At 31.8% G+C, this 72,089-nt stretch overlaps 2 protein-coding genes across 2 annotated transcripts in view; both read left to right on the plus strand.

The window, feature by feature from the left end:
- Positions 1-3,092: 3,092 nt before the first annotated feature.
- LOC132753575 (multiple epidermal growth factor-like domains protein 10) lies at positions 3,093-34,539 on the plus strand (the record flags this gene model as incomplete). The annotated part of the gene is given in 20 exon segments (XM_060744063.1): positions 3,093-3,242; positions 3,689-3,826; positions 4,876-5,007; positions 5,891-6,049; positions 6,382-6,415; positions 7,146-7,337; positions 7,546-7,557; positions 13,483-13,586; positions 14,695-14,748; positions 16,857-17,057; positions 18,692-18,919; positions 19,104-19,247; positions 22,578-22,727; positions 22,972-23,106; positions 26,024-26,173; positions 29,089-29,226; positions 30,230-30,361; positions 30,639-30,797; positions 31,597-31,630; positions 32,900-34,539. Coding segments are annotated over 20 exon segments (2,636 nt in total), but the record flags the coding sequence as incomplete, so codon positions are not given.
- A 25,899-nt stretch (positions 34,540-60,438) lies between these two features.
- LOC132753574 (uncharacterized) overlaps positions 60,439-72,089 on the plus strand; it is a gene marked incomplete at its 3' end in the record, with an annotated part of 31,088 nt that continues 19,437 nt past the window's right edge. Inside the window, exon 1 of the mRNA XM_060744062.1 lies at positions 60,439-60,719. Coding sequence (XP_060600045.1) covers positions 60,671-60,719 — 49 coding nt within the window. The remainder of the gene's footprint in view (positions 60,720-72,089) is intronic.

Raw genomic sequence — 72,089 nt, forward strand, 5'->3', positions numbered from 1 at the left:
TAAGACTAAATTTCAAGGCTGATTATTTTAAGAACTTAAAGAAGAACGTTGAAGACTAAATGGACATTTAACATAAAAGGAAACCCGTTTACATTATTGTGATAATTTTGACATTCGTGGTCCGTTAAAAATGCCTTATGTTATTGTTCCTTGCTCAATGTCTATATTCTTTGGCGCTTCAGCGAAGAACATCTATAAAGTGTTTAAATAAATATTATAAGGAAAACCAATGACCCTGAGGCAGGACGAAATCTGTCTCTGGGGCAATAATTTGACACCAATGGTAAACATCATTAAAATGTAAGTAATTGTCTTTTGATATTTGATTTTAACAGAAGAAAACTTAGTATATTTTTTACCATGCAACCTTTTAGTTAAGGCTAAAACTAAAGATATCGGTTATCATATATAATTATGATTAATATTTTTATGTTTTTTATGTTTCAACATTCGCTTATTGTTTAACAATCGCTTTTATCACATGACCTATTTATTAAAAGATTGTTTGTGATATCTCGTATACCCAATGCATTCAGTGCATAAACTGGAGAGTGTGGTTGTTTAATACATATAATCCAGTTACAGCACTAGTTGTAGAGACTTTTAAGGTAAAACATTAAGACTTAAAATGAACTTTGAAATGTACACATTACGTCATAATAATGTGTATAATATATGACAATATAATGTCAAGAAAATCTTTCAATTTTTATTTTTACAAAAGCTCTAATAATACAAGCCAGAACATCAAGTTTTATCAATTAGGTATCAGACAAATTCTAGGGGAATCTAGGGTGAACTAGCGGTTAACTTGCTATGATCAGATAAAATCAAAGGAATTCTAAGGGATCTCGTTTTCAACCGTCTAGCCTAATATTCTGTTGTATTATTTTCATTTTATAAGAAGATTCCTTTGGGAAGTTTATAGTTTACATCCGAAGATTTTCCTTGACGGAAGTTGTCATTTTAGTTTATAAATTGGAACATAGTTCATATTTTAAAGAGATGAATTTATAAAGTTGGAAAGCCTATACAATTCAAAAACTGGATAATAGGAACAGTGAAGACCAAGACTAACATTAACAAGAAAACATGGACAATAGCCTCAGATAGTTTAATTAACAGATTACATAAACATTGTCTTTTACATAATTATCATTATTATTTCTTCGGTTAAATATATTTAAACAATTATTCTGTTCATGTTTTACATATAATCTTACAGTTTTTAGTATTATTTAGTTTGTTGTAAAAAACATCTTGTAAACCACAACACAGTATAAGTCATTTTACACAACCCTAAAAAAGTCTAATTTGCTCATCAAACGAACATCGTGACAATTTTCACCGAAAGTTTTAAGCTCATTTACTAAAAACATGGATGTTTCTTTTATCAGATGACAACTCGTTCTTCTGTCGGTTACTTATGAAATTTCTAACGAAGTGTAACTTGAAACATTGGAATAAGTTAGTTTTTGAAAATTATAATTGCACTCAGATTTGCTGAGTAATAAAGACATTCTCTGTTCGACTGAATCTTAAATTAAATAAAATAAAGATATATTACAGCACAGTTTCTATTTTGAAAGACAACTCTTTATATAAAATAGCAAGCTAGGTATATTTATTACATGTAGTTAGTTTTAATTAATAGAAACAACTGCAGCGATATAATACAGACACCGTTTATAACAGCTCTGTTACCTCTCTAAAACAACAGCATCGATGCGCTGTGAACGCTCGTTTGTAAATTGTTAACACAGTCAATAACTTTTTTTTCTAAATATTTAAAAAGGAGTGTATCTCAATGACATATATGTTGCTTTCAGTCAGAATACAGACTATTATACGACAACTGTCATAATAGCCAAGTATTAAAAGTTTCAAGTTTCTATCTTTGACAGTTTTAAAATGATCCTACTAATAAATGCAATTTTAAGAAGAAAATTTAAGTTAAACAAGAGGGCCCAGAGGGCCCTTGATCGCTTACCAGAGAAATAGGTCAAAAGGTCAAAGTGAAGCTCCTTTTCACCACAGAAGCACAATTTGGGGTACATGTTCGATAGACATCCATTAGAAGATTTTTTATGCCATATATCTAACTCTAGCTCTTTAAGATTGCCACAAGAGGATTTGTTTTAGTTTTTTACTATATACATATAAGGAATATCAATGCCCTCTGGGGCGGGGCAAATTTCAACCCTAGGGCATTTATTTGAACAAACTCGATGGACATCAATCGGAAGATGTTTGATGCTAAATATCTTATCTATAGTGCTTTTGGATTGTCACAAGAATATTCTTAATAGGTTTTTACCATAAACATATCTGGAAAATCAATGACCCCCTGGGACGGGGTCAATTTGACCCTATGGCTTTTATTTGAACAAACTTGGTAGCCATCTACTAGAAGATGTTTCATACCAAATATCTAAGCTATAGCTTTTTTTTGTTTTTTACAAAACAAAATAAAGATTTTTGTTAAAAAATATTTCGGTTGCCATGACAACCAGAGTTCTTCATGGCATTCAATTCTTTAAACAACTTTGGTAGAGGGACATGCAAGAAACATCCCTGAAAAGTTTCAACAAACTTTGCCATGTAGTTTAAGACGAGTTGTTTAAAGAAATTTTTGATGCAGGAACAGTCGCACGGACGAAGGCCGACGGACTATGGGCCATCACAAAAGCTCACCTTGAGGACATTGTCCTCAGGTGAGCTAAAAAGTTCATGACACAAAATTAGCTTCTGACATTTGCTTCTTGTCACGATAAACAAGTATTCTAAGTATCATATTTAATATACCTTTAGATAAGAATCAGTAATGGGCTACACTATTATCTTGAATTTTTATTCGGAATAATCGATTTAATATCTGCTTTAAAGACGAAAGCGTCAAACATTTACATTTAAACATAAATTCAGATGTGTCTTTAATTTCATGTAGAATAGATTTGTTTTTATTAAATGTTACTTTTACGTTCTCAAAAGTCCGTGATAATTTTATATTGTTAAATGCAGATTGACTAATAATTGTTATTTTATTTTTTAACTCAAATGAAACAAAATGACCAATCGATTTTTTCTCTCAGAATGTGACGACGGATTCTTTGGCAAAAACTGTCAGGATAGATGCAGCAACAACTGTTTAACGCCAAGGGCGAATGCATTGTGCGATAAAATGAACGGCACATGCTTAAATGGTTGCGAAGCTGGATATCAGGGATCACAATGTTCCATAAGTATGCTGTTTCAATTTAGTTTTGATAAATTTTATCTTATATGTCTTATCTAGCTGTACTTTTATAGTTATATACTAATATCATGCTTATTTAATTTATTTTAAAACCAAGCTGGATGTTCTGTTGATGTCTGTTAAAGATTGGTACGAGAAACTTTTTGAAGTGAGTCTTTAGTAAGAATACCTTAAGAACACCTAAGACAGAATTGAAAATCATGGCCTGAGGTGGTAAGTGTGAGCAACCGTCCGTACCCCTAGACTTGCTTAAGCAGAATTCCACATTTCAAACACAATACACTTTAAAATTAATGTGCGATATTCATAACGCGAGACTTTGTTTACGTTAATGTTGCTTTAAAAATATTCAATCTAGTTAAAGTATAGTCCAATATAATACCTTTCCTCTTTTTATTTACCTGTTGTATAAAAGAGTTTACATATTTACAGAATGTGACGATGGTAAATGGGGCATAAACTGTACGAATGAGTGTGGGCAATGTTTAACGAGACCATGTAATCATGTGAATGGATATTGTCAAGATGGATGTGCTGCTGGTTATAAGAAGACAAAAGATTGCACCGCTGGTATTTTTTTTAAATATGTATTAGAGTGTGAAGCGATAAATGTGTATATGAAATCATTCGAATATTTCATAAAATTGTGGTAATGTTCAAATCTAGTTACTAAACTGAAATAAGATTTTGAACAATTCATTGCTGTTTAGGATCGATTTTATGCTCCCCAAAGGGAGGGCATATTGTCGCCACTTCGTTCGTCTGTCAGTCCGTTGTGCTTGTCCGGAGCATAACTTGAAAACCCTTGGACATAATTTGTTTATGACATACAGTGGCAGAGGGCATTTAGACGGAGTGCAATGCCAAAGAACCATAACTTTATTTTCCCCGATTTTTAATTATCTTCTCTGTTAGAATTTTTTTTCTGAAGTATAACCTGAAAAACCTTGGACATAATTTGTTTAAACTACACACAGTGATAGAGGATATTAAGGCGGTGTACAGTGCAACAGAACCATAACTCTATTTTGCGCAGTTTTGAATTATCTCCCGTTTTAGAAAAATCTTGTTCGGAGCATAATCTGAAAACCCTTAGACATAATTTGTTTAAACTGCACACAGTGGTAGAAGGCATTGAGCCAAAGAATTTTATCTCTGATTTTGCCCCGTTTTAGAATTATCTCCCCTTTTAGAAAACTCTTATCCGGTGCATAACATGAAAACCCTTAAAAGTAATTTGTTTAAACTGCACACAGTTATAGAGGGCATTCAGGCGGAATGCAGTGCAAAAATACCATTACTCTACATTGCCCCGTTTTAAGATTATATCCCCTTGTAGAAAAAATCTTGTCCGAAGCATAACCTGAAAACCCTTGAACATAATTGGTTTAAAGTGCACACAGTGGAAGAGGACATTCAGGCGATTGTTGTGCCAAAGAAAAGTCTTATCCGAAACATAACCTAAAAACCCTTCATTGCACAAAGTGGTAGAGGCCATCAAAAATTCATAATGATTCGTTTAACGGCTACAAACGTTTTGTTTATATTTAGATAAACATTGCATATATCATACTTGAGTTATTAAAACAATGTTTAAATTGGCATTTTCTTTTTTCAAGAATGCGAAGATGGAACATACGGTAATTCCTGTCTATTTATCTGCAGTGACAACTGTAAAGGAATTTGTAATAAAATTAACGGGACGTGTGATGAGTGCCGTCAATTTTGGACGGGTCATTTCTGTGAAAAGGGTAACTTTAGTTCACTTTTGTTGTTGTTTCTTTTTACAATGAGAATTTAGAAATAACAGTCTAGACGTATCTAATGTATTTACAGCATGATAGGCTAACAATTTTCATTTAATATTTTAAATCATTCTGGAAACAATTAATTTATAAATATCTACTCCACAAAGTTTTAAACCTGCAACGTTTCGAGGGGTTAAACCCTTCTTCATCAAGGAGTTTCTGTATATTTTTATAAATCACATATGTATCTTCTTATCTTACGCTATGTTATGTATATAGGAAATGAAGTCGTTGAAGTCAACAATTAAGATACGCAAAACATGATGATAACCTGTTCCTTCAAAATTGTTCAAATGCATAACGTTGTGCCCTTTTCTCACTGTCAGTACTAATACAAAGCAAGCAATGTGAAACATATTTCATTGAGAATACATTAATAATAATAATAATAATAATAATAATAATAATAATAATAATAAAAATGATAATGATAATAATAATAATCATGATAATAATAATTATAAAATAATACTAAAATATTTGAATAATAATAATAATAATGACGATGATGATGATGAGGACATAAATAAAGTTATTTAGTCGTTACTTATGGAATATACACCGCCGAGGAGTAAATACTGCTAAAGAAAGCATACTAAAAACGTGCTTTTCTGTAGGTATTTAGACTGTAGACGCTCCTCTCGCTTGATTGCATATAAATGTTATTGCATGTATTTTTCTTCGAAGATTTAAGTTTTTATTCACACATATGATAAGAAACATAAAATTCTGTCATTTGCTGATGAAGATATCACATAACATACTTAATCAAAATATCAAAACATTTGATAAACTCAATATTTGTGATAGTGTTTAAAATATACAGTTTCAGACAAGATTTTAAGTGACACAGAAGTGTTAGCAAGATATCAAGAAACACTAAAGCTAAAAATAGTATTGATATGTGTCGGAATCCTTTGTGTGATTCTTGCTGTGTACGCTACTGTAATAACTGTCTTGTTTAAACGTAAGACGAAACAAAAAGGTGAGTTTATATCCTTTAAGTCACTACATAAAACATTTAATCTGTAAGAAAAAGTATAATATTATTTGAAAAATAGAAGTTTAATGAAACTTATCTTCGTGTTTGAACTATATAAAAACTTATCCACGTATATACATTATTTGTAATTAATTGAAATTTCATCATGAAAATGAAACTCAAATTTCGTTAAAAGTAACGTATTTTAAAAAATAACATATTAATGCATTAAAATTATTTCATCAAATAAAAAGCGACACATATGAATATATGCGCATTGTTTTCAATATTTTAGAATGCATTCATTTTCCTTATTTATTGAATTCATTTTAAAGAAAAAGAAGAGACTAGTGGCAGTTTCAGCGGAAGGTAAATTTAGTGTTTCTCGTCTCATAAAACTATATTAATGAGTGATTTAAACATAGATTATCTAGCTATAATCCGATATGACATAACATTTGTCCTTGATACCGACATCTTTACATGGTGTTTAATGAAAATTTAGTATTTGATAACATATGAATATTAAAATATTTCCAATTTTTACAATTGTAACATATCCAATATAATCGAATGTGTAAGATGCATTGAATATGCAAAAGGTTGGCTCGGTTTTGTTTTTAACAAAAAAGACTACAATTTTTTGTTGCTATTTTGCCTTTTTATTTTGATATTGGTTTTCTTCAAGGCATAACAAAGTTCAAATATCTGGAAAAAAAAGTCGGAAGCATAAAAACAGCAAAACTACATGACAATTGCAGACTCGGTTGATTGAGTCTGTACATCAGGGATAATGAAAAAAATGCAACTTCATTCAAACCCCTTAGCACTAGAGTCTGCGGTTCTCAATTCTCAACACTCAAAAGTTTTGGCTTCAATGATTCAAAAGAACCAGAAAAATATAGCAAGATTGAAATGATGTACGGGGCACCTTTTTGCGGGTGCCACACAACACTTTACACCTGCTGTTGTGATGTATAAATATCTAGACAATAGTGATCCCTGGAAGACTTGTATTAACAACCTATAATCAATATTGAATCTTATATTTCCCTTTTAATGAATTATTATTGTATAATGGTATTGTTGAATATTTTAGAACCCAGGGTGATGCTTATGTAAATGAAACGAATAAAACAGAGTCTGTAACGTATGAACTAGCAACAGAAGCAACAACTGGACTAGCGAGAATAAACATAAATACCATTGACGATGAATCTCATCAATACACAGATGTGAATCCCGATACGAAAGATGTCGAAGCAGTATATGAAACTATTCAACTTGAATGACCATTACTTTTACAAAAGTGTGTGAATACGTGTCTTTCAAAATTGTATTTTAATTTCCTATTAACACCTTTCAATTTATTTTATTGTTTACACTTTTATGTGCTTTGCATTGAATATGAAAAACAAGATCAACAAGGAAGGGCTTTGTGTTTAGGTGTGTAAGTCTGAAAATGTTCATGTAACTACATTGCTGTGTGAACATTTCAGGCCATACATCGAGTAAAATACTGGTAAAGATATATATCTATTAGCTATGTATATAATTAGTGTGTGTAAGTATGTATTAATGTACATTCTCAAGTTTAAGAAAAGAATTCTGCTTATAATTGCTAGGTGATTTATACAGAATTGCTTTTAAAAATGTTTATACGTAAAGAAGACGTCATTAATGTATTTTGAAAATTATATTTTCTTTTTTGAAGTGTATGTTACATAGAAACCTGCTTCTACATAATAATATATGTATATAGTTCCTGGTCTCAAATGATTTTGTGCCATGTTTTTTTTTTTAAATTCATAAAATGGATAACATCATATTATAATGTAACACCTCTCACACACTCTAGCACCGGCTTAAGGTGTATGTTTATCTAGGCGTTCAAAGATTTGCAGCTGCTCCCAGATACAGTAAAACATCTTTTGAAAGAAATTCTGATTTTATTTTGCTATGAAGTTTTCAATATACGCTTTGCATGTCCTTTTGCAATTATCAACAACTATTTCGGGGATAGATCTTACCTATCCGGATCGCTATTCCAAGACTCATGTCAAACGTCATTTCTTAGAAATGACTATGTCATTTTAAATGCTTTAATTTGTTATGCTTAACAATGCCTCTCGGTGTAACTATATAAATCTAGTCATACTTTTCCATTTTACTAGATATTTATTTTAACACATTTCTATATGTAAGTTATACTTCAAGAAATTGACAAGTTATATTGATTACACTATAATTACATGACATGTATTCAATCTTTCGTTTGAGTAATACCCCTATAGACATTTTTAATATTTAATCCATTACATTTTGTATCATCAGTCCAACACCAGTCAAACCCGTTTACCACTCGGCCATGTCACCACTTTAAAACAGTATTCATATGTAAATATGATTTTATCTTCACATACCCCTTATAAAATTTCATTAATACATATTTGTACTGCCTTTTTCTTCTAACTGCAGCATTGTTATGATGATATTTGTACGAATATACATGTTACCTTGCCTACGTTGCACCATGTCCTTTACATGTTAATTTAAATGTGTTGAATGGATTAATAAATAAATTAATAAAAATAAATGAATATACGAAGGAAGTAGGAAATAAATGATTGAATCAATCAACTTGCCTACTTTTGTATCCAATCGTATGATAAAATGTTTAAATTACTGCAGCAACTTGGTCTATATTTTCCAAGATGAATGCAGTCTTGGACTGTCGTAGTAAGTCATTCGTTGTATAATGATTGCTTTTGTTTCTATTTACAACTAAATTAACAAAATTCATGTTGACATTAACCATATTTTAGATGTTAGTAACGTAATAAAAGTTATTAAAAATGGAATTATTAAATGATATTGAGATGTGTCCTGTTATTATATTTTATCAGCTAAATACGCAGCAGTATATCAGTCTAATACGTAGGTTGTCAGTTACATATATAGCAGTTTATCGGTCACAAACGTAGCAGCTTATCGACCACATACAAAGGATATCCGAAGCATTTTTGTTAGTTACAAAGCAGTGTATAATCACATATAAAGTAGTTAGAAAAATATATAGCAGCATTTGAGTTACGTAAGTAGCAGTATACCTGTCATGCAGATAACAGTGTATCTTCTACTAATACGAATAATGCTTAGATTAAGTCACATCCGTTTAATATCAGCCATACTTGTAGCAGTTTGTCAGTCAAATATATGCATTATGAGCAATATCTGCAAAAGATTTGTCCGTCGCATTCATTCGTATATCAGTAGCATACGTAGCAGTATTACAGTAAGATATATAGTAGTGTGACAGTTACATACACAGCAGTGTCTCAGACACAAAAGTAGCAGTATGCCTGCAAATGCGTAGCAGTCTGTTATTCGCACAAAGCCCAAAGAACGCGGTTTTACAATATGACCTTCCATCTTTTATTACAAGCTTATTTAGTGTTGATAGCAGTTGCACTGTCCTCTTAAGCATGTTAATGCATCATCTCCCATATCCGAGTTACCGGTTACTTTTGCGAGAATGTATGCATTTTAACCGCAGTAATATGACAAGCATGTATAAATAAGATCAATGAAGTTTATATAAAAGTGTCACGAACAGTCATATGGTAACACAAATGATACATTAAGTAAAATTCAAGGTACAAGTTATGAACCAGACGTTGATTATCTTAATGAACCACACCTTAAACACGACCAATACTATTTTTTTAACCTGAACTTATTAATGTGATATATTATCGTATTGATTGTCTTAGTGACAAACCATAAACAAATGTAATAGTTTCAAAGGCTTTACTTTTTAATTTCAATATCAGAAGAAAGTAGCATCTTGAAAATAAAGTTCTTTATAACACAACATTCTTATAATTTACACATTCGGTTACAAAATCACTTCAAGACTTTAGACATTACCATTCTCCTGTAATACGTCAAGCTAAATAACCTCAAAAATATTTGACAGGATTTTATTTTTTTCGGAAAATATTTAAAACTTATAAATAACATCAAGCGAAATAACGTCAGAACCATTTGACAGTTTTCTATTAGTTTCGAAATCAATGTTAAGAAATCTAATGATAATCAAGTTAAATGACGTTATAAACATTTGACAGTTTACTATAAGTTTCGAAATTAATGTAAAGAAATCTATAAAGAACATATCAGTAACAAAATACTTCAGTGATATTATAACAATTGACAACATTTTGAGCTCACTTAAATCAAAATGCAAATAATACAGAGACAATATAAAAGCTGCATTTTATACAGTGTGTACAAATATTGTGTGGTCGGCCTAAAATATTAACATTCTTATATTTTTTAACACATATATAATTTCATTAAGTGATACGTTACTTTGATTTCTGCATGAATGTGAACATAAGTAGAACACAATTGAAATGCGGTAAAATCAATCTTATCATAGGAATCCGTAAAAATGTCTAAAACGGCAAAGAAAATACTGCAGTACCGTATTGTTTGAGGCTGTTCATGAAAGGAAATGTCAAGTGCAAACTACCGTCTACGTCTTCTACCACCGGTGTTCATTATTTATCTTGGTATTCATGTGAACTTTAATCTATCTAACCAGATTTCCTTGATAATTAACCAGTAGCTACCATTTTCCATATGTCAAGTAGCCGATTTCTTATCTGCAATGATTTCTTAATTAGTGGTAAGAGGCACATGACCATTATAATTAATATCAGAGATCAATTGTCATGGAGAAATAACGCCTCGTCTGAGGGTCGATCCATCGACCACTGGATTTCTGACAACTGACATTAAGTATTGCAATCATTTGACTTTTACCGCTGGTTCGAATCATTGATAAAAGATTTGATATTTTTATAATACTGCAATATTTGGCTCTCCTGATACATAGCCGGGGTCTCCACGATACCAATGTACATATTTTATACAAGGGGTTTTTCAGAAAAGTTCTGTTACTCTGAAATTCTTGCTCACTACGAATGTTAACAATGGTCCACAATTTTGTAATGAGTAGTTAAACAGACTCCATGCTACCGGTGCAGTGGTAAAAATGTTATTATATGGAAAGCCATTGCAGTTTTAATAGCGAAAATATCAATTTAGCATTCTTGTAGTCATATCTGAAGAAAAAATAACAACTTTTAAAAAACAAAAATCATGTGTTTCAATAATTTACTAATCATCTTTTATTACTCCCAAAAGATCTCTGTTTACGAATCTCTTACTCCCAAATACAGGTGTATATTATACCACGTGGCTTCATTTAAATATTCCCTTCACTTAATTTTAATGTTGTTGTGATTTTCTGGTCCTTTTATATCATTGAATCTATTTTATGTCTATATGATGAAGATTTAATATCAATATGGCATTTCACACAGACTCATTTAAAAGACTCAATGAAACTGACTTTTCATTTTCCACAAACTATTTTATATGCACTAAAGGCTTTCCATAGATTATTTTCCCTCGCCAAAAATGATGTCAAAAGCTCAAGTGACATATAATGGAGGTATGAATGACGTCAGCACCTGTCCTTTTTTTGAAAAAAAGTGTTTTGTAGAAATACCGATTTATGCTATGGACGAATAGGAGAAGTAAAAAAAAAAATAAGGTAGAATATGTGAAATATTTTCTTCAGAAACTCATCAAAATGTTTAAAAACTTACAAATATTACTAGAGCATGCCAAAAAAAGCAATCGGTGGGTGACGTTGACCATAATATCGCGAGATATGTTAATACACCGGCACGGTGGAGCCACCGGTATCATGGGGTATAATTGAAGTAAAACATTCTTTTCTATCGCCCAGTTGCTGCACAGAGCAGTCTAAATATATAATGAAGACCTATCCGGAATGTAAATCTCATAATATCTGAAAAGCAAAGATCACAAAAACAAAAAATAATTAATACATTGATATAAGAATCTAGGCACACAAAACAACTTCAAATCGTTTCAACATGACTACCTAAAAGACAGCTTTTATAACAAAAACATGTTTTTACAGTTTGACAAATCTTTCAGTTTAAATACAGGGAAATGTTAATAACATTGACAATTATTTTCACCGATATACCTTTAACATAATGCATTTCCGACAACTTTTTAAGTCATACATAAATAACATTAATGCTGCATTCCCATGTCTGTTTATACCGTCATATGCAATGAAAACTATCGAGGTGGAAAATATTGTTTTGATTTCATTGGCAACTTATGTTTTGACGTATGAAACTGTAGTTTCGTTTTAGGGTAAACATGTATTTATACCAAACGTTATCAAGTAAAATACAGGTAGCTTCCTTTGTAGTGTTTGTTGATTTTTTGTATTTATCAACTTTTTTTTCTTTGTTACTATTTGGTTTATTTATTTCGGTATGTAAAAAATATTCAATGATGAAACAACCAAACAAACACACGAAATAAGCACTTTATAAAAACAAGATTTTTGCGTTTTTGTTTTCGAAATGAACATACTTTGTTAATTTAAGAATAAACTATTTAAGATGCACGATATTCGTTTTCGTTTCGAAATAGTAATTGCTTCTTAAACTACAGCTTTCCTCTATCGTATACAGTTTTTATCTTATAAAAAGGGGGAAAAACAAGAAGAAATAAAAATGCTGGTTGATTTAAACTATTCAATCCTGAAGATATATTTCATTTTGTCCCAGCAGTAATAGATAAGGTGTTAATGGCTGGACTTACATATTATCCGATACTCTAAACCTATTATTATTTTATTGATTAAATTTAAACTTTCTGATATCATTGTCCGTTGTTGTCCGTTGTTGCATTGGAGAGAGACAGGTGACAGGTACTTACAAACGTTTAAGTATTTCAAGTGATCATACGAGAAAAATTAATCTTAATAAAATAAACGCAAGTAGTAAATTTTTATTTAAAAGAAAGCTTTATGTCAGACATAACTAAGATAATTACATTTAAAAAAAATTTAAGTAATGATTAAATGGCCACAATAAAAAGGGGTTAACTCGTGGTTAACATATATATCGTGATAAAATCTGAAATATCTCATTAGTTTGTAACTAGTATGTTAAATATTACTGATGAACATTTTCACTTGCTTCATAAAGTGTTTTGTTAACCGAATGAGCACACTGGTAATATACAATAATGCACAGAAAAAAATACAAACTGTCTTAAATTAGCAGATGACAAATGTTATAGTGAATAAAGCTTTTGAGGCGTCTCAATTATTTGTTATTTTATAATTGCGAATCTAAACTTGAAACGTATAATTTCTTTACATACTCAAATGTAATATATATTTCCAAAAAAAGGATAATAACATTAGTAAATGTTTATTGTTCCTGGTTTCATTCAACCAATGACTGTTAAGCACTTGAACTGTGATATAACGTTTTAAAACTTACTAGTATTAAGATTGCTTTGTGAAGATTTCCAATTTGTCATAAAAGCTATAGAAAAGAAGATGAAACAATAGTGTTAACTATGCAGTTGTTTGGATATTTGATAGTAGGAAATGTGATTTTGAACTTTGGTGAGAATAGATTTTAATCTTTAAATGTGTGTTTGTAAATAAAAACCCTTTTTATTTTGGTCATTTTTAAAGAAAAGCTGATGATATGTTATCTATATTGACTGAGATTTTCAGAATATCAAATTCTTTTTTTCTCTCTCGTTTTCTCAGTGTTTCATTCTTGCAAGCCACTCACCACTGCCGGTTCTTCAAATCCCGCCTGTGACTTTTAATGTTTTCATGTGAGAAATATATCTAGCTCGCTTACGTTCGGTTCTTCTCAGGTAGCCGTCCTTACCTATCATAATACATGGAGGGGCACTTTAGGTCTTTCTCCCCTGGAGATTTATCATATGACCTCATTGTAATTATCACCAAAATAGTTATACTCCTTTCGCGAATAATCAAAAATATAGATTTTACACAATTTTTTTGCGTCCGGTTTACCTGCAATGCATAGTTATCACAACATAAGTCTTGGAGATGTGTCAGACTTGCAATGCGAGAGTAATAGGCAGGTGTCCCTGGAGTCTCTAATGGAGATTTAAGTAATAAAGATTGAGTACTTAATTGGCTTTCGGGATTAGTATTTTCGGGGGTTACAATTGAAAAGGAAAGAATAAATATATGAAAAGAACATATACTTATACCAATAAGGAAAAACGATTCATTTTATGACTACTGTGAGGAAAAACTCCATTGTAAGTTTTCCTTATATTTATCAGTTTCCTTATAGGAGATAATTTAAAGATTTTTAAAAAGCCGAATTCCGATGTCATTGTCAACTTGTTGACGTTCATCATATGAATGCAAGTTTAAAGTTAGTAACTGTTTCACTGTTATAATTTCAATATCGTTCGTCTTTTATGTGTTTTAAGTAACTTGGGCGATAAACTTAAAGCATACCAGCCTGCTCTTCTCCGTAAATGGGGGTTTAAAGGCTAGCGTTTTGTCCTAAATTTACACAAGGTGTTAACTGTTATTAAATATTTTGATACAGTAGATATATCTTTTTCATGCACGAAGTGTTCAAACCTTAAAACAGGCATTTAACGCCATTATTTTGAATATTTGTAACAGTCTGGACGTCGTTTAGATAATCAATTTGAAATAAATAAAATCGTTTCAGGGAGTTGTGACAGTGTGTGTCAGTTTGATCGTGTTGGACCAAACTGTCAGTTCAGTACGTATGACGCGTTACATTTCTTAGCATGTCTTATTTATCACGAAATAAAATCATATGTTCCAACAATATCATAAGTTTATATTTCAAACAAATGCAAGTTCTATTGTTGCACATTATGAATTTAATTGCTCACTTGTGCATGCTTTTATATACAATATCCATATATTTTTTTATACATACCAATTTCACGGAGCCCCTAAAGTGACATTATGCGCAGTTTTGTATGTGTTGTCATCTGTATTTACCATGTTAAGCAACATAGCAGGGAAAAAAATGGAATTCTGTTTACATGAAATAGAAATCGTATAACAAAGTCAACAGTTAAGATAGATAAACTAGAAATGTGTCCAGAGGACACAGCTGTCCCCACTCTCCACTACCTACTGACATTCAGCAGAACATTATGGCAGGGGGACAGACAAAGGACATTTTACAAGACCCCTTGAAAAGTAGGTGGGGCATATCAACGACATTTAATTGTTCCAGTGTTGACATTTTTACCAACCGCAGTCTTGTAAATTTTCATGTTTCTAGGTCAAATAATGTTTTGGCAACACAATAAAGACACAAGTTGGAAATTGCAAATCTTTTACTGAGTTGGGGCAATTATTCTATAGATCTGAATAATAAACAGGTGAACAAATACACATGCTGGCCAATATTTTTGTAAAATTTCATGACTTTAGGTCAAATATGTTTTGTCTAAGCGTGACACAAGTTAAAGATTGCATTTTTTACTTAGTTAAGGACAAGTCCGCAACACCTTTTGAAAGAAAACCACATGCAAAAAAACCAGGGTGCACAACTACACATACTGATCCACATTTCTGAAAGTTTCATGACTAGGTCAAATACATTTTGTGCTAAGCACAACACAAGTTAAAAAATGTAACGTTTTTTAAGTCAAGGGCAATATCTCTGATAAATCCACTGATGATCAACATTCCTGTAAAGATTGTTGACTCAAGCTCAAGAGCTTTTAGAGTTACATGCGACACGACATGAGAACGGACGCACGGACGGTAGGACAAGGACAAATGTAAATGTCCAACCCATCCCGAGTGGTGGCACAAAAATATTTGCGATTAATGATATTTTTGTATAAGTCATTCTATATTTTCGCAGCATTTTCTGTCCTTCGGACAAAACTTTGTATTTTTAAGAGATTTTTACCAATTAGAGACAAGTAGTGCTGACCCAATACGAAAAAATCAGCATTTGTGAAAATTTTATGAAATAAATGACAATTCTAGTGTCAAAATAACTGTTTTGATGTATAATCCAGTCAACTATGATGTATAACACACATTGACAACTGTTTTGTATTATATTTTGTCCCAAAGATTTATGTCACTCTGTAACATAATCATAATCATTAAAAATAATAACTGATTTCTAGCTACTAAAATATAACAATGTCCCTTATATAAAGAGAAGTCTCTAACAAATAAACACGCGCTGCCACAGGAGATTGTCTTGTTTCCATATTTTGCAAAATGCAAACTTCTGTTGGCAAGTCCTTGCGTAACATTTATTCCCATCACTTCTGTAACGGGTAGTGTTTTTTAATTGTCAGTACAGTGCTTTTACAGTCCCAATGAGAGTTTTGTGAAATATGTGGAAACAGTCATTAAGAACGATTCACATCTATAAGGGATACATTGTTATAACTTTTACTGAGATTTAAATTACATATGTCACTCATGTTACAGTCTCTTCTGTAACGACTGCTTTTGTAATAGTAGTGACCAAATAAGTTACAGTTGATACATTTAACAACTATCAATTAATTTAAAAGTGTATTTTGTAGAAAAGGGCCTTTAAATTTACAGCATAGACTTTTTAAAGTTTTCAGATTATACATTACAAAAATTATGTTTTACTGTTCTCTCTCTCTCTCTCTCTCTCTCTCTCTCTCTCTCTCTCTCCCTCTCTCTCTCTCTCCCCCTCTCTCTCTCTCTCTCTCTCTCTCTCTCTCTCAGTTGTGAAGAAAAGTACTTGTTATAGCGGCATCTTACCTCAAATTGTAATAGAAATTGTGTGCTTTCTCTTACTATTTAGTTGCATTTTATCACATATCTTTTTCTGTTTTATTTTTCTCCCAGAAAATATTGCATACAAGAAACTGTCACGTCAAGTCAGTAATACCATTCCACCACACTATTCTGACGAAGCTAATGATGACAATTTAGCAACGTGTAGCTATACGTCTGATGATAGTACTATTGCACCTTGGTGGAACCTTTGGTTATCGGAGTACACAACATTCAAGAAACTTGAGTTTGTCACTGTAGACAGTCATCTGAGTAAGTTAGCTTTGATTTTATGGTGATTCAAGTGTGAAATATAATAGGTTTTGTATTATATGTAATCATCAAGTACATCAAAATGGGCCGCATTATGCTTTTCGTCATTATTGTGCAAATATGCATATAAAATAATGTATGTTGTTTATTTTGCTTTTGAATTCACAACTTGTTATTATGCATGAGTTGGGTTTCTTTACAAGAAGAAATAACTGTTGTTTCATGTTATAATTTCAAGTATTTAGCAAACGAGGAATGTTCAAGAAGTGGTGTACTCCAGCTCTCTATCTAACATTTTTATAATTTGCGTACACAATTTTAGAAGAGACATACATATGAATATGTTCTTAACATACAGTGAAAAATGAAAACAATATGTTCACATACAACAATTTAATGAAAATAACAATGTTAAAAGTATGTCACCAGTGTCATTGTCTTGAATCGTCTTCCGAGTGTTCAATGTCACTGGATGATTTAACTATAACCAGTTTTTGCTCTGATGAAGCGAGAAATACGGCGGTCACCCTCTCGCTCTATTCTCTGCATAACGGATAGAAAGCTGGCAACTATCCGCTCTTTATTGGATTGTGTTTTATAAATTCGGCAATCATTGGACATAGACTTGTGAAGCGAGTAAAATTGGTAAAATATCAATTTAGAAACTTTATCAATCTATAGAATAATATAATTAAATATAGTCAAGTAAAATACAATATCAATTGAAACAATTATCTCTTCCGTCAATTTACTGCACACAGGCAACAATATATCGAACAAACATATGTATTGCTAAAATTACTGTGAAACCTCATAACATTTATGGAAAATACGCATTTCTCCTGATAAATAAAATAAAATACAGTTTTAAATATTGCCCGATGTAGAAAAACATGCCAGACAGCTCGCAAACTGTTCATTTGGTCGACCCCACCTGTAGCAAATTTGCAATTGACGTTGCTAACTTCTCGACAAGTCGTCCCTTTCTCCCTAGCCCCATCTCTGTCCGTGATCTTATACTCGCCATTTTTGAATTACTTGCGCCACCTGAAAGCGCGTGACCTGCTGACCAATTGATTATCCTTCGTTAATTTCATTTTCTTGTTGTAGCCTTAGTAGTATGTCCTACTTTTTTGCAAAATTTCAAGATCACACCAATTTCTAGTTTTTTAAACGGGCGTCGTTGTGTCTCGAATAACGCTTCTGACTATATATTGCTGTTTAAAACATACTTGTTTAGCCATACAATGTCCAATTAACGTCGAATATTAGGATTATGTCCACTGAAATCTCGATCGATTTTTTTTTTTACATTTTCACCCTTTTGTGTTAAGGCTAAGCTATTAGAATATAGACACATGATATATGAATGTATTATTCTAATTCAAATATTCAACAATATTACGTACGAGTCGACCTGTAGGAGTTGTCGTTGTCAAGTTCACTTATTAAACATATAGATGAATATACATGGTTATGTTTGTGATATATCACTCAACTCTTGCAACTTCCGGTTTTTGGACCCATTATCAAATTTAACCATTCTGCTGCACTTTTAGTCTTTGACTGACAATGGACTCTAGAACCTTAGGTCTTTGTTTTTGTTAATGACTTTTTATTTCATTTTACTATAGGTCATTTTCCTTACTTTGAGGTAAAAGTGTACAATACAACCGAATTGAATTTTCAAAAGAAACGGACAGTGTCAAAAGGAATAGTTTGTAATAATCATAATAAGTCTGAACCACAAAGCAAAAAGATTAACATCAAATGTGATGGATATCCTGTCGGAAATCTAATAAGAGTTCAACTTCATAGAAAAAGAGATCAACTTGTACTTTGTGATTTTCGATTATACGGAGGTGAAAGTTTTATTATTTTATTAGTATTTTTATCTTTTTATTGTGACGATTTTGTGTTAACTTTTAGTTATGTTTTACTCGAAATTTTGATAACCTAAAATTATAATAGAAAGACAAAGTGAAATAATTTTCAAATTTTAAAGTTCTATTGATAATAACTTAAAAGTGTTCTTACCTCTGACAGACTGTTTAAATGGTTTTTATGGAAATGACTGTCAAAAATGCAGCGACAACTGCGAATCTTCGGGACATCAGTACTGCGATTCAAACAATGGGCTTTGCTTAAAAGGTTGTACACCGGGTTGGAAAGGTGATCACTGTGAAACAAGTAAGTTCTTTTCAACATATCTACACCTTTTTTCTTATTATTACAAACCACTTTGCGTTTTCATCTATAATATCAGTTACAATATATGTATGAAATCTTTTTAAAGTTTATTATTTTATACCGACCATATTCTAGTTATAACTATAATAAGATTAACAATCAGGTATTTTTTCAAGGCAAATTTGTGAACAATTTATCTCAACGCCAGAAGTTATGTTTTCCAACAAGCATCTGTGTTATGCAGACTTAAATTTCCACTTCCGAAGTACTGCATGCAAAGGTAGTTTTATTTCAATATGCAACTGTCATTGCAACTGACCGATAAAGCTGATAAGTATATTTGATATCAAATGAGTAATTTGACATCAAAATAGTCCAAGGCAATTATAACATACGGTCGCCACGTGCAAGTTATTTCTTGGAAACTTTCGGGCGGAGGGCTGAATGTTTTCAAAAATGATATTTTCTATCAAAAATAATTCTTTTATCTAACCAAAAGTATAATTACTTTATAAAATTAAGAATTAAGATGATATTAAAAAGAAACAAGCCTCGAACTTTGCAGTACTTCAACAGACATTCTGCTCATTTGTCTTGTTCATAATGATACCTCCCGTTATTATCAAGAACAAAAAAACTATCAAGCACCAGTTTTATATATTATCAAAGGGTGATAATAATGCAAATATGGGGAATTAAGAAGGCAAATTCATGTGAAGTATTCTATAATTACGTAACTATGTTTTCAACATAAAAGTATTTCTATTTCAAGGTTATAACTTCGATATTTTATTTTGGATAAAATATCAAAAAAGGATGATAATGCCGTATTTATAGAAATTTATATAGGCACAAGCCTGGAGAGCTATAACAATAATATTATATATGCGTTCAACATAAAATTATTTTGCTTTAAAGATTATCATTTTGGTATTCAACTTTAAATAACATATCAAATCAATTACTTTTTATAGAAAAACAAAAATTAATTTCTACTAAAATCACAAATGAAGACAAATGCCTCTCCGTGTGTTAATTTTACCACTTTATTATTTATTAAGTTTTCGATTTTACAGAATGTGAAAATGATATGTGGGGTCAAGATTGTCTAGGAAAGTGTGGTAAATGTGATAATTTAACGTGTGATCATATTACAGCGAAGTGTCCACGAGGGTGTTCTGGTGGCTTTAAACCACCTTACTGTACTACATGTGTCACATTTAAATGTTCACGAGTTTGTTACTATTATTTTACTGTCAAAATAAAATATCTATGTATGTTCTATTATATGCTTTGAAATGATGGTTTCACTTCCAGCTTCTTGTACACATTTTGATCGTTATAAATCAAAATCTTTTCTTCTTCTTCTTTTTTTTGTGCAAATTAAAATTGTTGCATAACTTTTATAAAAGATATCAACATCAAAATTTGCAGGTAGATAGATCTCACTGAGTAGAAGTGTATTGCAAAAGAACTGTAACTCTGTCTTACTTATGTTGGAGTTGTTGCCCTGTTTTTATTTTACACTTTGAACGTTGTACGGGACATCACTCTAAAACAAGAAAAGAGATTAACAGGAAACTTTGTAGGTAGATAGATCTCATTGAGTAAATGTGCAGTGCAAAAGAACCATAACTCTTTACACTTTGAACTTTGTCCAGGACATAACTTGAATACTATAAAGGTATCAATTTGAAACTATGTAGGTAGATAGATCTCACTGAGTCGAAATGAAGAAGTATCAAAGAGAAAAAACGCATTGCCCTTAAATCATGAACAACACTTCAAATCCAAACTTTAATTTATCTTATTGATGCATGACAAACATAAAAATCACATTTTCTGACAAGCGGAGGTATTCGGCACTTGTGACAATTTCTAGTTTGATTTTTATTTAATATTTATTATAATTTACGCTTTCTGTTCACAATGAGACCTATGAATCAGTTCAAATACTTGTATATAACTTTTCCATTTTTTTCATGTTTTATGTATGCTTAATCAAATATTGTACAAGCATTATTCAGCTAGTTACTTATATTTTAATCAATTTTAGGTCGTCTTTTTTTCGGAAGAAAACAAAATAGAGGCATTGTTACAGTGATGGCCGTTGCCGTTCGCAAACTGTAACCATGATCATAACTTTTTAAGTTCTTGATGTATTGCCATCTTACTTGGCAACAAAAACCTTTGGACAATACCTTCAAGAAGATCAAACTAAACTTCATTCATAAATAACCATGAACTTCAAGGTCAAATGTCTAAATTTTGCTTGATTTTTGTTGACTCTACTTTGTTATTTGAAATAGATTGTCTTCAAATTTCAACACTCAAGTTAACAAGATAGATCTTGACCTGCATTTATAAATGACCTTGACCTTAATTATTGAAATTTTCTTCCTTTATACTGCTTGAACTTGCAATAACTTTGATACTAAATAATGAATGGATTTTATATAAGTATAGGACCTTCGTGTTTATTAAACCCAAATTGACCTTGGCTTATTGAAAACGTTGACATTTAAGGTTAAATTATTGAATCGTCAATGATCTTTGCTAATAAAACATATCAAATACTTTAAAAGTCACTTTGACCTTTTATTGACATTGACCGCCAAGGTCAAATTAACGAAATTCTTTTGTTTTTCCCCCCTGTAAATGGCTATAACTTTGGTGTTTATAAATGGATAAACTTTATATTTAGACAAAACATCTTTGAAGTCTAGACGTTCATGTATATAAAACCTTGCCCCGTGTCTGATTTTGACAAAGAAGGTCAACTTATTGAATCTTCACTGATTATTGCTATAACTGACTGTTTTTTTGGTAAATTATCGATGGATTTTCTTAATACTTGGACAAAACAACCTTTTGGATAAAGCCTTCAAAAAAGTTGAACGGACATTGACCTTGAGCTTGAAATGACCTAGGCCGTTGAGGTCAATTTATTCAATTTTTGGATGAATTGTCGTAATGTGCTTTAATATGTACGAACTATACGTGGACAAAACAATACTTGTGCTGAAACGGACATGTTGGTGAATCCAGATATAACCTTACCCTTTAAATGACCTTGACCGTACACGTCAGATGATTGAATTTTGCTTGCATTTTCTTAACTTTGTCATTTATTTATAAAAAAATATTCATACTTGGGGAAAAGAACAATTGTGACAAGACAGGCCCAAGAACAAAGCAAAAAACGTATTATTTCTTAGATTTTATTTTTATTGTTGCTTTGTTTGCTTTTAGAGAGAATAACAAAGAGACGAGCGTTGACCCGGCCAGGCGGTGGGTCTTGTTTTAGTTAACGGTTACCTCTATTTATAGTATGTGGTATTGGATATTATGGTAAAAACTGTAGCCGTCCATGCAGTAGTACATGCGAAAGGTCAAGGAACTTAAATATATGCAACAACATGAATGGCAAATGTTTAAGTGGTTGTAAAGCTGGATATGAAGGCTCTTTTTGTGAGAAAGGTACGCCGTTTATGAAATTTAGGAACCTTTTATATGCTATATCAAGAATAAATTGTTAAAAACGAGTACTTGTAATTTGATCTTTGATGCCTATGCACATCAATTATTTTGTATTAAGTATAGAGTATGCTTATTATAATCCAGTTATTAATTTGATGATAAAACTAAAGTAACGCATCGACTTTTTCTAGGCCTACTGACATGAAAATTTATTTATCTTGCGATTTGTTTGTGCTTTATACAGAATGTGACGATGGTAAATGGGGTTCAAACTGCACATATGATTGTGGTAAATGTGATAAATCTGTGTGTAATCAGACCAATGGTGTATGTGAACAAGGATGTGCTCCAGGCTTTAAATCACGAAGATGCACTGAAAGTAACTAGGTGTATTTAAACATATTATATAGATAATTTGTTTACTAATAATAGTACTAATAGAAAAAGCTTTATTTATTATAATAACATTCAAATAAAAAACATATTTATCATATCTTATGTTGAAACAGATAGCTCCATTAAGAAACGATCAATATAAAGGCTTGAATAATAGAAATTATTTTTAAAAAAATGTTCAGATATATCAAATGACGGAATATAAAAGGTAAAAGCTATATGAAATATGATAAACAAGATCAACAAGGAAGTTCAATGAACGCAACCCCCTCATGACCCAGTAACAAGAACCAGCGGCAAGGAGCCCAGGCGGACCCCAAACCAAAAACTGGACAGGGCACAAGGCAGAGCACGGACAGGCTAATCACTAAAATGATAAATAATTAGTAACTGATAAGGAATTGCTAATCACTAAAATGATAAATAATTAGTAACTGATAAGGAATTCAAAGAAAACAAATAAATGATTGAATAATAGGAAATAATTTGTTCCTGAATTAAAAAAAAACAAGGTAACTGCTTGATTACCAAACAGTTTCAAATTATATTTAAGATTAAAAATTTAAAATTAAAGATTTAAAAGTTTGAACTATCGACCGCAACTGTGAACCAAATACGAAGTAAATTTTATCCCGACGAGTTATACTTTGAACAGACTGGGTAAAAATAATCTATCGCATGTTTCATGCAACATATTTAAGATGTAGGCCTTAAAACAAACATTATTTTAAAGTTTCCATAAGAGCAACCATTAATAAAATTGGGACGATGGCGATTTACAGCTCATCTTGTTATTAAGACATTAAATGATGAGGCATATTACACTGATGAAAACATGCATTATGTCAAAATGAAGGCAAACTGTTACTAAATTTCAAAAACTGCACATTATCTAAGTTCATAAACTGATGTACCTGTACCTTTATTCAGACTAAATTTCAAGGCTGATTATTTTCAAAATTTATAGAAGAACGTTGAAGAATTTATGGACATTTCACATATAAAAAAAAACCTTTTCACCATTGTGATCATTTGGACATACTTGGTAGGGGTCCATTTAAAATGCAACATGTTACTGCTCCATGCTCAAGGTCTATCTTTTGGGCTTCAGGGAAGAGCGTTTATAAAGTGTTTATATAAATATTATAAGAAACACCAATGGCCCCGAGACAGGACTTAATCTGTCTCTTGACACTAATGACAAATATCGTTAGAAATATGCTAGTAATTGTCTTATGATATTTTTTTATAGAAAAATAGCTACGTATATTTTGATTTACCATGCGACCTTTAAGTTAATGCTACAACTTAAAGATGACGGTGATCATATGTGATTATATTTAGTTTGCTTTTTGTTTAAACATTCGCGTATTGTTTAACAATCGCTTTTATCAAAGCAGAGGACCTGAAAGACCTTTTTAGTAAAGGATTTGTTTTAAATAAATTGTATACCCCATGTACACAGTGCACACACTGGAGAGTGTGGTTGTTAAATACAATGTACATATATTTCAGTTACCAAACTAGAGATTTTTAAGGTTAAACATTTAATTTAGAATGAACACATTCATTTTTTCACCGAAATTTTTATGCTCATTTACTTAAAACATGGATGTTTCTTTTATCGGGATTTGATGAGGTTGTCTTCTGTACCCTCATATCAACCAGGTGACATTTAGTTCTTCTGTCAGTAACTTATTGAATTTCTAACGAAGTGTAACTTTAAACATTAGAATAGGCTAGTTCTTGAAAATTATATTTGCACTAAGATTTGCTGAGTAATAAGTTCGACTTAATCTGAAATTAAATGGATACAAACTATATTAAGCACTGTTTAGGTTTTTGGTTGACAACTCTATTTAATATTTACAGTTATTAATGTCTTAATAACAAGATGAGCTGTAAATTATTTAATATTTTATAAGCAAGCTAGCTATAATATGATGTACACACCTTTTTTGTATTCTCTCAAGCAAAAACATCGTTGTGCTGTGAACGCTCGACACAGTCAATCATTATTTGTTATAAATATTACTTTTTACAAGAAGTGTATCTCGATTTTATATATGCTGCTTTCAGGATACTGACTATTATCTTACAACTGTGCCTTGTCATGTCAACCAAGTATTAAAAGTTTCCAGTTCATATCTTTGATTGTTTTTAAATCATGCTACTAATAATAAGCATTTTTTACAAAAGAATCTCAGTTAAGAATGTGCATAACATAAAAAGTATAGCTTTCAGAATAATGTCCTTATCTTACAACTTGCTCTTAACATGATAAAAAAGTTTTCAAAATTTCACATTGATCACCTTAGAGATTGTTCTAGTAATGAGCTGCACTAAAATTGGACGACGACAATAACGACGACACAATAATCAAACCATTTTTTTCTTAGGAACAGGCGGTAAAAAATCGTTACTTTTATTTATGAATTTATTGTACAGACTCAATCAAGCCGTTTCTGCAATTTTCATGTAATTTTGTTGTGGTTAATGCTTCCGAAGGATAACTTTTTATCCAGATTCTTATATTTCACAACAGCATGTCAAGTGCTGTAAAGAAGATGTGAAAAGTTGCCCTGTACTTCACTTCAGTGTTGTTGAATTTATTTGGTCCTTCGGGATGATGGATTCCAGCACTTTTAACTGTTGAAAATTGAAAACTGCTCTTGCCGGTGCTAGGGGCGTGAGGGATGTTGCACTTCTACATTATCCCTCATGTACAAACTCAATCAAACAGTGTTTGCATTGTCAATGTAATTGTGTTGTGATTATTGCTTCGGAAGAAACACATTTTAACCAGAGTCCGTGATAATTTTTGATAGTTAAAAGCAGGTTGGCAAATTATTGTATCTATTTTGAAAACAAAGGAAACAAGTTGAAACGATTTTTTCCAGATTGTGATAATGGATCTTTTAGCAAAGACTGTAAGAATAAATGCAACAGCAACTGTTTAAGGTCAGGGGTGAATGCAATATGCGATAACGTGGACGGCACATGCTTAAATGGTTGCAACGCTGGATTTCAAAGATCCCATTGTGACAAAAGTATGCTGTTTTAATCTTATTTCTAAGTTTTATAGAGTTAAATCTTACATGTCTTACCATGTTGTATGTAAAATAATTTAATGTAATTTAATAGTTATTGTAAGTTATTATTATATTAAAACCAAGCTGGATGTTCTATTGATCCATTTATTGGCACGATAAATGTCTTAAAGTGAGTCTTGAGCAAATGTGTAAAATAGAAATGACGGAATACTTAAAGAACACCTTAAACGACACAATTAAACACGATGAAGGCTCGGTTTGATAGGGCATTATTATGAAATGAGGTGGTACATTTGAGCTTCTGTCCGTATCGCTATCACTGGCGCAAGCAAATAAATATTTAATAAAACTAAAATTAACAAGAGCACCGCTAGGCGGAACATAATATGCCCGAAAGTGTTGTTTTTTTTAATAAGGATGAAGCATTTGTTAGACATGGGAATTGAATAAAGTATTAGCTCCTTCAAATAGCAATCCTCATATGAAGTTTGAATATTGTTGGCCAAATGGAACTTAAGTTATGGCCTGGAAACTATTTTTAGTTTTTAGGTAATACATGTAGTGACCTTGACCTTTGACATTGTGACCCCAATATCAATAGGGGTCCTCTACCTAATATGGACAATCTTCCTATGAAGTGAACATTGTGAGCCAAATGGAACTAAAGTTATGTTCCGAAAACTGTTTACAGTTTTAAGGTAAAAATGACCTTGACCTTAGACCTTGTGATTCCAAAATCAATAGGGGTCTTCTACCCAATATGGACAATCAACCAGTGAAGTTTGAATACGGTGGGCCAAATGGAAGTTAAGTTATGCTCCGGAAACTGTTTACAGTTTTAAGGTAATAGTGATCTTGACCTTTGACCTAGTGATCCCAAAATCAATAGGGGTCTTCTATCAATATGGACAATCATCCTATAAAGTTTGAACACTCTGGGCCAAATGGAACTTATGTTATGCTCGGAAACTGTTTTCAGTTTTAAGGTAATGGTGACCTTGAACTTTTGACTTGTGACTCCAAAATCAATAGTGGTCTTTTTCCTAATATGGACAATCTTTCTATGAAGTTTGAATATTGTGGGCTTAATTGAACTTAAGTTATGCTCCGGAAACCAAATTGCTAACGGACAGACGGACGATCGCCAGGGGGTTTTAACATAAATTCTTTCGGGCATATAAAAATGAATAAATAACATTGGAGACGATAATTTTTATGCTGCTTATTCCATAAGCTACAAAAGGAGGTTTGATATTTTCTTTACCTTTATATTAAGATATTTCACAAATTTTGCTGTGGGTTGTAATAAAATGCCACAGTATCATGCATTTTCACAAGTCTTATAGAAAATAGATGCGGAATTTTATTTTCTGAAAGTTAACGTTTCCTCTGCTTTCGTCTCGTATACTTACTACTGACTCACATAGGAGTATTTTATATTTTAAGAATGACTCCTAAATAGGTAACTTTTACTAGAAAAATAAAGAAAGTATCTGTCTAGTATCTAACAGTAAATTTTGAAAATTCTTGACGTTTGTTGATAATTCACTTTGGGTCAAAACACTTAGTGCATATCAAGGCGAAGAAACACTAAAATATTGTCTTGTATAAACTTTAACTGATCATGTACAATGTTTCATATTAAAAGGAAATATGTGATCATGAAAATGTCAAATGTCTATTTGAATATGGTTGTTTTTTCTTTGAAACTGAACCTAATAGGAGATTAAATATTTACTGAATTTTCGAAGCTAAATTTTAATCTCAGTGCATTTATTTTAGCCCGAAATATGAAAAATAACATTGAAAAGGTCGTTAACTCAGTGGAACGTAAAATGATCACAGGTTCGTTATGAACCTTATTGTTTACTCTTTTTGGACGACGGTAATAAATGCAACACTTTTAAGTTATGTGCCTTTTTTGAATAATTTTATCGAGCAAATGATAAAGTAGTGATTAAGATAAAAAATAAAATTAATAAAAAAAATTAAAGCGCTTGTTATACATATTAATTTTTAAATTAATATTATTTAGGTATTCGATATAAAACAATACACAATACAAAATAATGTGCGATATTCATAACGCGAAACTTTCTTTACATTCATGCCGCTTCACAATGTACAATCTAGTTCAGTAAATCTTTTATCACATAAAACGCGGCGCGAGAGTGTAATAAAGCCATTTAATAAAAACGATGTATCACAAGTGTAATAACACTACGACGTGGCGTCACTTGCGCTGTATATACACATAACGTTAAAGCGCGCTAATGTTAGCGTTACACTGTCAATGAAAAAAGACTCGTTTTAGGTGTAAACCGTTCCTCTTTTTGAATATGTGATAAATAGAATATAATATTCCTGTAGATTTAATATTTAATTTATTGAACTCGTTGAATAAATAGAGGATATTAAATGAGCGTAAGTTCAATTCTGAATTTATTGCACAAGTTGAATAAAAATATATCATGCGAGCCTCTGGCGAGCACAATATTATTTTATTCAACGAGTTCAATAAATTCAGTTATGAACTTACACGAATTTAATATTCTATCTATCACATACCTAAATTAAAGACATTAAAAAGTGAAATATATAAGAGTCATTTTTCAATGACGCGCCAATAGTATAACGCTAACATTTAGCGCGTCTTTACGCTATGTAATGCTAATGACTTCACGTCAAAATATATGCAAGGCCGTGCAATACCATATTTACGGAGTCGCAAAATCGGCACGGGTGTGTGATAAAACAATATTATGCTCGCCAGAGGTTTGCATAATATGATTTCATTCAACTCGTTTAATAAATTTAATATTAAACCTACACTAATTTAATATCCTCTATATATGTATTATAATTCCTCTTTTTTAGTTACCTTTTGTATAAAATAGTTAACATATTTACAGAATGTGACGACGGTAGATGGGGCATAAACTGTACAAATGTTTGTGGGAAATGTTTAACCTCGCCATGTAATCATGTGAATGGATATTGTCAAGATGGATGTGCTGCTGGTTATAAGAAGACAAGGGATTGCCACTCTGGTATTTTTTTATTAAAGCTATATTAGAGTGTAAAGTGATAAATGTATATCTGAAATCAGTCATGTGTTTAATAAAATTGTGGTAATATTCAAACCTAGTTTTTAAACTTAAAGAAAAATTTGAACAATTCAATGCTGTTTTGGATCGATTTTATGCTCCCCGAAGGGAGGGCATATAGTCGCCACTTTGTTCGTCTGTCAGTCCGTTGTGCTTGTCCGGAGAATAACTTGAAAACCCTTGGACATGATATGTTTATGACATACAGTGGCAGAGGGCATTAAGACGGAGTGCAATGCCAAAGAACCATAACTCTATTTTCCCCGGTTTTGAATTATCTTCTCTGTTAGAAAATCTTGTCTGAAGCATAACCTGAATACCTTTGGACATAATTTGTTTCAACTACAAAGTGATAGAGTACATTTAAGCGGAGTACAGCACAATATAACCATACGTCTATTTTGCCGAGTTTTTGAATTATATCCCGTTTACTTGTTCGGAGCATAATCTGAATACTGTTTAAACTGCACACAGTGGAAGAACGTTATCTCTTTTTTTGGTCCGTTTTAGAATCATCTCCCTTTTTAGAAAACTCTTGTCCGGTGAATAACCTGAAAACCCTAAAAAGCAATTTGTTTAAACTGCACGTAGTAGAGGACATTCAGGCGGAATGAAGTACCAAAGAACCATATCTGTAATTTGCCCCGTTTGTAGATTGTATCCCCTTTTAGAAAAATCTTGTCCGGAGCGTAATCTGAAACTTTGGACATAATTAGTTAAAACTGCACACAGTGGAAAAGGGCATTCTGGCAATTGTTGTGCCAAGGAAAAGTCATATCCGACACATTACCTGAAAACCCTTCATTGCACAAAGTGGTAAAGGGCATTAAAAGTTCAAAATGCTTCGTTTAACGGTTACAAACGTTTTGTTTATACTTAAACATTGCATATATTATATTTGAGGTATTAAAACAATGTTTAAATTGCCATTTTCGTTTTTTTCAAGAATGCGAAGATGGAACATACGGTAATTCCTGTCTATTTATCTGCAGTGACAACTGTAAAGGAATTTGTAATAAAATTAACGGGACGTGTGATGAGTGCCGTCAATTTTGGACGGGTCATTTCTGTGAAAAGGGTAACTTTAGTTCACTTTTGTTGTTGTTTCCTTTTACAATAAGAATTTAGAAATTACAGTCTAGACGTATCTAATGTATTTACAGCATGATAGGCTTACACTTTTCATTTGATATTTTAAGAATATTTATAATTATTAATGTTGTCTATTTATTTACAAATATAATAGAAACATGCAATTCTGTCATTTGCCAATGAAGGTATCACATAACATACTTGATCAAAATATCAAACTTTTTATTCAATTCAATGATGAAGATAATGTTTAAAATGTACAGTTTCAGACATAATTCTAAGTGACAGAGAAGAGTCAACAAGATGTCAAGAAACACCAAAGCTGAACAAAGCATTTATATGTGTCGGAATCCTTTGTGTGATTCTTGCTGTGTACGCTACAGTAATAACAATCTTGTTCAAACGTAAGGCGACACAAAACGGTAAGTTTGTATTCTTTGAGTCACTACATATACGATATTATCAGTAAGAACAAATATAATAATATTGAAACAAAATGAAATTATCTTCGTGTTTAAGTATATAAACACATATCCACGTATATACACATTTGTAATTAATTGAAATTTCATCATAAAAATGAAACTCAAATTTTATTAAAGGGAGACACAGGCAAAATTTTTATTTCTTCGTTTTGATTTTTTCATTCATTACACTGTAAATGTCATCAAAATAAATACACTAGGCAATCATAGGAACAAAACATTACTCCTTATAAAGAATAAAATGGTGGTTTCCTAATTTGAACCACGTGTGTCAGGTTAGAGCTACGCCTCGGGTAACAGTATTTTCCTCGGGATGATATTTTTACTGTTACCCACAAACCCATGTGTTATTTATATATTGTAACTTCCTGGGTTTGTTCAAGTCACATGGCTTGTTTTAACACTATCTCGTGATTTTGTCGGCGTCAAATTTTCGTTCAATAAAGATAGATATATTTACGCTTCAGACGCAAAATATATAGAATTTATACAGAAATCCATGATTGGACTTAAGAAAATGTCATTTTAGCGTGATATGAGTACATTAAATTATTTTGATATTTTTGTTATTTATTTGCCTGAGTATCCCTTTAAAAGTAAACTGTTTTAAAGAATAATATATTAATGTATTAACAATTATTTCATCAAATAAAAAGCGACACATATGAATATTGGCGCATTGTTTTCAATATTTTATAATACATTCATTTCCTTATTTATTGAATTCATTTTAAAGGAAAAGAAGAGACTAGTAACGGTTTCAGCGGAAGGTAAATTTAGTGTTTCTCGTCTCATAATACTATATTAATGAGTGATTTAACCATAGATTATCTAGCTATAATCCGATATTACATAAAATTTGACCTTGATATTGACATCTTTACATGATGAAAATTTAGTATTGGATAACATATGAATATTTAAATATTTCCATCTTAAAAATTGTAGCATATCCAATATTATACAAATATGGACTTTTTAACTGTTGAATATGATGTGATATGTACTGAAAAAAATAATATTGACCGAGGCGATAGCCGAGGTCAATATTAATTTTTCAGTACATATCACATCATATTCAACAGCTAAAAAGTACATATCTGTTTTATTATATAATTTATAAATAGCTTTTATATGGTTTATCAAATCTGCCATTTTTCATCTACTTTTTCCATAGTTTGGCCCTTTCTTTTTTAAATAAGCGCATTGACACGCTTATTTGTATTGTTGTTGGTCACTAAAATAGACTTATTTGTCTCTTATATGAGAGTCACTAAATGTTTATTCTGTTATAACAACAAACTTAACATGACGTCACGTCATTTTCTCGCGTCTTTAGTGGGATTTCCAGAAAATGTATTTTTAGAAGAAAAAACGGTGAATATACTCTGAAAATCTATTTTAGGGAAAAAAACAGTGAATATACTCTGATATTGACCTGTTAATTTTTTACAAAAAGTTGCTTGTTAGCCAATCAAGGAAAGGCATTTCAAAGCTATTTATAGATTATATAATAAAAACGAATATGTTATTTGCATTGAATATGCAAAAGGACGATTCGGTTTTGTTTTTAACAAAAAGAACTATAATTTGCTGTGCTATTTTGCCTTTTTATTTTGACATTGGTTTGCTTCAAGTCATAATAAAGTTCAAATATCTGGAACAAAGTCGGAAGCATAAAAACAGCAAAATTACATGACAATTGCAGACTTGGTTGATTGAGTCTGTACATAAGGGACAATGAAAATAATGCAACATCATTCACGCCCCTTAGCACTAGCATGTGCTGTACTCAATTCTCAACACTCAAAAATGTTTGCTCCAATGATCTTAAAGGACCAGAAAAATAAAGCAAGATTGAAGTGAAGTACGGGGCAACTTTTTGCGGGTGCCACACAACACTTTATGTTGTGATGTATAAATATCTTGACAAATGTGATTTCTGGAAGACTTGTATTAAAAACATATGATCAATATTGAATCTTATATTTCCTTTTCAATAAATGATTATTGTATAATGGTCTTGTTGAATGTTTTAGAACCAAGGATGATGCTTATGTAAATGAAACGAATAAAACAGAGCCTGTAACGTATGAACAAGCAACAGAAGCAACAACTGAACTAGCGAGAGTAAACATAAATGCAACTGACGATGAATGTCATCAATATACAGATCTTACTCCCGATACAAAAGATGAAGCAACATATGAATCTATTCAACTTGAATGACCATTACTTTAACAAAAGTGTGTGAATACGTGTCTTTTTAAAATTACAGTTTACTGTTTAAGCCTTTTATGATATCATAATAATTAATCTATCAATTGAACTGTTTTGGTTTAATCTACTATGTGCTTTGCATTGAATATGAAAATCAAGATCAACAAGGGAGGGGGGGGGGGCTTGAAATTCTGAAAATGTATTTTGTGACAACTTTTGCTGTGTTGACATTTTTAGTATGTATGTTACATGGAAACCTTGTTTGCTACAAGAAAGTATAGTTATATAGTTCGTGATCTCAAATGATTTTGTGCCATGTTATTAATATTCATGAAAGGATAGCATCATATTATTATGTAATACCTCTCACACCCGGCTTAAGTTGTCAGTTCATCTAGTCGTTCAAAACTTTGAAGCCGCTGCCAGATTCTCGTAAAATCTTTTGAAAAAAAAATCTGATTTTAGTTTACTATGAAGTATCCAAAAGGCGCTATGTATGTTTCGTTGCAGTTATCAACTATTTCGGGGAGAGATCTCACCTTTTCGGATGGCCATTTCAAGACTCATGTTAAACTTTATTTCTGAGAAAGGCATATTTCATTTTTAATGCTTTAACTATTTATGTTTATGTTTGCCTTTCAGTGTAATTATATAAATCTAGTCGTTATATTTACCACATTGTTTTTGAAAAGTCATACTTTTTCAGTATACTAGATACTTATTTTATCGCATTTCTATAATTAAGTTATACTTTTAAGAAATTGACATGTTATATTGATTATAATAATCCTACATGACACGCATTAGGAATCATTCTTTACTTTAAGTTATACCCCTATATATATTTTTATATATTTAATCCAATACGATTTGTGTCAGCAATCCATCCTTAGAACACAAGTAAAAACCCGTTTACCACTAGGTCATGCCACCATTTTAAAACAGTATTCATATATAAATATGATTTTTGTTATCTTCACAAACCCCTTATGATATTTAATTGATAAATGTATATACTTTACCTGCTTTTTTCTTTTAACTGCAACATTATTATGCTGATATTTGAACGAGTATGTATGTGACCTTGTTTACACTGCACAATGTTATTTACATGTTGTTGTGAATGGGTTGAATGAATTAACAAATTAATGAAAAATGAATGAGTATATGGTGGAAGTAGGAAATAAATGATTGAATCAATCAACTTGCCTACTTTTGTATCTAATCGTATGTTAAAATGTTTTAATTACTGAAGCAACTTGGTCTATGTTACGGTATATTTTCCAAGATGAATGCAGTCTTGGACTGTCGTAGTAAGTCATTCTTTGTTTATTGATTGCTTTTGTTTTTATTAACATCTAAATTAACAAAACCATGTTGACATTAACCATATTTTAGATGTATGTAACGTAATAAATGTAATTTGCGAGCAAACGGGAATTATTAAATGATATTGTGATTTGTCATGTTATTATATTTTGTCAGTCGTATACGCAGCAGTATATCAATCTAATACGTAGCTTATCAGTTACATATACATTTGTATAGCAGTTTGTCCGTCACAAACAAAGCAGCTAATCGACCACATACAAAGGATATCCGAAGCATTAATGTTAATTACAAAGCAGTGTATATTCACATTTAAAGAAGTTAGACAAATATATAGCAGCATTTGAGTTACATAAGTAGCAGTATGAATGTTATGCAGATAGCAGTGTATCTTCTACTGATACGAATAATGCTTATATTAGGTTACATACGTTCAATATCAGCCATATTTGTAGCAGTTTGTCAGTTAAATTTGTGCTTTATGAGCAATATCTGAAAACAATTTGTCCGTCGCATTCGTTCGTATATCACTCGCATATGTAGCAGTATTACACTAAGATACATAGCTTGTATGACAATAACATACGTAGCCGTGTCTCAGACACAAAAGGTAGCAGTATGTCTGCACATGCGTAGCAGGCTGTTATTCGCACAAAGCCCAAAGAACGCGGTTTGATATGACCTTTCATCTTTTATAAGACGCTTAGATTTACAAAATTGTTGATACGTTCACTAATGACATTTATGTGATTACACACTTATTAAGTGATGATAGCAGTTGCACTATTGTTGCATCTCCTCCCATATCCGAAGTACCGGTTACTTTTGCGAGAATCTAAGCATTTTAAACCCCACAAACATGACCAACATTAATACATAAGATCTTTGAAGTTTATATAGATGTGTCATGAACAGTCATATGGTGACACAAATGATATAAATAAATTTATTGCACAAAATTTGAACTAGACGTTGACTATCGAATTGAACCTCAACTTAAAACACGACTACATGTCAAATACTGAAGCATTTTATAACCTGTACCTATTAAATTGATATATTTCCGTAGTGAGTGTCTAGGTGACAAACCATAATCAATTGAAACAGGTTCAAGGGCTTAATTTGTAATATAGTATCAATATAAGAAGAAAGTAGCATTTTGAAAGGATTTTGTAACAAAACAATCTTTATATTTTCAATTTTGTTTACAAAACCATATATTTTCATTCCTCTGTAATACGTCATCAAGCTAAATAACGGCATAACCTTTTTTACATTATTCTATCAGTTTCGAAAATAATGTAAAGATATAAACATAAATAACGTCATAGACATTTGACAGCATTCTAAAAAAACAGTTACTCGGGTATCGATATTACTTAACTTTGTAGAAAGGGTAGATAACTGTTTTTCAATGGCGTCTAACTTGTTTAATCCAAAGACATCAGCTGGTCAAGCACTGACTTTTGAAAGTGTTCATTGTATTGGTTGCTAGTCTGGGGGCCACTTGATTGAAATTGTGGAGACGCGTTTATATATTGAGTATGGGGTGGCGTATTCTGTTGGGGTGTATAGAAAGCTCCAGACTGAGTTTGGTAATTGTTCATGTTTCCTATAGAAGCCATGTTCATTGGTTGAAAATACCCTGGTTGAGGTTGTGAAGACATTGTGCCACTAGGGGATATACGGGAATCAGGGCGCTTTTCCGGTAGTGCATTTACGTTCACATTGTCAGGAGAAACCAGCGCATTTTTTCTCTTTTTAGTTTTGTTATTGTTTATATTTTCCTTTTGAGGGATACCTTTTTCCTTCTTTTTTGTAGGCATTTGTGCATTTTGTAGAAGTTATCAGGTTTATATTTATCTACAAAAATAACATACCGCTCGATCTACTGATCTATAATCCCATTGTCCGTGCTATGTCCGTGCATAGTGATATAATCCAGGTAAAACATTCACAGGTATTTCACAGGTAAAATTGTCAATAGTACACATAAAAATCCAGTTTTTAACTTATCCTGTTAATAAACTTTAGTTTTATTACTCCAATTTAGACCATCGAACATTATCCTATCATTAACCCAAAATATAATTCCAACAAACAACTTTATATTTCACTATTTCATTATTTTTATCAGAGCAAATAATTTTCAAATTTTTGGCCATAAGTCACGTGACACGAATCCCCCACAAATGTCAACTTTTTTTGCCTTTTTTTCTTTTTACATTATTTATCTCTTCTATCCCTTTTTGGAAGGAAATGGTGTTAATTTTATTATATAATTAAAATGACAATTTATTTACTAAAGAATGCTAAATCGAATGAAAAATATGATACCTTGTATTAGCTCACCAGAGCCGAAGGCTCGGGGTGAGCTATTAGTATCAAAGGGGGATACTCCGTCGTCCGTCGTCCGTCGTCATGCGTCAACAATCGTCTTCTTCTCTGAAACCGCTGGACAGATTTACTTCAAATTTGGTCTGTAGCATCCCTGTGAGAGTCACACTTGAATTTGCTCATATCATTTCAATTGGCCCCTTTTAGGGGTCATTAGAGCTAAAAATAGAAAAACCTTTAAACATCTTCTTCTACAGAACTAATTGATGGATGATCACGAAACTTTGTCTGTAGCATTCTTGGGTAGTCTTTTAACAAGTTTGCTCATATTAATTTGATTGGCCCCTTTAAGGGGTCACTAGGGCTAAAAAATAGTAAAAACCTTTAGATATCTTCTTCTACAGAACTAATGGATGGATGATCACCAAACTTTGTCTGTATCATTCTTGGGTAGTTTTTTATCATGTTTGCTCATATTAATTTGATTGGCCCCTTTTAGGGGCTGCTAAAGCTAAAAATAGAAATTACTTTAAACATCTATATCTAGAGAACTAATTGATGGATGATCACCAAACTTTGTCTGTAGTATTATTACGTAGTCTTTTATCAAATTTGCTCATTTTAATTTGATTGGCCCCTTTAAGGGGTCTCTAGACCTAAAAGTAGAAAATCATTAAGGCATCTTCCTCTACAGAACCAATTGATGGATGATTAACAAATGTTGTTTGTAGCATTCTTTTGAAGTCTTTTATCAAATTTGCTCATATTGATTTGATAGGCCCCTTTTAGGGGTCAGGGGAGCTAAAAATAATATAAACCTTTAGACAGCTTTTTCTACAGAACTTATTGATGGATGATCACCAAACTTTGTTATTAGCATTCTTATAGTTATCTTTTATAAACACTGCTCATATTTATTTGATTGGCCCCTTTTAGGGATTGCTAAAGCTAAGATACCGCAGACCATTGCACTTTTTCAAATTATAGTTTAATGAAAGGGAAACAACTCCTGTTGGAATTTTTTTCATACATGTGAATGACCTGCTGTTTTCTGATGAAATTATTTGAGGTCATGACATGTTATGAAATAACTTAAGTACATTATACAAGATATATAAAGACTTAGTATTAAGCTTTATTTGGTTTCCTGCCAATTAAAAATTCCCCCTCTTTTTGAAGTAAATTCTCCCTCTTGAAAAAAAGTTCACATGTATGTATATGTAATGCATAAAAAAGGTTGAATTTCAGAGATCTGAGGTCAATGTGCTTTGTTTCTGTTTGTGCCCTAGAACTCAGACAGCAATTGCATAATTCTAAGGTTCTTTGTAGGTCAATCTAGAGAATTTTCCTCAAGGCCTAAAAATGTTTCATTTGTTTCTGGTAGCTTACTAACAAGAAGATAGCACATTTCAATAAATATTGGAACACACTGTTGAACCTGATGTTTCATATGTGCATGGGATATTGTCACTGTTTAAAAGATAGGTGATTGTTTTTCACTGAGACTCATTTAAGTATCTGTTGTATTATATTTATATGAGAATATAATAATTATATATAGAATAGCCTGATCGATTGACCTGCAATTGAACCACTTTCTCTGACTTCAGTTTTTTTTTCTTCTTTTTACTTCCATAAGATAATATTCAAATAATTTTTCAATAGAGAAACACTAAGAAAATAATAAGCTAAATGTTAATAAATTTGAAAATATTTCATTAATGTAGATATGGCTGAAATTATTTTTCATCTTATTTTACTGAATAATCTTTTATAACTTAGCATTTACATGCAGGCACAAAACTTAAGAGTATAACTTGCTTGTCTTTATGTTATTTTGTCATTTTGAGCTCGACTTTTTTTGAACAAAAAGTAGAGGTATTGTTATAGTTGTGGCGGCGTTGCCGTTGCCGTTACCATAGCTATTTTGCCTTTCACAAACTTTCACATAACTTTTTAAGTTCTTGGTGAATTGTCTTCATACTTGGCCACAACAACCCTTGGGACAAGACCTTTCAGTAGACCACACTTACCTTGACCTTTATCAATAAATGACCTTGACTTTCAAGGTGAAAAGTCCAAATTTTTGGACCACCACCATCATGCGGGCCACCACCACTAAGTGGACCACCACTGTGCGGACCACCTCCACTATGCGGAACACCACAACCATGAGGATCACCTCCACCATGCCGACCACCACTGTGCAAACCACCACCATCATGCAGACCACTAACATGTGGTCCACCACCATTGTGCCGACCACCACCAACATGCGGATCACCACCACCATGCGGACCGCCACCACCATGCGGACCGCCACCAACATGCGGACTGCCACCACTGTGCGGACCGTCACCACCATGCCGACCACCACCACCATGTGGACCACCACTACCATGCGGACTGCCACCACCATGCAGATCGCCACCACCATGCAGAGCACCACAACCATACGTGTTGCCCATCACCATGCGGATCGCCACCAACATGTGGACCACAATCATGCTGACCACCACCACCATGATGACCATCACCAACATGTGGACCGCCACCAACATGTGGACTGCCACCAACATGCTGGATCACCGCCAACATTCGGAGTATCGCCAACATGTGGACTGCCACGAACATGCGGACCACCACCAAGATGCGGTACGCCACCACCATACGGACCATCACCAATATGCAGACCGCCACTAACATGCTGGACAAACGCCATCATGCAGACCACCACCACCATGCGGACCACCACCACCACCATACGAACCACCACCACACCATGCGGACCGCCACCAGGATGCAGACCACGTCAACATGCAGACTACCATCACCATGCAGACCACCACCACCGTGGGCATCACCACGCCTTCCATGCGGACCACCATGCATTTATATAAGGGAACGTTAAGATTTGTTCAAACATTTCTTTGTTGGCTTTAAGAAAACGTAAAAAGTCGTTGCCCCCATCTGGCGTTGGCTCTTGCTATTTTAGTATCAGTTTAAATTATTTCTATTCAGAATCACATTTTGCAAACTTTGTTATCACTTGTTGAAAGTAATTTTGCACTGTTTCATACAATGTATGTAAAGTTGTTTTCATGTTCAATGAATACATTTCATCAAATTAACCTTTTGCCTTTTTCCTCTATGTAGTTAAAGATATAATTTTTGCCATCTCTATTAGAGTGTAAGATAAGTAACCTGAAATGTTATCTTTCTGGTCAAGTTGACTAGTATATCTATGTTATCTTAAATGAATATTGACCGATATTGTCATCCTGACAAACAGTATACATGTATATCTAAATACTGAGATTATATAATTATCTAATTTTTAGATAATTAAAAAAAATAAGAACGATCGCAATTTTGAAAAACAGTCATAGGCAAATTTTATCACAAATTAATGGATTGATGATCACCAAACTTGGTTCGTATCATTTTTTACTATAAAGAAAAAAAAATCTGTGTCGGGAAACCTTATATGTAGAGAGGCAGTTGAAGTTGACATGGACTTGTCTTTCTACAAGTTTATTTGATAAAAACATTTCTATAATCACTGAAAAACAGTTGTTTCTGGTGAGCGATTCAGTGCCATCATGGCCCTCTTGTTTTTAAAGTCTTATTAAATCAAAACTATATGGTCAAAGTATTTATTATTTTACAAGATCACCCAATATACTTATAGGGAAATTTAGGGAAACTTTGAAAACACTTACTCAATTCGATAACTTTTATGGATTCTTTTCAAGAAAGCTCTCTAAGTAGTAGGAAAATAAGCTGAATTTTACTCTTTGTTTCATAACTGTGATAAATGGGACAACAATTTTCATACGGATGATATGATACATTATTTGGAGCGTCTTCATTTCTGAAAAAGAGCCCTTATAACTACCATTTAGTTCATAAAAGTCCATAACTCATAAACAATACTATTAAGTTTGTTTAGATTTTGCATACAGGTGTCCTTCGAGCATATTAGTAACATATGTTGTAAATTTAACAGTTCCTTATATTGCCAATTAGGGGGATCTTACCTTAAAAGGAAAACAAATCCCACATTTACACCGAAGTGCTTATGCAAATTTTAACGTGCTTACAAATATTAACATTAAGTGATACGTAACTATGATTTCTGCTTGAACAAGAACGTAAGCAGAACAATATTGAAACCCCTAAAGAAAATCTAAAACGGCAACATTGAAAATGTTGCAGGTCCGTTTAGTTTGAGCCTGTTTATGACAGATACTGACAAGTGCAAACTACCGTCTACGACAGGTAACACCGGCTAAAACAGAACTCAGCATTTGAATATGAAAATGGTAAAATTTAGAAACAGTCGCAGATGTGTTCATACGGCGGATATCATTGACCCATCAATGTGATACTTTCATGCCATTCCATGAAAAGCGGCGTGTGGTACCAAAATAAAAGAGTGTGCCCGAAACAAGAAAAGAGTAGGCGGAACTAAACAAAGTGGAATTTTAAAAAGCGAACAGAAGTTATTTCATATCTTACTGAATTACAGGGCGACATTTTACGGCCTCAACACGACACAAACAACACTGATATGGCGATAAAAAGCTGTACATTAAGATAGATTTTTGATAACTTATAACTTTCATAACTGTTAAATGCAACTTTATGTAAATCGAACCCTACCTAAAAATACTTTAACGATGATAAAAAATAGTAATTGTAAACTTTTCATATTCATCAACACAACCCTATTTGTTCTTTAAAATTTGGGAAAAAATCCTTTGAAGCTATAAAAACAGCAATATATTTCATGGAAATGAATTTGTTTGTGTCTTTTTGTGACAAATGATGTAGTAGTCAAAAATATAACCAATAAAAAAAACGTTTTATGTTTGACAAATGTTTAACTTCAAATTCAGGGCTTTGTTAATAACATTGACAAATATTTTCACCGAAGTACCTTTAACATAATGCATTTCCGACAACTCTTTGAAGACAAACATAAGTTACATCAATGCTGCATTCCCTTGTCTGTTTATGCCGTTATGTATAAGGAAAATTATCGAGGAGGAGGAGGAAGATTTTTCGTTGTTAACTTATGTTTTGAGGCATAAAACTAGTTTCGTTTTAATGTAAACAGGTATTTTATTCCAATAAAATACATGTTACTTTCTAGGAATACATAAGCTATATGCCATTGTTTGTTAATATATTGTTGTTGTTGCTGTTTCCTCGTTGTATTGTTTGTTGCGATTATATATAGATTTATTTCTTTTCCTTTCTATTATTTGGTTTCTTTTATTTCGTTACCGGTATCTAATAAATTTGTACAATGAATATATTTTATGCGGAGCAATGCCCAAGTGTCTCAAGTATAGATGTTTAAATGATAAAATATGTGGATATTTATTTACGGTCGAGATAAGACTAAATATTCGGCTTAGAAACAACCAAACAAACAAAGAGTTTTAAAAGTAATATTTCAATTTATGAAACAAGATTATTGTGGTTTTAGTTTCGAAATGATAGGTATTAAATTACCTCGTTAATTTGAGAATAAACTGTTAAAAATGGATGACATTCCTTTCGAAAATTATTTCACAATTAAAGTTCTAAAATTGACAAAAATACTTCGTAAAGTGTTTGAGTAATTTACCTTGGTATAGGATTCTTTAATAAAAGGAAGTTCAAATGATCAAGTTAGATGATCTTACTCCAGCTGCATTTAAGTGAGTTTTAAGTACAAGTTATTATCATACATCCTCTATATCTTGCAAATAGTAATTGCTTCTTAAACTACAGCTATTATCACTTCCCACTATCGTATACAATAATTACCTTATATATATTTAAAAAAAAACTCTGGTAGATTTTAACTATGCAATCCTGAAGATAAATTTCATTTCTCCTAGCAGTAAATGATAAGGTGTTAATGGCCGGACTTACACATTATTTGATACCTAAACCTTTTTTATTTATTGATCAAAATCAAATGTTCTGACATTATCGTCCATTGTTGTCCGTTGTTACCCAAAGCGTGCATTTGAGAGAGGCAGGTACTTAATAACCGCTTAAAGTGATTCAAGTGATCACACGTGGAACGTTTTTTTTTATAAAATAAACTCAAGCATTAGATCACTGAATGACAGGGGACAACGTTGAATTTAAGGAAAACAAAGTAATTTTTATATTTTCTGATCAAAGATCAGGAAATTCAAAACTGACATTCAATTTCTGACACAGCGGTAAACGACAAACCTAACAACAAGTAGTTCTCAAAACAGCTTAAAACTAGCGATTAAAATGAAAAGAATATTTCTATTTAGTTACAAGTATCCAACAATTGTCAACGCATTGAATTTCAAAGTTTAAAAGTAGCGTTGGCTTATAAAATTGTCAATAAATGCACAATCACAAATTACGCGGATGAATATGATTTTAATCAATGAAAATGCTATTTTCAGTAATGTCGATTACTGAATACTGCACAAAAAACTTTGACTGTCGAGTAGCGGAATATATAGATTCTACATGTCGAACTGTTTTGGTGAGAAGATTTTCGCTAAATTATATTTACATCAATTTTAAACAACAGGTTTATCGTGAACAAAGTACCTCCAAATTAATAAATTACAATGATTACAAACCCGAAATGCAAAGGAAATTCTAAATTTAGAATTACTTGATTTTATTCAGGCTTTACTCGTGTAACTTCTCCGTGGTACAAGGGTAACACGCTCGTTTAGTCTTGTATTGTGCGAGAGGTCTGGGGTTCAAAGCCCAGTCGAGGCAACTATTTTTAAGTGTCTTTGTTAAGAAGTAGCCACGATATGCAAGGATAAAGTGTGGCTGTCATAAAAATGAACATAAATGATTTTTGATGCAACTCTAGTTATGCAAAATTCGTATGTATCAAACTATGGTGCCCTGCAAGATGAATTATAGTACATAAAAATAAACGTATACAGGAAAATACATGCAGATATACAGTACGATTTATATTGCAAAGATCAGAAAATACAAAACAGCTTGCAGCCCTTTGATTTAATATGTCTATAGGTCAGACTGGATCAAGACGTATAATTGCATGTACTTTTAGGAGAAAATGGCCAAAAAAAGGCAAAAAAAGAAGAATTTCTCAACAACTAAAGAATTAAGTATGAAGATGTTTTTTTAAGATTTACGATGTTAAAATGGATCATAATATAAGGAATTATACATACAAGATAGACAATACAAGAAATCATAACTTATGTTGGGAAACCGGGGCGGAAACACACGCATACATTCCTGTTCGAAATATCGCGCACGACAATTTAAAGGCGAGTTTTTCATGAACTTCATTTATCTCTGAGAAACTCATTCATTAAGATTAATAATATCTGTCATATTTTGCAGTTCGGATCGGAATATCCGTCCCGAGGTGACCCGCCCATTGGGCGGTAACGAGGCTTGTCAGATATTTTTTCTTGCATATTCTACCATATCCCATTATATTTTAAATTCTTTATCTTTATTTTCAATGAAAAGTTATATCATTACAACCGTAACTACTTTCTTACAACTGCGTATGAATTACAACTTCATTCATAACGGTAAAATGACGTCATCCTAACCGTGCCATTGTACAGCACGCGACTCATCTGGAACCCCCCATGCCAGATGAAATTTCCGGTATGGGTAAAACTCACGGAAACGCCAGTCTGATATGCAAGAAATTTGTATGAACATTTTACTGACTGGTAGGAGACAATGTCGTATTAAAGAATATTTTATAAAATCTAATATCTAAGGATTTCATTTGTTTATGAAATATACATGTACGTTTCAAAAAAATACCGGAACAGACAAAAAGAGCGATTTTCAAGACAACTAAAGAATCAAATATACTAATATTTATTAAGACGTACATGGATAGAATATATCAGAATGTAGGTAATTATACATGCAAGGTAGGCAATATAACAATCATTGATAACTTAGATCGGGAAACCGGGGTAGCGAACACACATACATATCTGATAGAAATATCGGGCACGCAAAATAAAGACGAGTTTTTCATGAACTTTATTTATCTCACAAAACATATTTATTGAGCTATTTGAAAGTACATTTTACTGTATGGTAGGGGACAAGGTTGCATATAAGGAAAATTAACTCATTTTATATATATTTATTGCGTGATTTATGACGTAAACATGCATGTACTTTACGGGGAAAATGTCAAAAACAGACAGAAAGAGTGTTTTTCACAACTAAAGAATCAAATATGAAGTCATCTATTTAGGTAAATTTGAATAAAATCATCATTATGTAATTCATAATGTAGAGTATCATACATACAAGGTAGCGACATAAACAATTATATATATATTAGGTTTAGAAGCCGGGTAGGGAACACACATACATACATAGTAGAAAAACAGGGCGCAGCAAAATAAAGAGGAGTTTCACGAACTTTTGCAAAAGTCATTTATCGAGATATTTTTTATGAAACTTTACTAACAGATAGGCTAAAACGTTTCATTTAAGGAAAACAATTACACTTTATAATATGTATTAGTGCTTGTTTGGTACAAGTAGTTTAGATACATGTATATATCGGGAAAAGTTGACACCGCAGGAAAGTAGGCAGAAGTTATGTATTTATCTATCTATCTATATATTCAAATGAATGCATGAATAAATGAATAAAATAATAGATAAACAAATAAATAATAAATAAAAAAGTAATCGGTAATTTCTGCCGACATTAATATGTAGAAAAACTTTAACTGTTAAACTTCCGATCCGATATGAACAATAAAATCAAAGCACTGAAAGCACTGGAGGGTCGCTTGCGCTGACAAATTTAAATGAAATTATACTGCTGGTGATCACTTGAAAGGCCAAATTTCCTACACTTTTGTAACTTTTTATAGTATATAGGGGGTATATTTGGATATTATCATTGATATTGGTTATTTGATAGAATTTCAAGTTCCTGTGGTCTAACTAATTTAATTTGTCAAAGAGACGCTGAGATAATTTTGGATTATAATTTAATTATATAATTATAATTTATTTTCTTTTTTCTACCAACACACTTTATTATATTTAAGTAACATTATGCCCAAAGTTGACGTCATTCAGACATGAAATGGATAAATCATCAAGTTTTGAACAGCAGTGGTTATAACGTTAACTGTAGAAATTTGACGTTCGTTAAAAAACTGAAAATGCGTGCGATCGTTAAACCTTGCCAACAAATTAGCGATACCCCTTCATATTTTATTGATTTTTCACTGTATATAGAGGATATGTTCCGATATTATTATCTTGTAAAATTGAGCACGTAAATTAAAAAATGTGAATAGTAGAACTGTACGTAGTCCTATTACTTTTTGAACAACCCTTGTACAGTTAGTTATGTTAAACCTTTATCTGTTATCTATTAAATATAAAGGATATACCAAACAAATGCCAAAAATACCCAAACCATAAATATTTTTCAGTCCAAGTGAGAATTTTAAAAATGTTGATTTTAGGTGGGCGAATCGTCACTAAATTGGGACGAATCGTCACTGTGGCGAAGCGTTACCCTGTTACCGACAAATTTTATAAACAAATCTTCAAAAATATATCACACGGGTGGCTCAGTCTCATTAAGTCTTTCTTATTTAATAGAAAATGAATTTTTAAAATGTTAATTTTATGTGGGGCGAATCGTCACTAAATTCGGACGAATCGTCACTGTGGCGAATCGTTACCCTGTTACCGACAAATTTTATAAACAAATCTTCAAAAATTAATCACACGGGTGGCTAAGTTTCATAAAGTCTTTCTTATTTAATCGAGGTTACTGTCAAAATTACTAAAGGATTTACAATTTCTTCAAAATATCCTGGATGTCTGTATCAAAAAACGAAAGTCGAATTAAGCTGTTTACATCGAAGAAACATGGCTGACCTCAGTAACCTGTCACGTGATTCAATCGCGCATTGATATTTTTTTCTGTACACAGCACAAATTTACTGTAATTTTCGATATCATGATACATTTAAAAATGTATGATAACCCGCCTGTAATGAATGAAGGAACGGATTTTCTAACTTGTTACTGACCATACGGAACTATTTACTACGTGCATGTATATTCAGCCGAAATTTGGTTCGCCATAAGCTTGAGATGTAGTTTATAACTTTGGCTCGCTGTGCGCATGCGCAAGCGACCCAAAAAGATATGGATGAATTCTCTCATTATGTTATCCTCCCATTACGCTCTAATGGGGTATTTCTCCAATAACGCTGTATTTGGAGATTTCTTCCATTTTAATTTTGGGAGATTTCCGCACCATTTTAATTTTGGGAGATTTTTCCCATTTACTAAATGGGTAAGTTCAGCCAATGGAAGAATTGCAAAATTCTTTAAATATATTCCTCGAATACGTCAACACATGTAAAAATATTTAGAAAAAAAATCTTTTACCTCCCAAGGTTTTTTTCTCCCACTTTAAGAAAATCTGTTTTAAACCCTCCTGAAGTCCCTCTAGGACACGCAAAACCCCGTGGCAGAATTGAAAAACCCCATAGGAGGCCACACTTTGAACACTCACCCAGCGTTTAATTATTGCGCTATCTTTGTATAAACGTCCAATTATCGTCTATTTCGTCCTGCCCTAGGGCCATTGTGTTTTCTTATAATTTTCATATAATCACTACCTGAAGCGCAAAAGAAAAAGACCTTGTGCAAGGAGCAATAACATTTCTATCAAAATTTCTGTTTGATTTAACTTTTTGTTTTGAAACTATATTACATGTAAAAAGGGTAGTTGAGTTTGCGAAAATTCCGGATTTGCAAACCTATTCCGGAGGCTGTTATATAAGGAAACCCTTTTTCATCATTGTGATAATTTGGACATTCTAGGAAGGGGTTCGTCAAAATATAGACCATGTTATTGCTCCTTGCGCAAGGTCTATTCTTTGGCGCTTCGATTTTATACTCTCCGAAGAGAGAGCATACAGTCGCCACTTTGTTCGTCTGTCAGTCCGATGAAAACCCTGGGACATAATTTGTTTACGACATACAGTGGCAGAAGGCATTAAGACAGAGTGCAATGCCAAAGAATCATAACTCTATTTTCCCCGGTTTTTAATTATCTTCTGTGTTAGAAAATCAGGTCAGGAGCATAACCTGAAAACCCTTGGACATAATTTGTTTAAACTACACACAGTGGTAAAGGACATTAAGGCGGAGTACAGTGCAAGTGTTGCCGGCCTACTCAATGGTTTATGAAATCAAAAGCACTGGGTTGGTTTTGCAGAATTTTATTTACATGGTAAATACGCTTCTGTAGATATATTAATAAATAACTACCAAAACAATGATAAAAGTTTTAAAGCATAAATGGCTGTTTACATTTATATTTAGAAAATGGCTGATATTGATTACTTGATTGTAATTATAATTATTTTATATTATTGTTATTAGTGAATTATTAATATTTATGTAAATGCGTGTATATAATTATGTAAATGAGGTACTTTTATAAACAGTGTATGTTTAGTAAGTGTAAGTGTGTATATATTATTTATGTATATAATGCATTTATTAGATAATTTAACCCTATAACGCAACAAAACCATCACTCTATTTTGCCCAGTTTTTGAATTATCCCCCGCTTTAGAAAAAATCTTGTTCAGAGCATTACCTCAAAACCCTTTGACATAATTTGTTTAAACTGCTCACAGTGGCAGAAGGCAATGAGTCAACGAACTTTATCTCTGTTTTGCCCCGTTTTAGAATTATCTCCACTTTAAGGAAACTCTTGTCCGGTGCATAACCTGAAAACCCTTAACAGTTATTTGTTTAAACTGCACACAGTAGTAGAGGGCATTCAAGCGGAATGCAGTGCCAAAGAACCATTACTTTATTTTGCCCCGTTTTTAGATTAAATCCCTTTTTAGAAAAATCTTGTCCGGAGCATACCATGAAAACTCTTGGAAATAATTGGTTTAATCTGCAGTGGTAGAGGGCATTCAGGCGAAAAGAAAAGTCTTATCCGAAACATACTCTTAAAACCCTTGACTGCACAAAATAGTAGAGGGCATTTAAACTTAAAACTGCTTCGTTTTACGGTTTAAAACGATTTGTTTATATTTTAATATAGATAGACATTGCATATATTATACTTGTGGTATTAAAACAATGTTTTAATTAGCATTTTCGTCTGTCAAGAATGCAAAGATAGAACATAGGTAATTTCTGTCTATACAACTGCAGTGACAACTGCAAAGGAAATAGAATAAACGGGACGTGTGGTCAGTGCCGTCAATTTTGAACGGGGCATTTCTGTGAAAAGGGTAACTTTAGTTCACTTTTGCTGTTGTTTCTTTTTACAATGAGAATTTAAAAATTATAGACTGTACAAATCTCATGTATTTACAGCATGATAGGTTAACAAACTCCATTAAATATTTTAAAATCATTCCGGAAACATGTAATTAATAATTATCTTCTGCACAAAGTTTTAAACCTGCAACGTTTCGAGGGGTTAAACCCCTCTTTATCAAGGAGTTTCTGTTTATTATTATAAATCACATATTTATTTTCTTATCTTGCACTTTGTTAAGTATACAGGAAATGACGTCGTTGAAATCAACAATCAAAAATACGCAAAACACGACGATTACGTTTTCCTTCAAAATTGTCCAAATGCATAACGTTGTTCCCCTTACTCACTGTCAGTAATACTATAATATTCAAAGCAAGCAATGTGAAACTTATTTCATTGAAAATACATTACTAATAATAATAATAATAATAATAATAATAATAATCATACCGATGATGATCATGATGTAATACAAATATTGTTATAAATAAAGTTATTTATTCGTTATTTATGGAGTTTACACAGTCGAGGAGTAAATACTGCTGTAACCCATGTACTATAAGAAAACATACAAAAAACGTACTTTTTTGTAGGTATTAAGACTGTAGACGCTCCTCTCGCTTGATTGAATATAAATGTTATTGCATATATTTTTCTTCGACGATCTATTATTTTATTCACGCATATGATACGAAGCAAAACATTCTGTCATTTGCTAATGAAGGTATCACATAACATACTTAATCAAAATATCAAAACTTTTGTTAAATTCAATAATTGTGATAGTGTTTAAAATATACAGTTACAGACAGGATTTTAAGTGACACAGAAGCGTTAACAAGATATCAAGAAAGTAGTATTGATATGTGTCAGAATCCTTTGTGTGATTCTTGTTTGTATTCTTTAAGTCACTACATATAACATTTAATCTGTAAGAAAAAGTATAATATTATTTGAAAAATAGAAATTAAATTAAACATATCTTCGTGTTAAAATATATTCACCTTTTTTAATTGTAACATATCCAATATAATCGAATATGTAAGATGCATAATGCACAAGGTTTATTCTGTTTTTAACAAAAGGAATATATTTTAATGTCGTTGCAATTTTTACTTTTTATTTTGATATTGGTTTGCTTCAAGTGTTAACAAAGTTCAAAGAGTTGTATTAACAACATTTCATCAATATTGAATCTTATATTTTCCTTTTAATAGATTAAAATAATATAATGGACTTGTTTAATGTTTTAGGACCCAGGGTGATGCTTATGTAAATGAAACGAATAAAACAGAGCCTGCAACGTAAGAAGCTGCAACAGAAGCAACAACTGAACCAGCGAGAGGTAACATGGATGACAATGAATGTCATCATTGTACAGATCTTACTCCCGATACAAAAGATGAAGCAACATATGAAACTATTCAACTTGAATGACCATTACTTTAACAAAAGTGTGTGAATACGTGTCTTTCAAAATTATATTCCAATTTACTGTTTAAACCTCTTATAATAATTAATCTATCTATTGAACTGTGTTGTTTAATCTACTATATCCTTTGCATTGAATTTGAAAAACAAGATCAACAAGGGATTGCTATGTTTTTTAGGCTTGAAATTCTGAAAATGTATCGTGTGACAACTTTTGCGCGCTGTTGACATTTTTGTAGTGTATGTTACATGGAAACCTTGTTTTCTACATGAAAGTATTTTTATATAGTTCGTGATCTCAAACGATTTTGTGCCATGCTTTTAATAGTCATAAAAGGATAGCATCATATTATTAAGTAACACATTTTATCAATCCGGCTTAAGATGCCAGTTCATCTAGTCGTTCAAAACTTTGAAGCTGCTGCCAGATTCTATTAAAATCTTTTGAAAAAAAATCTGATTTTAGTTTACTATGAAGTATCCAAAAGGCGCTTTGTATGTTTCTTTGCAGTAATCAACTATTTGGGGGAGATATCTCACCTTTTCCGGATTGCCATTTCAAGACTCATGTTAAACTTTATTTATTAGAAAGGCATATATTTAATGCATTAATTTGTTATGTTTATTATTGCATTTCATTGTAATTATATAAATCTATTTATTATATTTACCACATTTCTTTTGAAAAGTCATACTTTTCCATTTTACTAGATATTTATTTTATCTCATTTCTGTAAATAAGTTATACTTTTAAGAAATTGACATGTTATATTGATTATTATAATCTTACATGACATGCATTATCTTTAATCTTTACTTTGAGTTATACCATTATTTTTTTATATATTTAATCCAATACAATTTGTATCAGCAATCCATTCTTAGAACACAAGTAAAAACCCGTTTACCACCAGGTCATGCCACCATTTTTAAACAGTATTCACATACATATAAACATGAGTTTGATATCTTCACAAAACCCTTATGATATTTTATTGATACCTGTATATACTTTTACTGCTTTTTCCTTTTAAATGCAACATTATTATGACAATATTTTAACGAGTATTTATGTTACCGTGCCTACATTGCGCCAAGTCATTTACATGCTAATTTAAAAGTGTTGAATGAGTTAATATATAAATTAATGAAAAATGAATGAATATACGCAGGAAGTAAGAAATAAATGATTGAATCAATTAATTTGCCTACTTTTGTATTCAATCGTATGATAATTTATTTTAAATTATTGAACCAATTTGGTCTATGCTAGGGTATATTTTGCAAGGTGAATGTAATTTTGGAGACTGTCGTAGTAAGCCGTTTTTGTTAAATGAGTGGTTTTGTTTCCATCTAAATCTAAATAAACAAAAGGTTTTTTGACATTAACCATACTTTAGATTCAAGCAACATCATAATTGCTATTTAAAAACGGGAATTATTAAATGATATCGAGATGTTTTGTTATCATATATTTTCATTCGCATACGTAGCGATATATCAATCTAATACGTAGCTTGTCAGTTACACATGTAGCAGTTCGTCAGTCACAAACGTGCACTAATAGACAACATACAAAGGATATTCGAAGCATTTTTGTTACTAACAAAGCAGTGTATATTCACATTTAAAGTAGTTAGTAGGAAATATATATAAAGCAGCTATTTGAGTTACGTAAGAAGCAGTATACTTGCCATGCAGATAGCAGTATATCTTCTACTGATTCATTAAGTCATATACGTTCAATATTAGCCATGTTTGTTATGTGCATTATGAGCAATATCTGCAAATGGTTTGTCCGTCGCATTCGTTCGTATATCACTCGCATAACTAGCAGTATTACACTAAGATACATAGCTTGTATGACAATGACGTCACAATCATTTGACAGGATTCTATCGATTTCGAAAAATATGTATAAAGAACATCCAGCTTAATAACGTCAGAAACATTTGACAGCTTTCTATTAGTTCCGAAATAATTGTAAAATAAACTCTAAAGAACATTAAGCTAATGACGTCTTAAACATTACACATCTCTCTATTTGTTTTGAAAATAATATAAAGAAATATATAAAGAAGATATCAGTAACAGAGTACTTCATTTTGTCACAGAACACATGAAATGCAATCTATAACCAAAAGTGATATTTCAACAATTGAGAACATTTAAGCTCACGTTTGATTGAAATTTAAAAAATACAGAACAATATTAAAGCTGCATTTTATACTTTGTGTAAAAAAAAACTTAGCGGTCCACCTTAAATCCTATAATTCTAAAGTTCTTTTAACATTTTTAAAAGTATTGTTGATAATATGATTGGTACAATATTTTTCAGAAATTATGTTTTGAAAAGAAACACAAATCCCAAGGTAACACTGAAGTTCGTATGCAAGTTTTAAAATACTAACAAATACTTTAAGTAAGTAATGTACTTAACTTTGATTACTACATTAATATGAGCGTAACAGAACAATATTGACATGCCGTAAAATCAATTTGATATCAGCTGTGCATAAATGTTCCATGCAACTTCATTCAAAGCGAACCTACCTAATGCTACATTGATAATATGATGTAATGCCTGACATTACCAGGTTTGTTTTATTTATTTGTTTATTATTAATAATTACAGCGCTGATTCATAATGCTGTAATGGCAAATTTACATAACTTATATAAAAACATTACCGGGAAAATACTGCTTACACCCGCAGTTTTACGTGTAACTAAATCATAATTGTCTGACTTAATTAAATTGTAAATGTTTGTATCGAGAATTTCTCGGTACGATTTTGAGGTCACCAGAGTTTCACCTTAGAACAGTAAACATATGAAATGTCATTATTATCTATCGGTGTGAATTTTAAAAGAATTACCTTTATCACTTTTTGCGTAAATGATTAATTTATATTCTTTGTATTTAACATTTAAAATCTATAAATTTGCTGTCCGTGGTCCTGCATTGCACATTGCATGTTTTAGCGGAGTAGTTCACGCATGCGCTATAAGACTCCTCCACTTGACCTCATTTGACATGCAACAAACAGTTTATTTTTAGAACGAAATTTTTATTTGTTTTACGTCCTGTTATTTGGCAAGTTTTGTGGGTAGAATTGTTCCCAATGGCTGTAAATGAAATAATTATGCATAGTTTTTATTCTGTAAAATCCGTGAGCAAATTTTCCTGGCGTCTCCTCCTGAATTCCTCACGGAACTGAGGATTCGTGAGTTTCGTGAAGAAACGCCCCTATACATGTAAATACGGAGGTTTCAGCGTTTCCTCACTCCACTCCGTGACCAGCAGTCAGTTGACGTAGATCCATTCATATTGCTGAAACCAGACTTTGATTTACTTGGTAAATTATTCTATATATTTATTCCTTGTGAAGATTTTGTAGATAAATAGCCTATTAAGAGCAGTTTTGACCATTTTAGTCCTTATTATCGGGGAACGGCCTCATAGATCAAACTCGGGCATGCCAGAATTCGTCGTTATTTTGCTAATAAATATTTTTATGAAATCGTTGCGAATGTTTTATATATGATAACCAAATAAAAGTGGTTGAAACGTTAATTTGTCTTGAGTTTGATTGCAGCATATGGAATTCTACCCATTTCTTGAACTATGTCAGTGACATCGTTCCTGTTTGCTCCACGCTACCACAATTAATTATTTATGCAGATAGGATAGGTGTTACAATAAAATTAACCATAAACTTCTCACATTCACCAAAGCAAACCTATTGGTTCTTTTAAATTTGGAATAAAGTTCCTTTGAAGCTAAAAAAAGCAAAATATTTCATGGAGATGACTTTGTTTGTGTCTGCTTGTGAGCGAATATGTAATAGTCCAAACTTATCCATCAAAAATAAAATTTTAGGGAAATGTTAAGGAAGACAAAGTAAGTTTGAAGTACGTTCATATTATATGTTTGGCAAATTTAATGTTCAACTTTAAATGCAGGGCATTATTTATAACATTGATAATTATTGACACCGATGTACCTTTAACATAATGCAATTCCGACAACTCTTTGAAGACAAACATACGTGACATCAATGCTGAATTCCCTTGTCTGTTTATACCGTCATATATAAGGAAAATTACCGAGGAGAAGGAGGAAGATATTGCTTTGTTTTTCATAGTTTTTGATGTATAAAACTAGTTTCGTTTTACCGTAAAAATGTATTTTATTAACAATTGTTTTCCAACTTCCTAGAAATACATAAGTTGATGCCATTGTACACAATCTGTGTTATTATATTGTTGTTGTTGCTGCTTCCTCGTTGTATTGTTTGTTGCAGTTATATATAGATTTATTTCTTTTCCTTTCTATTATTTGGTTTCATTTATTTCGTTACCGGTATCTTATAAATTTGTACAATAAATATATTTTATGCGGAGCAATGCCCAAGTGTCTCAAATATAGATGTTCAAATGATGAAATATGTGGATATTTATTTACGGTCGCGAAAGGACTAAATATTTTGCTAACATCGGCTTAGAAACAACCAAACAAACAAAGAGTTTTAAAAGTAATATTTCAACCAAAATAAGCAATTTATGAAAACAAGATAATTGTGGTTTTAGTTTCGAAATGATAGGTATTCAATTACTTTGTTTATTTGAGAATAAACTGTTAAAAATGGATGACATTCCTTTCGAAATTATTTCACAATTAAAGTTATCAAATTGACAAAAATACTTCGTAAAGTGTTTGGGTAATTTACCTTGTTATAGGACACTTTAATAAAAGGAAGTTAAAATGATCAAGTTAGATGATCTTACTTCAGCTGCATTTAAGTGAGTTTTAAGTACAGGTTATTATCATACATCCTCTATATCTTGAAAATAGTAATTGCTTTTTAACCTACAGCTATTACTAGTATCACTTTCCACTATCGTATACAATAATTTCCTTATATATTTAAAAATAAACCACTCTGGTAGATTTTAACTATGCAATCCTGAAGATAAATTTCATTTCTTCTAGCAGTAAATGATAAGGTGTTAATGGCTGGACTTACACATTATTTGATACCGTAACCTTTTTTTATTGATCAAAAATCAAAAGTTCTGACATTATCGTCCATTGTTGTCCGTTGTTACACAAAGCGTGCATTGGAGAGAGACAGGTACTTAATAATCGCTTAAGTGATTCAAGTGATCACACGTGGAACGTTTTATTTATAAAATAAACTCAAGCGTTAGATCACTGAATGACAGGGGACAACGTTGAATTTAAGGAAAACAAAGTAATTTTTATATTTTCTGATCGAAGATCAGGAAAATTCAAAGCTGACATTCAATCTCTGACACAGCGGTAAACGACAAACCTAACAACAAGTAGTTCTCAAAACAGCTTAAAACTAGCGATTAAAATGAAAAGAATATTTCTATTTAGTTACAAGTATCCAACAATTGTCAACGCATTGAATTTCAAAGTTTAAAAGTAGCGTTGGCTTATAAAATTGTCAATAAATGCACAATCACAAATTACGCGGATGAATATGATTTTAATCAATGAAAATGCTATTTTAAGTGATGTATATTACCGAATACTACACAAACAAATCTGACTGTCGAGTAGTGGAATATATAGATTCTACATGTCGGACTGTTTTGGCGAGAAGGTTTCCGCTAAATTATATTTACATCAATTTTAAACAACAGGTTTATCGTGAACAGAGTACCTCGAAATTAATAATGATTACAAACCCGAAATGCAATGGAAATTCTAAATTTAGAATTACTTGATTTTATTCAAGCTTTACTCGTGTAACTTCTCCGTGGTACAGAGGTAACACGCTCGTTTAGTCGTGTAGTGTGCGAGAGGTCTGGGGTTCAAATCCCAGTCGAGGCAACATTTTTTTTAAGTGTCTTTGTTAAGGAAGTAGCCACGATATGCAAGGATAAAGTGTGGCTGTCTATAAAAAGAACATTAATGATTTTTGATGCAATTCTAGTTATGCAAAATTCGTATGTATCAAACTATGGTGCCATGCAAGATGAATTATAGTACATAAAAATAAACTTATACAGGAAAATACATACAGATATACAGTACGATTTAGATTGCAAAGATCAGAAATACCAAAGAGCTTGCAGCCCTTTGCTTTAATATGTCAATAGGTCAGACTGGTTCCAGACGTATAACATGTACTTTAAGGAGAAAATGGCCAAAACAGGCAAAAAAGAAGAATTTCCAAACAGCTAAAGAATTAAGTATGAAGTTGTTTTTTAAGATTTACTTGGTTAAAATGGATCATAATATAAGAAATTATACATACAAGATAGACAATACAAGAAATCATAGCTTATGTTTGGAAACTGGGGCGGGAACATACGCATACATTCCTGTTTGAAATATCGCGCACGACAATTTAAAGACGAGTTTTTCATGAACTTTATTTATCTCTGAGAAACTCATTCATAAAGATATTTGTATGAACATTTTACTGACTGGTAGGAGACAATGTCGTATTAAGGAAACAATCATACATTTTATAAAATCAAATATCTAAGGATTTTATTTGTTTTTGCCGTATAAATACATGTACTTTTCAAAAAATACCGAAACAGACAAAAAGAGCGATTTTCACGACAACTAAAGAATCAAATATACTGATATTTATTAAGACATATATGGATAAAATAGATCAGAATGTAGGTAATTAAACACGCAAGGTAGGCAATATAACAATCATTGATAACTTAGATCGGGAAACCGGGGTAGCGAACACACATACATATCTGATAGAAATATCGGGCATGCAAAATAAAGACGAGTTTTTCATGAACTTTATTTATCTCACAAAACATATTTATTGAGCTATTTGAAAGTAAATTTTACTGTATGGTAGGGGACAAAGTTGCATTTAAGGAAAATTAACACATTTTATAATATATTTAGGGATTTGCGTGATTTATGACGTAAACATGCATGTACTTTACGGGGAAAATGTCAAAAACAGACAGAAAGAGTGTTTTTTACAACTAAAGAATCAAATATGAAGTCATTTTTTTAGGTAAACTTGAATAAAATCATCATTATGTAATTCATGATGTAGAATATCATACATACAAGGTAGCGACAAAAACAATTATATATATATTAGGTTGAGAAGCCGGGTAGGGAACACACATACATACATACATAGTAGAAAAACAGGGCGCAGCAAAATAAAGAGGAGTTTCACGAACTTTTGCAAAAAGTCATTTATCGAGATATTTTTTATGGAAACTTTACTAACAGATAGGCTAAAACTTTTCATTTAAGGAAAACAATTACACTTTATAATACGTATTAGTGCTTGTTTGGTACAAGTAGTTTAGATACATGTATATATCGGGAAAAGTTGACACAGCAGGAAAGTAAGCAGAAGTTATGTATTTATCTATCTATCTATATATTTAAATGAATGCATGAATAAATGAATAAAATAATAGATAAACAAATAAATAATAAATAAAAAAGTAATCGGTAATTTCTGCCGCCATTTTTATTGATGACGTAGGAATATCCCTGCCTAATTTTGTTAATGTCAGTTATACTTATGTGTATTTCTTTTCCTCGCAAATATCAAAACATCAAAATATATGCTGTTTTGTTTCATTTGGCGTGTTGTACAAGTTTTATTTATGTAAACAAAAATGCTTTTGATATTAAAGTGCTCTAACTGAACCTGCCTACAAGATTTTCAAATACGTCGTTTTTTAACATAAATAGCTATTCAATTTTTCAACTGGATTGTAAACAAAGAAAAAAAGAGATTAATGAAACAGACAAAAACATCCTAAGCGCTCTATCTTCTGTTAGAATCTATGCAATTTACGGCGTACACTGTACATGCATACATATTTTTAACTTACATTATTATATATGAACTATTCATTTTCAAATGATCAACATCCTCATTTTCTTCTTTCTTTATTTTTTGTCATTCTTTTAAACCGTGTTCTTTTTCTTTTCTTTTTTTTCTTTCCTTTTTTGTGTGTGTGTGTCTCTCTCTCTCTCTCTCTCTCTCTCTCTCTCTCTCTCTCTCTCTCTCTCTCTCTCTCTCTCTCTCTCTCTTATATAATTATGGTGTTATGAAAAAAGCCCCTTCATGAAGGGTAATAAAACTTAATTGATCTCTGTGAACAAAAGGATGTGTAATATGATACGTAATTTATGATATTCGATGGTTATGTTTTCACACGTTCAAGTGTTGTCAACATTCTTAAAGGGGTCAATCAGACCTGCTAGTCATTTTTGTTGCAATCTAATCAAGTTATTACCCCCTTAACATAATGCATTTCCGACAAATATTTGAAGACAAACATACGTTTCATCAATGCTGGATTCCCTTTTCTGTTTATACCGTAATGTATAAGGCAAATTATCGAGGAGAAGGAGGAAGATATTGCTTTGTTTTTCATTGTTTTTGATGTATAAAACTAGTTTCGTTTTAACCTAAACAGGTATTTTATTAACAATTGTTTTCCATTAAATACATGTGCCTTCCTAGAAATACATAAGTTGATGCCATTGTACACAATGTATATTATTATATTGTTGTTGTTACTGCTTCCTCGTTGTATTGTTTGTTGCAGTTATAAATATATTTATTTCCTATTCTTTTTTATTATTTGTTTTTTTATTGTTATGTTATCGATATCTAATAAATTTGTACAATTAATATATTTCATGTGGAGCAATGCTCAAGAGTCTCAAATATAGATTTTCAAATGATGAAATATGTGGATAGTCATTAACAGATTGGATTAAATATTTTATTAAAATCGGCGTAGAAATATCCGAAATAAGCAATTTATGAAAACAATTATTGCGCTTTTGTTTTCGAAATGATAGGTTTTAACTTGTTAGTTTTAGAATAAAGTGTTCAAAATTCATGAACTTCATTTCGAAATTATTTCATAAGTAAAGTAATAAAAAAAATATATTTTGTAAAGTGTTTGAGTAAATTAACTGAGTAAAAGGAAGTTCAAATCATCAAGTTAGATGATCTTACTCAAGCAGCATTTAAGTGGGTTTTAAGTACAAGTTATTATCCTACATCCTCTATATCTTGAAAATAGTAATTGCTTCTTAAAGTACAGCTATTATCACTTTTCTGTATCATATAAAATAATTACCTTATATATATATTTTGAAAACAAACTTTGGTTGATTTAAACTATGCAATCTTGAAGATAAACTTCATTTCTTCATAGCAGTAAATGAATAGGTGTTAAATTACTGACTTTGATACCTAAGCCTTTTATATTGATCAAAATCAAACGTTCTGACATGATCGTCCTTGGTTGTCCGTTGTTACACAAAGCGTGCATCGGAGAGTGACATTCACTTAAAAATACGTTTAAGTGATTCAAGTGATCACACGTGGAAGATTGATCTTAAACAAAAAAATAAACGCAAGCATTAGATTCCTATTTGCATTTCAGAAAAAGCATTTTGTCAGACGTTATCAAAATAATTGCATCTATTTAATATTATTGAAGTAATGATTAAATCACCAAAATTATATTGATAATATTAATTGGTTAGGTCGTTTCTAACATCTGTATCTGAAATGCCTCATAAGGTATTTAAAATATGACTGAGGAAAATGTTCACTTGCTTCATAAAGTTCCTATTTAAACAGAATGAGTACACTAGCGCTACATAATAATGTACAGAAAAGAACAAAGCATCTTAACTCAGATGTCACATCAGATATGTAATGTCAATCAACCAAATGACGTCTTGAAACTACTTCGCTGGCCAAAGTACTTGTACATTATTGTTGCTGTTTGTCTTTCAATTAAGTATGTAAGAATGAAAAAAGGTATAAATATTTGTGCGTTGTGGTAAAAAGGCATTGTGGGGTATTTGAATTATTTGTTATTTCATAAAAGGCCATCTTAACTTGAAACGTAATGAAATTACTGTACACACTCAGTCCAAAGAAGGATAAAATCATAAACAGAGAAGTAAAATATTTATTGTTCCTCGTTTTAATCAACCAATGAGTGTTCCAGTACTTGAACTGTGGAATTATGTTTTAAAAATAACCAGTGTTCAGATTGCTTTGTGAAATTTTCCTTTTTGTCATAAAATTTATAGAAAAGAAGATGAAACAACAGTGTTAACTATGCAGCTGTTTGGATTTTTAATAGTAGCAATTGTGATTGTGAATTTTGGTAAGAAAGAATTTTATTCTTTTAATTTGTGTTTGTAAATAAAAACTCTTTTCATTTGGTCATTTATAAAGAAAATCTGATAATATGCTATTTAGTTCAGAATATTAAATTCATTTGTCCATTTTCGTTTTCTGTGTGTTTCATTCTGGCAATTCAAGTGTATGAAAGATGTATACCATTTTCAACATAATATTTTAATCTTTTGAGTAGTATCACTACCCCTCACTACAGCAGGTTTGAATCCTTTGGGGACTATGAGTGTGTCATTGTGAGGAATATATCCAGCTCGCTTATGTTCGGTTCTTCTCAGGTACCCGCCTGTACCTGAAATAACAAATGGACAGGCACTTGAGGTCTTTCTCCACTGTAGATTCATCTAAGTTCCCCATAAGAATACTTTTGTCTAATGGTCAATCAAATACATGTAGTTAACTTCTTCGCTTATAACCAAAAATATAAAAAAGAAAGATCGACCAGGAAAGTTGGCATTCAAATAACGCATAGACAGCAAAAAGCAGCAACATAAAATTTCGAAAAAAAAAAAAAAAAAAGAAATGAAAAAAAGAAAACGAGAGTTTTAAAATTCACTCCAACGAAAGTGATTTTCACACAAACTTTTCGTCAAGTACGAGTATATCCATGCAATGCATAGTAATCGCAACATAAGTGCTGGGAATACGTCAATCTTGCAATGCGAGAATATTATGCAGGGAATCTACCATCTAGGTGTCCCCGGAGTCTCTTTTGGGGATTTAATAAAAAAAAAGTTCTTACTTTCGTTTCGGGATTAGGGTTTTCGGGGGTTACAATTGAATTGAAAAATATAAATATAAAGAACATGTACTTATACTAATAAGGACAAATGATACATTTTATGACTGCTCTTAAGGAAAACTCCTTCGTAAGTCTTCCTTAGCTTAATCATTTTCCTTATTGGAGAGAATGTAAAGATTTTTAAAAAGCCGAGTTCCGATATCATTGTCAACAAGTTGAATTTAGTCATATGAATGCATATTGAAAAATAGTAACTGTTTGTCTGTTACATTTTCAGACTTGTTCGTCTTATCTGTATTTTAATTATCTTCAGCGATAAGCTTAAAGCCCACCGCTCAGCTGTTCTAGGTACATGTGGTTTTAAAAAAAGTCATTGCCTTTTGTCTGTTTATGAAAGATGATAAATATTATGGAATCCAGGCAAACGTGTATTAAGCGACCGTGCAAGGGAAACACCAAACATGGTCGCTTAATGAAACGGTATCTGAACACAGCATAATAAAAAGTCAACATTTATACATGACATCTTTCGTTTGCGGTGGGGAAAGTTTTTCAACTTCGTTTATATAAATGTACAATAATTAGAACGTTCCGATATTCTAAATAGAGACTAATATATAAAGAATAACTTTCTGAACTTTTATTGACAAAACAGTTTTGATCCATTACGTATATGTTTGACATTTTCCCAGAATCTCTAAACTTCTCCGTTGCTTCTCCTTGTCTCTAACACGAAAACTCTAATTTTTGTAGATGTTTCTGTTGTGCATTTTCATTTGAAACAGATAAAATACATCGAATTGTAACGATTAATTAAATTGCTGATCAAGTTCAAGGTCAACTCTATGCAGTCTTTAAAAAATATCATATAACAGCGAAGCGTATACACCATCTCAGTAGGGAGGGGCGTTGCATCGTTCTATCGATATTATTTGGTGATTCACGTTTCGCGTATACTTTACTTTATTTGCATACGCTAAAAACGGTTAGGGACATTTTCACACAATATATATTGTGGTGCTTGTGACATCACGAGGCTGCGTTTTCTTAAAACACAAACACTTGTAGATGTGTGCAGTTGGTGGCCTAGCGGTCCAGCGGCCTTGCGGCGTGAAGTTGGCGGCCAAGTGGTCTTGCGGCGTAAAGTTGGCGGCACAGCGGCCTGGCGGCGTGAAGTGGGCGGTCTAGCGGCCTGGCGGGGTGAATTTGGCGGTCTCGCGGCCTACATTTTTAATTTGTAGTAATGTTATAAAAACAATAAAAACGGCAATTAATGATGTTCTAAGGAAAATCCTTGTTATCTTAAGTTATTTAAAGAATATATAAAAAGAAAAAATCACTTTGAGAAACGTTTATATCTCAAAAGCAGGAAATTTTACAGTTGTAAAAATGTTCTAAATATGATAAAAACGGGACATCATGAAGTTCTTAAGACTATTCTTGATATTAAAAAGTATAAAAAAAAGACAAAAATCACTTTGAGAGATTTTTTTTATTCTATCATTTTTTTGTGAAGTTGGCGGCCTGGCGGCCTAACATTTTAATCTTGTAGAAATAATATATAAACAATAAAACGGCATTTAATGAAGTTTAAATTTTACAGTTGCAGAAATGTTATAAATATGATAAAACGGGACTTTATGAAGTTCTTAAGATTATTCTTGATATAAAGAAGGTATATAAAAAGAAAAAAATCACTTTCAGATAACTTTCTTGATTTTATTATTTTTGTGAAAGTTGGCGGTCTGGCGGCCAAAATTTTTATTGTTCTGGAATTGTTATTTAAACAATAAAACGGCATTTAAATGAAGTTCTAAAGACATTTCTTGATATTTAAAGGGTAAAGAAAAAGAAAAAAATCATTCTGAGAAAAGTTTTTATTTTATTATTTTTTGAAGTTGGCGGCCCAGCGACCTAGCGGCTAAAATTTAAATGTTGTAAATGTTTGGAATATAATTGAAAAACGACTCTTCTTAACTTGAAAAGACATATCTTATCTTTCAACAGTTATATAAAGTAAAAAATCACATTAAGAGCGGGGTTTTTAAAAAAAAAAAAACGACCTGGCAGTCGGAAATTTTACAGTTGTAGAAATGTTATGAATATGATAAATAAACGGGACTTTATGAAGTTCTTAAGACTATTATTGATATTGAAAAGGTATATTAAAAGAAAAAAATCACTTTCTGACAACATTTTGATCTCATCATTTTTGTGAAGTTGGCGGCCTGGCGGCCAAAAAATTTAGTCTTGTAGAAATGTTATTTATACAATAAAACAGCATTAAATGAAGTTCTAAGGACAATTCTTGTTATTCAAAGGATATATAAAAACAAAAATAAGAAATTGAGAACTTGTTTTTCATTTTTTGTGAAGTTGGCGGCTTGGCGGCCCAGCGGCCTAGCGGTCTAAAATTTTTATGTATAAATGTTTGGAAAAGAATTGAAAAACCACCATCCATGTTGTCATTTTAACGCTATTATTTGTGTAAGTTCAATATGTGATCTTGAAATTTTTAAACATTGATTTGTATTAACATTTGTATATGTTGTATTTTGCGAGTAAATGTATAAAGTTGTTTAATTTATTATCATAAAACACATGTTTGTTAATATATCGCTCTTGCTATTGATGTTTTAAACACATTTTCCCTATAGTGCTGTATATACGGGTATTCCCAGAATTAATGTACAGTATCTTTGCTTTTTATTAGAATTATTAAGATTTTGCTCCCATTTTCGATGTGCATCGAATTATGACATAGTTATACCTAAACATCGCATGAATTATAGTAAAAAATACCGTTTTGTCTTAATGGTGCCAATATTTAGAATAAAATCTAATTTTATATCCGTCCTGCTTATTCTCTAACATCTTTTAAAAATAAAAATTAAAACAAAACCTGCAGATAAATTAATATATCTTCATATCCATATCATTATGTTATAAAACTTATTATGCATGTATATTTATAATAAATTAAAGTATTAGTATCTCAAGTAGTTTTTTGAGCAAAAAACTAAACACTACATGAAAAATGACTCCGAGGCCACGAAAGAACGGAACCACTATGGCGAGAGGTCGAAAATACGATGACGATGATACGATATTACACCGATTTGTTTTCGATATTTAACCATCATAAATTCGTTTAAACACTGTTTCGTGTTATGTTTGTGTCGCGATGGCTCTAATGGAACATCGTGGAAATCAGAAGAAAACTTTCTGGAACAAAATAGTTTACCTTTTTAACGTTTATTTAGGGTACTTTCCACTTTTTTCTTTTAGAATAATGCAAATTAGTTTTTATTTTATATACTAGTATTTTGTAACTATTTAAATCACGAGACAAACAATGATTTTGAAATCCGGAAAAATAGGCCTAAAGCTTTATACACTAGTATGAAATGCATACACTATTTTAAATACATGTACTCACTAGTATGTCCCTATACGTGTTTGATTAAGGGGCATACCGCTCATTTTGGCAAAGATGTTTTGGCCCAAACACCTTCCGTTAACTATTTTTTGTTCAAAGTTCGGTTTTATATCGGTTTTTGAGAAACCATTTTGTGCTTATATAAAACCATTCACGATGACTGCTTTCTTGTTACTAAACAGTGCTCAAGCCGACTAAAGCGAGAGATGGGTGTCGTGACCCAATTACTTTTTCATAATATTAGAATATGTGACCCAATGGTTAGGAGTCCAATGCTGTATCCATTGACCAATGACATCGTAAGCTTTATGTTACTAAAGTGTCGGCTGAATATACTTCGTCATAGATATAAATGTGAATTATATATAAAGAAGACAAAAATAGAAACGACAAATGTAAGATATACAGCACTTGAAAAATTTAACATGAGCACAAAACACGCATTAGATGAGTGCATGGAGATTCGTGCCAAAATGTGCTCCTACAGTCATGAACGTCTTATAAATATAAATATATAATAAATGAATATAATTTTGATCTCCAAATTGAAGAAACAGCATTATCCCCAGCAATTTCCATCACTACCCTGAGTACAAGTTCCGTTCAAAATCTTCATTACCATCTATTTTTTACTTGCGTAACAGTAATGCTCATTTTAAGCAGGTCCTATGAATATACTTTTCGAGCTCGTAATAAGTTTATTTCTTGTGTTGACTTCTATACATATTCCTTTGCTCTTTGTACAAATTCTTCAATGTGTGGATATTTGTTGTATTCTGGAAAAGTGGAGATCCCTCAAGAGCAATATTCTAAAGCAAATATATACATGTATATTGTTGACTCTTGCAGTCTCTATTTTCGTTGGAGTCTATAAATGAGAGATAAAAAATTATAAAACCCCTACATCATTTCTGATATAGGGCCTTTTCTGCACAGACACTTGGGGTTATCGGCGTGGCTCCCCTTCTTGATCCGCACTTATATGCACCATGTCTATTTTTATCGTGCAAACCGTACGTCAAAATATTTTTGCATTTTATTACGACCTTGTTGCATGTCTTGAACATAAAACTTGTTTTTCCGCTATTTTAACAACATTTAAAAAATCCCTAAAATATCATAATTTCATAAAGATAACAACGTACGCTTTCCTTTGATGTGAGACGACTGAAATGAGTTTCGGCATTGTTTGCGCTTTCAGTTAATATGCCATAAACCAAACTTTCTGTAGCGGTTACTTCCCCTGATTGGTTTGGTTTAAACATATTTTATTTAGAATATTTGTACATATGTAAATAACAACATAACAATAATTATAGATTTTGGCCGAAAGCAGAAGCTTATAGAAGCCATTATCTAACAATATCAATCTTCAATGTCTGTGGTGGTTGTAATAAACAAGTTACCAAAAAAAAAAAAAAACATTTGATAATGCAAGATTGAAAAAAGAAAAATGAAATGTTAATGGTAAGGACAAAATTTTAGTAAGTTTTGACAAAAAATAAGTAAAAAACTACAGAAAACAACTAAAGAAAAAAACACAAAAAGGACATTAAACAAATAAAGATAAGGACAAGAAAAGAATATAAGCAGCATAGCAGTAGCAGTCAGACATTATATAAATCGTTTCGTAGAATCAATATAAAGGTATACAGACTTGAAAAGCTCTACGTTTTGGTTGTTTGAAAGGGAATTTGAACCATACAAAAGCAAATTGTGAGTTATGATCAGAGATCTATCCAGCTGTATGATGTTTCTATAAGGGATATGTCGCTCATACTGATACAAAGGACAATTTAGAAGAAATCGACACACTGTTTCTGTTTGACCACAAGCGTATGTGTATGATTCGGAAATTTGTTTTGGAAAAGATCATCATTCAAGGAACTACAGCCAAGTCTTAAGCGAGTATGCAGGATTTGAAGTTAGCTGTGTCCTGTGTTTTAGTAATTAGAGGGTTTGTGTAGGTTAGAAATAAGTTGCTTGAATTGTTTTCAAGAATCTGATGATTTGGTATTCTGAGGAAGTGTGTTCCAAGAACGGATATTAGACGGGATAAGTGAGTTTTGATAAAAGGATTTTCGATAATAGGTAAGAGGAATATCTGAGGAAGGTGTATCTTTCGTTTTGACGTGTTGGGATTAGAGTGTTTAAGTAAGTGGGACATAAACTATTTCGAATTTTGTAAATAAAGACCAGTTTGTGATTACTACGTCGAGTTGATAATGATTCCCATCCTAGGTCGTCATAAAGTTTTTCAAGAGAACAAAGTTTAGTAGCACCTGTGACTATTCTGGCAGCCTCGTTTTGAATCATATCTAATTGATGCTTTTCGCTAGCTGAACAATTATCAAAAAGTGTATCTCCATACTCTAATAATGGACGGATAAATGTCAAATATAATGTTTCTAATGTATTTCTGTCGAGTGTAAATTTTAGACTACGGAGAATATTGATCCTTGTCCAAGCTTTGTTTTTAATATATTCTAGATGATTTGACCATGAACAATCGTTTGATAGAACAACTCCTAAATGTTTGTGAGAAGAAGCTTCGGAAATGACTTGGTTTTGCAGAAGTAAGGGAGGATGTTGTGTTTTGATAGCTTTCCGAGATATAGTCATACATATGGTCTTTGCTGGATTAAACGAAGACAGCCATTCTTTAGACCATTGGTTAATCTTTTGTAAATCAGAGTTTAGTACATTTGCTGTTATTTCGGGTGTATTAACGATAAGGGATAAACTTGTGTCATCTGCAAAAAGTCTGATGTTGGCGTCGATATCTATTACAATGTCGTTTATAAATATAAGGAAAAGCAGTGGACCGAGAATGGATCCTTGAGGAACACCAGCCCTGACGTAAAGAAGAGAAGATGAAGAACCTTGGACAGTGACTCTTTGCTGCCTGTTGAATAAGTAGCTTTGAAACCAAAGAAGTAAATCTCCACGAATTCCAGCAGATGACAATTTAGTTATGAGTCCTTTGTGCCATACCCGATCAAAAGCTTTGCTTATATCACAAAATACAATTCTAATTTCCTTTCCATTGTCTATTGCTTCACAGAAAAAATTATAAATTACTGATAGTTGGTTTATAGTTGAGTCGCCCTGGCGGAAACCAGACTGATATTCTGTTAAAATGTTGTTGCTAATTAGATGATTATATACGTGTTTGTAAACAGCTTTTTCTAAAACTTTGCTTAGGGAACAGAGAAGTGAAATTGGTCTATAATTACTAATTACATTGGTCTCATTCTTTTTATGAACTGGACATACGTTTGCAACCTTCCATTGAGTAGGAAAAGTACCGATAGACAGAGAATAATTGAAAATATCTGACAAAGGAACAGCTAATTGAGACGATATTTCTTTTAAAACGCGATTGTTTATTAAATCGGGACCAACTGCTTTCCCAAGTGGTAGTGTTCGTAATAATGGTTCGATATCAGATGGTTCAAAGTGAAGTGATGATAGAGTTGAGGAGAAAGAATAAATTGGTGGAATGGGTTGCCAATCAGGTTCGTCAAGAAATGTTTGTTGAGCGAAGAAACGATTGAAGGCGTCCGCCTTTTCCTCGTTGTCATATAGAATATTTGAGTCATTGAGCAGTGGAGGAATAGATCTTATTTGACTATTAGGGGAGATAAACATTTTAACTGTGGCCCACCATGATTTATTAGATGTTTTATTAGTGAAAGTCTGGGTTAATTTGGCTGTATATTCTGATTTAGCATCTCTAATAAGGGAAACTATTTTATTTCTAAGTTGGCGGAATTTCGACCAGTCCGAAGTTCGATTATGGAGCTTAGCTTGTTGGAAAAGACGCTTGCGTTTGCGTATAAGTCGTTTAATTTCATCTGATATCCACTGTGGTTCTGTGGGTCTGATGGTGATAAACCTATTAGGAATATATTGGTTACAAAATTTAAATATGGTAGATGTAAATGCAGAGACCCATTGGTCAATATCAGTGTTACGAATGGTCTGCCAATCAAATTGTTCTAAAGAGTATCTCAATGCATTATAATCTTCTTGGTCGTACAGCCATATTTGACGGGAGTGAGTCTGACATTTTGGTTTAGTAAATTTAAAAAGTGCAAAAGTGGGACATTGATAACGAATTTGCTGATCGAAAACTGGTTCACCAACGCCACTAAGTACCAAACTACGTATGTTTTTTAAAAGAATAAGATCTATGACGGATGAAGACGTTTCAGTGAAGTGAGTTGGATCATTGATACATTGAGCAAGCCCAAATTGGTTACAAAGGTGTAAAAGTTTTCGCTTGGATGCGGGTATGGCAGGATTGAGGTTAAAGTCGCCAACAATTGTAATGTTTTGAATACCAGAATTAAGTGCAAGGTCAAAAGATTGTTCAATTTTAAGGTCATATTGGGCATCAGAGTTTGGTGGGCGGTAGAAGAGTCCAATAAGCATCATAAGGTTCCGCTTTAGAATAAGTTCAATCCAAATACATTCAATATCTAAGAATTCTAAGTCATGCCTTCGAACATAAGCTAAATTTTCTTTGACGTATAATATAACACCACCATATTTGTCATGTCCTCTGTCTCTGCGCTCGGGAATATGAAAATTATTTAATAGTAGTGCGCTTGTGCTAACCGATGAATGTAACCATGTTTCGCTAAATGCTAATATGTCAAAAGAATCGAACTCTGTCTTGATAATGTCAAGTTTGGGTAAAAGACTCTGAACATTGTAATGTAGAATGGACAAGTTATGTGAAATATCAAATGATGTATCAAGTGATGCATGTGAAAATGAGTTGTCGGGCCCAGGATGCGGATGAACGTCTCCACACTGTAAAAGGAAAATTGTTGACCACGATATTATTAAACAAACAGTGAAAACAATAGCTACGTTTTTGGAAAATGAAAGATTTCTATAGAATGCCCTAGACTTTACAGAATATGTTTTAGTCAGTCCTTTCAATGAATGGAAACGACTAGCGTTAACTTCGAAATATTGACTAAAAGACAAGCAATATACAGGATTATTAAGAAGCAACCAAATTGTTAGGAGTAAAAAGTGAAAACGGCAAAATCTTGATTCTACTAACAGGTTTCTGTTCCAGAAAACAAAAGTACACTCCATTATGTAATTGATGAAAGGAGAAATAATAATAATTGATAAGTTGTAATCAACAAATATTTACAAATATGCAAGATTTCTATGAATGTCATGACTGCTACAGTGATCTTCAAGGATAGTGAAGAAAAAAAGAAAAAATATATAATAACTTTTAACATGTTATACATGTATGTGAAATATATAATTAAGCAAATTATCGAATTAAACAGTGTTCATTATGACTTGTAAACTACATTATAATGATGTGTGTGCAGTAAGATTTGAACTTCCTATATTAAGAAGAATAAAAAAAAGAGAAGGGGAAATATAATGATTAAATCCATTTGCATAATAAGGCAAAAACACAAGTATTGAATAAACGCATTAATATCAGCGAAGAAGTCCATAATTTGTCAGTAGTACATTTGTATATACGCAAAATGACCTATAAGCACATAAATATTTACACATTAATTATACTTACAATCATAGTTAATGTACGTTCAAAATAATGCAGGTATATATCGGCTACCAAGGTAAAAATACAAATGTATTAATTATACAAGAACATAAACAGAAATAGCATACTATAGAAAACAAAAGTATTTTCAGTAATAAAACATCTCTTTAAATAAGTTTATACAATTTAATTCCCCTGATTAGTACAGAAACCAAAACTGATATTCAAACACTAAATGTAAAAATAGTTACGTAAACAGGAATAAAATTGATATTGATCTATATACTTTTTTGTTTACCTTTTTTTCGCTGGCATAAATAATTAAAGGTCATGCACACGTGGATGAGACGATAACAACGTACAGTTTCATTTATTAAAGTTTTATACGAAATTTCTTTTTCCCAGCGATTTTTCCGCTGTAATTTGCGGGAAACATTCCAGTCGGAAGCATGTGACACGGTAAGGTCAATGTTATTAAATGTGCAAAGCTTGGCAGAAAGGTACAATATCGAATAATAACATATATTTATTTATTAAAAGAATATATGCATCGACTGATTTACACCAGAAATAAAAGGCATGCGATAACATAAATACTTGAAATATATGTAGGTCAGTTGTGTTTACATTTCGAAGCTTGATATCTTCAGGAAATTGAAGCGTTGGTAAAAAATTGACTTTTTTAAAACGTTATGAAATTCTATTCAAACTTGTTCACGTGTTAGACACTTAATCGTCTCATACTGATATAAGCAAAAATTTAAAAATAATTCTTGTAATAAATAATACTTTTAGTGTTTTTTTTATTCAAGGGTGGAGAAGGGCAGGGTCTATACTCCACTTGTCTGTGCTTTTCTGTTCTAATGTTGTTTAAAACAGGTTTCTAGCTTATAGATTAAAGTCAAATATATAAGTGATAGCGTTTGTATGGATCATGTAGATGAAATACGCAATGCGCGGGTCAGTGATTTCCCGCAAATATTACGAAACTTTTCAAACAATATTTTGTGTGATTTATTATTTATATCAGAGACATAGGTAAAGTGTGAAGTACGTTTAATATAATTATTTAATGACGCGGCGGTCAAGTCTTCTATAACGGTGTAAAACAGTTATCAAATCGTCAGTCGGGCATACTTCCTGATCGGGAAACAAGGGGATTCCCCTTCAACATGTTCAAGGCTTCCCGATCAGGCAACAAAGTTTAACGTCAAAATCCTTCTCGATCGGGACGGTTTATTTTTGGTCTTTTTCACGCTGTTCAGAAAAAATGGCCGGTGCATAACAGTTTTCATTCTGCTTCAATATGACTATCACACATCAGTGCAGAAAAGATACACCTAAATCCAACCGGGTCATTTTCTTTTAAAATGTCTACAATTAAAATAATCTGAAAGTGAATTTAAGTACAGATTTTAGATTTTACCAAAAACTAGCCACTTCCCGTTTTCAAAACATTGCATCAGGCATCTAGCAAAATATTCGTCATTGAATGTTTCAGATAAACTGCTTCCCAATCTTGAAGTACTTTATATTTGTAGTAGTACCTTGATGATAAGAAATTGCCAAGCCTGGTCAGTTTTTAAGGACATATGCACGACAAGTG

Source organism: Ruditapes philippinarum, unplaced genomic scaffold, assembly GCF_026571515.1.
Source record: "Ruditapes philippinarum isolate M1 unplaced genomic scaffold, ASM2657151v2 ctg2774_1_1_1_1, whole genome shotgun sequence".
In the NCBI taxonomy this organism is placed as follows: domain Eukaryota; kingdom Metazoa; phylum Mollusca; class Bivalvia; order Venerida; family Veneridae; genus Ruditapes; species Ruditapes philippinarum.